Consider the following 72,089-nt stretch of genomic DNA (forward strand, 5'->3'; position numbering starts at 1 on the left):
AAAAAAAAAAAAAAAAAAAAAAGGTTGAATTAAGCAGAGCTCCAGGCAAAGGCAGAGGCTGAGAACAAGAAAGGTCACGTTTGTTGTTCCTTAGATACAGCCCTGCAATCTCAGCTCTCCACCGTGTTGCGGGTTCCTTCACTCATTCAGCTTTACAGAAAGCGTGTTTCTAGAATTCCTAGTCTGAGGGAGGCTCCTGGGGCACAGAGTGAGGAGCGGCAGGTCTGTTCTCAGGCTGCACAAACAGCGGACACCCCAGGCAGAAGGCCTCAGACACCATGAGGAACATCCAGACAGACGGAGGGGCTGGACCCCAGAGGCCGGCCGGATGCCAGACCCTGCGAGGGCTGACCCTGGCCTCCCCCGCTAAGCTGACTCTTCCTTTCCTCCCTAGAGTGGACAGACAAGCTGAAAACCAAGTGCGTTGAACTTCCTTCTCCTTAAATCTCTGGCAGGGACAGGATGGAAGCTGGGGGCTGGGAAGGAAGGGAAGCCAAGGTCTGGCCGCAAACCTCTGATCACGGCGGCAGAGGGGCCAGACCCTAGGGGGGCAGGAGGGCAGTGCCCTTCACGTGCTTATCCCGCTGTCAAATAGCCGAATGCTTGGGTCCAAGTGCCAGAGGATGAGAGGCTTTTGAGAACGGAGAGCTGTGAGAAATCTGAGTCAGATTTATACCAGGACAATAAACTTCTGGGAGAATTGCAAGACCCTTAACCAGGACAGCTTTGCAAAGATCCCCCAAGCCTCGCATTCTCTGCTGTGTGCTTGGTTCAAGGTATAAATATTCACTGTGATTCAGTCAGGTGAAGCAAAGAATAAATATTATTCTGGGCTAAAGGAATAAAAAGTCCAGAGGCAAATGACAGGAATGTGTCTAAGACGACTGAATGGTTTCCTTGAACATTGTAGGTTTCCAAAGGTCTCTTGCTCCCAAAGAGATGCTTTTGGTCAATAAAATGCATCATGTTTCCAGAACCAAGTCCAATTCCGTTGGGAGGAAAAACGAAATCAGACCACATGGTGATACTTTGAATACTGGGATGAAGGCCCTTTATAGTGGGTACTGTTCTGAATCTTTGGATGAGAAGGGACAGAAGACAGACTGACCAGCTGTGACTGCCCACCATTTCACCATGGTGTGTGCTCAATTCCAGACCAGCCCCTAATCTGGGGAGGGAGGTCAAGGCCAGATCAGAGGGCAGCAGACGAGGGAGGGGCAGTGGAGATGCCTCACAGCCCCAGGGAGACCCTGGGTCCTGGGAGGGCAGGGATTCGTGTCTCCCTGGAGGCAGACTCAGTGAGGTAGTGTGGAAATGGGGTGACAAGGAAGGAAGGAAAAGGAGAGAAGCCAGAGAGAGGAAAGCGGCCTCTCCCTGTTCTAAATACCAAGTGCAGTAGGAATCCTTCCAAGTTCGGTCCCGGCCCCCTCCATTCAGGGGGCTGCTTGCAAGGATGCCCTCCCTCCCACCCACCGCTTGCTGGGTATGACTTGGACGCCCCCCTCTGGGCCCCATTGTCTCTCCCACTGGGCTGTGGCCTGGCCCTAGCACAATGCTTGCAAACCGCAGGTGCTCCAGAGGTGATGTCTTGAATGAGTGAACATCTGTCCGCTATCAATCTGCAAGATGCCTGAAGCCCCTTCTCCAGCGTCCTGAGGGGGGTGTGCCCTTTACTGCGGGCTCATGGTCCCAGGCACTGTGCAGAAGGCCCTCCACACAGTGCCTCAGGGGTGCCAACTATATCGTTTTCTTTCTGGCAACAATATTTTGGATCATTAGAAGTGTCTTTGAGATGCAACTTTTTAATTGCAGAATGAATACTGGCCCTGGGAAGGGGCCTTTTCCCAAACGCTCCAGGAACAACTTGGCAGGATGCCCTTCCAAGGGAAGCACAGCCCAACCAGTGCCTGTGGCTGTGACAGACCCAATGTCCTGTCCAAACAGGAACCCAAAGAGGGGCTCCTAGGGGAAGAGCAGAGGCCCCCTGAGGCAGAAGCCCGCCTGCTCACCAGCTCCCTAGCATCCCCCCACCCCAGGAAGTCCCTTCGACCATACGCCAAAGGCTGGGAACTAGGGCCTCTGCAGACATAGTCCCCTCCACCTGTATCAAAATATTCCCTCCGCTCCATGCAAAATGGCGCCGTCTTCCTGGAGCTTTAGGGCCGGTGTGTGTTGACATCTGTCAGCCGAGCCAGCAATGGCTTTCCCATGTGTGTCACAGGCCCGGTCACACACACAGCTCTTCTCTTTGTTCTCAGGAACCAAACAGAGCCAGGAGGGCCAAAGCTGGGAGGGGGCTTCCGGAAACATCCGGCGTGGCTGGACAGAGGTGAGCCATGACCCTGGCTCGCTGCAAAGCTCTGCGTGGCCTTTGGAGGCCAGCCTGCCCCCATCCCCTGAGAACTCCACATCCTGGGGATTTCCTGGGCTGACTCCTTGTCTTGGGAGCTGGGTATTTATATTCATATCCCAAATGCTAATTAAGATCAAACTGACTCTGCTGTTCACTCTGGGGGACCGCAGTCTGGACAGATGACACAGCCTCTGCCAGTCCTCCAGGGGCACCAGCCTGCAGGGCTTCTCTCAGGGAACCGCCAACATCATAGTCTGCCTTGGGGGTGTGCTTGGAAATTAGTTAAAGGTGTCAACTATGTTGACAGCTGACACTCAGACATTTCCTCAAATAAGCATGGTAGAACCACTCCCAGTCTTGCTTTTCCAATCTTGTTTACCTGCTGAGCCAGGGGTAGCAGGTGGCAGAGAGCTGCAGGGAGGCTGTTTTCTCTCCCCCTTGATGGGTCCCCGAAACCTTGGGAGCCAGTGAGGTTCACACTGCCTGTGCCGTCAGGATGCCTTTGATGTGACTATCTGAGAGTATGTCTTCTTGTGGCTCCATCAGGATGTCCCATTTCATGAAGCTTCAGTATTTCTATCCTTAAATGGCATATCCTCACTGAAACTCTGTGGTCTCTTCTCAAGCAATTTTCCAGTAAAACGTTTTCCTGGCTAGCCTGTAAGCAGTATTTTCTAGCATTTGCATTAGCACCGATCCAGGTGGCAATTGTCGACCATCTGTGAGGCTACCTGGCAGGTTTTCAAGATCAAGCAAATCCACAGGCTTAAACAGGCAGGTTGGCTCAAGCCACTGAAACGCCCTGAGACATGGGGTGGGGAGGGACGGGGCACCCACGTCTCCTTCATCTCCTGTCACCACTGATCCATGTGCTTCTCACTCAAGTCAAACCATAAGGAGGGCTGTTAATTTTTAGAGAAAATCAAACTATTTTTTAAAAAATCAAATTGCATTCTTGTAAACACTCTTCTGACTCTCCCTCCCATTCTGATGGGACAGGGTTACACTCTGGGGACTCTTTATCAGGTGCCAGGACCTGGGTGCTTCTCCGGAGGGCAAAGACTCGCTCCCCTCCTAAGCTTCCAACAGTAAAGGCTCCAGTTCGTTGCCGACTTTGACCCATCAGCCTCCTCTAAGATAAGCTTCCGGGTTTTCACGTTGCAACACACACCAAACCGCAGAGGTTATGACTTCTCTGTGTTTCTCCTCTCGTGAACCACCAGGCAGAGCAACAAGCCCTGCCCACTTCCTGCTCACGTGTTTGGTCTGCAACGACCTTTTATTCCATGAAATGAAGTCAAAAGCAAACCCTGAACAATAGCCAGGCGACTCTGTGAGGTGGACACTCCAGCCTGGTCACCGACTCAGCACTGCCTTATCTTCAGAACAAACTGTAACAAATCCCAGCCAATCCCATAAACTGCAGGCTTTAGGAATGAAATATGGATTAACTCTACTCTTATGCATAAAGATGTTGATCTTCTATCTCTCGTATTTCTTTTTTGTCCCTTGGTGGTGTAGCTGAGGCTCCCAGGGGAAGTGTAAAAGAAAGAGCTTCTGATAGAAGCAGATATGGAGAGTTTGGAGGCTGGGTTTTTGTGACATCAAATAGCCCTGCAGGAGGCTGTTTTTTTGTTGTTGCAAAGAGCACAGCCTAAAAAGACAGCTGCACAAACAGCAAGCAACTGACTGGGTGTGTTCACCACCCTGTGCACAGCCCTGTTTGCCAGCAAAGGGGATGGATAATGAGGTCACAGGACAAGTCCTAGCCTTCCTGGTGCCTACAGTTCACGAGACAACACCCACATCAAGCCACCACTCTCACTGGGTATATAATTACTGGTTCTGAGGGGGTGGGGCAGGCTTACCACCAGGGACATCTTGTGCCCCGTCCCAGCTCTCTGGGAACCAGCTGGGATTTCAGCTGCTCTTGGCTGGCCTCTCTTAGCCCCTTGTAGGTAACCATGGGCTCTGAGTCACTCTCGGTTTCTCTTCCCAGCTCTTCCCACTTACTCTTTGTGTCAACCTGGCAAGTCAGTCGGCCCTTTTTTTCAGTTTCTTCACCTGCAAAATGGGTATAATGTTCCCACCTCATCGGACTGTTGGAAGGATCAATTTTCTTACCTTTCTCTCATTCCCCCAAGTGTTTTTGTTTGTTTGTTTTGTTTTCTTATCCATCCAACAAATCTTTATACCATGAGCCGATACCAAGGCTAGGACACAAAGACCACTAAAATGATGAAACGGTGCACATCTTCAGTTTGGAGTTAGAGGCCAGCACACACATCACGCTCACTGACGTGTGGTATTACCAGTTACGAGGAGGGACATGCAGCATTAAGTCTTTTTTTTTTTTTTTTTTTGCGGTACGCGGACCTCTCACTGTTGTGGCCTCTCCCGTTGCAGAGCACAGGCTCCGGACGCGCAGGCTCAGCGGCCATGGCTCTCGGGCCCAGCCGCTCCGCAGCATGTGGGATCTTCCCGGACCGGGGCACGAACCCGTGTCCCCTGCATCGGCAGGCGGAGTCTCAACCACTGCGCCACCAGGGAAGCCCAGCATTAAGTCTTTATTAGCCAAGACATGCCCTTCTGCTGGCAGTGCTGGGCCTCATCCACATGTGACAGCCCTCCCATCTATACTTGACAGCCTTCTGAGGGCTCTGGCCGGTTGGCCCTTTCCTCCTCCTTGGGACAAAGATGGTGCCTCCAGGCCCTGTCATGCTGGAGTGCTTGTCATGTGAATCAAGCCTTTTTTGTTCTTCCTATTTAGAAACTTGAAACAAAACAAAGGGGGTCAGATATTGTTTTATTCTCTCTGAACTCCTTAGGTGCGTGACAGACAGAGAAGTTTCCAGCGCCTTTGCTTTCGGTTTCATCTGTTCACTGCAATAAGGTTCTAGAAGAGTTCCTGAGCTGTGCATCACTTACCCGTGCCAAGAACCACACAGACAGTCCAGACTTATGCCTTGAAAGTGAACCTGGCAGTCCATCAACTTCTAGCTACTTTTTAAACATCCTCTGCTCCATCCTCTTGGTTTGTGGATTATAAATTGTTCTCTTCGTGGAAGAAGTAGAAGCAGAATTCTCCCCTGCCACAGCTGGCTGAGGCAGAGCCAGGAGAGGGAGTTCAGGGATGTCATTAATTAAGTGTATTCAGAATTTCTAACACTTGCCACACGGGCAACGGGAGAAAACATTGAAAGATGATCCAAATCTTACCGACAGGGAGAGAAACTCGTCATGAAACGCTGCTGAGCTTGTGGCCAGATAAAGCAAGTTCACGTCAACATGGGCTTCGATGGCCATGCGATTTTCAGGAGCCCCAAGTCGGATTGCCGAACCTGGTATGTACCACGCCCCATGTCCTCCTCTCTCTACCTGAGGCGAGTGCTTTCTTTCTGGACCCAGATCATCAATCCTCAGTGAACACCGACCTGTTGGTAAGCTCTTAAAAGCCCTGGTGTGAACTCAGTGAGTATTCCTTGCCAAATCAACTTAAAGACAGAGGACGAGGTAGAGGCCTTGGTTTGTATGTGGTGGGCAGAGAGTATGCTCAAGTAATTTGAAAGACTTTCTTCACGGTCCCTGGCATTTTAGAATCACCTGGTGATTGCAAAATCACCATCAATACAAGTATTTTGGGCAGGGGGAGTATATTTTTGGATTTGAGGTATTTCCAAACTCTAGGAAAGACATTTTTCCAATTTAGTTACTCTAAGCTCTTTTAGGGACGCCAAAGAACTTATCTGGTTACAAAGTAGTCAGTCCAGTGTCACTGGTATCAGGGATTGGGTGATGATTTTCCAGCCCGAAGTGTTAATTCAGGGAACTGGAACCTCAGTCTCCTTCTTGTGGGAGGCTGTGTTCTGAGCCATAGCTAGCTGGCTCCACTAACTTTTCCAGGCAGTCTAATTCCAGGCTGCCATGTGGATCCTTGTTGGAAAGGCTTGTTCCTCAAAAGCAGTGTACTTCATCCCCCTTCCTGCTATGAACTTATATCTCATTTAGATAAACATAAAAATTCCAGGCACTACTGGAATTTGTTGTAAAATTTGTTTTAAGTTTTCTCTTCAAATTTCTTCCATCGTAACAGTTTCATACATATTTGCTGAATGAATGACTTAATAAATTAATGAATCAGAACTATTTAGTGATTGCTTACTGTTAAATTTAAACCTCACAAATGCGCCGTGAACGATGGGTATTATTTTCCCCATTTTATAGATAAACGGTCTGAAGATAAAGTTTAAGGGCCTGAGGTCTGAAGTGTAGGAGGAGAGGTGAGGATTCAGGTACAGGTCTCCCAGTCTCTGAAATCCACATTCTCTGTGGGACTCCGTCCTGCCAAATCAGTAATCCTCTGACTCAGAGCACAGGCTCCGGACGCACAGGCTCGGCGGCCATGGCTCACGAGCCCAGCTGCTCCGCGGCACGTGGGATCCTCCTGGACCGGGGCACGAACCCGTGTCCCCTGCATCGGCAGGCGGACCCTCAACCACTGCGCCACCAGGGAAGCCCTCCTCTGACTCTTTTAATCATGGGTTCTTGGAACTGAAAGGGAACCATCCTGCCTCTTAGTTATCATTTCCCTGTGTATATTCCGAAGGTTGATGTAGCACTGGACTTTAAATGCTTATGTGTCCAAAAAGTTTGCCCTGCAAAACATGTACAGCCAACATGCTTTTACATTTCTCTTCCCTCCTTGGAAACCGGGCTGGTTAACTGTCGCTTCACCGGCCTCTATTCACACATTCACCAATGAAAAAATGTTTCCTTGCTTTGCAAAGGACAGTCCCATGAAAGAGCAAACATGTTGAAGCTCAATTCTCCTCCTCCTTGAATTAATTATCCTGAGATGAAGGTAACTTGAGGCAATAGGTTGCTTTTGTGTTAATTTACTATTATTAATATTTTAGCTCTTTTCAAGTCATATTTTCCTAAGGAAATGGGAAGAGTTGGTCACTTACTTGCAAACATTTTTCTTGCCTTGGCCTAGAGAAGTTAGAAAAATTTTGATCTATACTATATACGACACTAACTGGTATTGTACTTTAAAAAATGCATGACACAAATACTTCATAGTCTCTTAGCGCAATAATTTTTAATCTAATGGGCATATCCTGAATCAAAATTTCTAGGGTGCCTTGTGTGGTTTGATAAACCATATATGATATTATAAAAATATTTAAAAATCATAAATATTTTAAAAATTATTTATTTATCCCACGAGGTATGTGGGATCTTTGTTCCCGACCAGGGATCCTACCTGCGCACCCTGCATTGGAAGCATGGAGTCTTAACCATTGGACTGCCAGAGATGCCCCCATAAATGTTTATTTTATTAAAACATTGGTAGTACCACCTTACACCCCTTAGGATGACTACCATCAAAAACAAACAAACTAAAAAACCCTAGAGAATAGCAAGCATTGGTGAGGATGTGGAGAAATTGGAACACTTGTGCCCTGTGGGTGGTACACTGAGACGGAAAACAGTATGGAGGGGCTTCCCTGGTGGCGCAGTGGTTGAGAGTCCGCCTGCCGATGCAGGGGACACGGGTTCGAGCCCTGGTCTGGGAGGATCCCACATGCTGCGGAGCAACTAGGCCCGTGAGCCACGACTACTGAGCCTGCGCATCTGGAGCTTGTGCTCCGCAACAAGAGAGGCCGCGATAGTGAGAGGCCCGTGCACCGCGATGAAGAGTGGCCCCCGCTTGCCACGAGTAGAGAAAGCCCTCGCACAGAAACGAAGACCCAACACAGCCAAAAATAAATAAATAAATTTAAAATGCACCGTATTCCAAATCATTGTATAAAAATAAAATTATAAAAACAAAATAAAAGGAGGGCTGTATATTCGTAGATATGACATTTTTGATGGGTCCTGCTGTTATGCTATCTTGAAGGTTAATGCTACGGGAAGGCTTATTATCTTGTACTTTTGGTACTTTGCAAATGGAATCATTCTGAATGGTCCAAGATAAACTTTCCTTCGTTACATTACATAGACAAAAGATTATTTTACTGAGATTTCAGAAATCTAAGTATGTAAAAACTGTACTCATACAGGCAAAAACGGCGTTTTGTTCCACAGTGTGACTTACCCTGGAGAAGACTCCAGTTCAGAGTACCATGACTTGCTTTGCTATAGCAGTGGTTATCTCTGGGATCCTAGCCTTCGTATCAAACATAAACAAGCAAAGAAATATCTTAAGTAACTTAGCATGAAGATGCAATTTTTTTCTGCCAAACCATTCATGTCAAATAATATTTAGAGTTGTTTAATGGCTATTCAAGCTGGCTCTGTACAGCTTTCAAATACATCTATATTGCAATTACATTTCATCCGTTTTAACAGATATAATATTCACATATATGGTTCGTCATTTATGTAGGTGTGTGTTCTGAATAAAATAATACACTACTGTGCTCCAAATAGGTTTTAGGTTGTACAATCCGTTAGGATGCACTTGCTCAAGTAAAATGAAGAAAGTTAAAAGAGTTCTGCCAATCTGATTTTAAGCATTCATCTCTAATATTTTGTATCATCACCCTCAAACCTGTGTTAAACAGATTTAATTGCACTGGATGCTGCAGTAAATATACTACAAAGGTTACCGTGATCCTGCTCTTGCTATCTCAAAGTGAATTTTCTAAGACAGCCCCTTAGAAGAAGGAAGGAAGAGGAAGACGTACAGGCAATTTTACAGAGTCCAGAATTAGGGCATCAGAATTAAGAGTCGTGGCGGAAAGGATCAACAGTGGAGACAAGGGTAAGTTTGCACACCAGGTGTGCTCAGAAGAGCATAGTCACAGGGGTCCTGTGACCCCAAAATGTAGACGAAAAGCCCACGAGCCGTATTCTGATCAGCCTGTGAAGCATCCAGCTGATATGACAGTGGGGTCATATAATAACTGGGAGTTAATGGCCGGCAGAACCAAGAGGCTGCCCCGGGGACCAGGGGGGCTCAGGCGGTGGGAAGGCCAGATGCTCCGGACCTTAGACCTGGGTTAGAATTGCCGCTCCAGCGCTTATTTGCTGGGTGTGACTTGGTGCAAGTTTGTTGACCTGAGTCTCAGTTTTGTCATCCTAGAAATGGTGATAATGAGAACTGTTTCACTGAGTTGATTTGAGCCATAAATAAGATAAGGAATGGAAGTGCTCTCCGCACAGCAAGGTCTCATTACACATTAGTCCCCTCCCCACATTGTCCCTTTCTCCACCACCTGGATGCCAACTGCAGGTGCTCCCCAACTTTTCCTAGAGGGCACAGAGCAGTTTTAGTGAGAGGGTTGGAGCAATCACTGAAGAGAAGTGTAGGTGTCAAACAGTATCACTGACGGCTAAGGCTTAGCTTTGGCTAGAAGTGAATCAACATGGCATTTACATATTACATAAACGAGTACGCTCTGTTCTACACTCGAGCCCCCAGTCTGCCCCAGACAGACTCTGGGTAGGAGGCAGGGGTGGAAGGCTACCCTCAGGGACTCACAGTTTAGCAACTGTGCCAACACAAACCACGCACCTGTGTTCTGCAACCCCACGTGAAACATACGGTAGGTTCTTAATTGAAACATATTCTGGATTAAAAGAGATGAGGGCACAGAGATCAAGACCAAGGCAGAGGGGAATTCCCTGGTGGTCCAGTGGCTAAGACTCTGCGCTTCCAATGCAGGGAGCACGGGTTCGATCCCTGGTCAGGGAACTAAGGTCCCACATGCCATACAGTGCGGCCAAAAAACCCCCAAACAAACAAAAGACCAAGGCAGAGGGAAGAGCAGCCAGCATAGTGGATAGCGATGGCGAGGAAGCAGGACCAGTGGCAGGGGGCAAGGGAGGCACAGAGGGGAGGGAATTCAAGCTGTGCTCCCAAGGCAGAAAGCTTCTTCATCTACCCTAGTTAGTGGGAACAGTTAGTGCCAGCGAAAGTTCCATTGCTTCTTGCCTTAAATGCAGCCTCGTAGAAGCTTAGTAACTAGACCAAGAGGGAGAAAATTTACTTAGTCCAGCTTTTAGAGGAGCATAGATGACACAGTTTCATAATTAACTAATCATTCATTTCTTTAGTGGGGAGAGATGCAAAGAGGAATAAAATACGGTTCCTGCCTTCCAGGATGCCCATAATGTCAGGTGTATGTGGGAAGTGCCATGCAGACAGAGAGACAGGGGAAGCTTTGCTGAGATTCTCAGAAGAAGGGAGAAGGCATTCAAGCAACATGTCTGTGGCCCCATTAGAAATTTTGTAGAAATGGAGGGTGAAGCGAGTGGGAAAGGTAAGATAGGCATAAAAAGGAGCAGAAGGGGCTCACCCCGGCAGAGATCTATGAGGGCAAGAGTTTCTGAAGCGCTTTCCTGTATGTCATGCTATGAAGTATAAATTTTTTGCTGCAGAAAAATAATTCGGGACTCCCAACACATCGAAACAAATTTTACACTAATTAAAAAAAGTTATTAATCAGCAAATGTTAAAAACAAAATGTTTGAATAATAATTACTTTCTGAACAAAGGATCTTTAAGTTATAAGATTAAATCCGGTGAGTGGGTTAGATTTTTCACTTAGAATAGTATAGACCAAAAGACTGAAGGTACAGCAGTTTTATATTTAAAAAAGCACTACAGGAGGATTCAAAGGATTTAGTTACTTAGATAAAAAACAACAAATGCGGGCTTCCCTGGTGGCGCAGTGGTTGAGAGTCCGCCTGCCGATGCAGGGGATGCGGGTTCGTGCCCCGGTCCGGGAAGATCCCACATGCCGCGGAGCGGCTAGGCCCGTGAGCCATGGCCGCTGAGCCTGCGCGTCCGGAGCCTGTGCTCCGCAACGGGAGAGGCCACAGCAGTGAGAGGCCCGCGTACCACAAAAAAAAAAAAAAAAAAAAAAAAAAAGAAAAACAACAAATGCATTAAAATTTTATTGACACATACGATAGTCCAGATCCTCTGGGAAACAGAGCCAAATAATGGGCACAACAGAAGACAACACACTGCAGTTCTTGTATTTCATATGTAAGGTTGGTTTCCTGGCCCCATGTGTGTTTTTCGGCTGTTTTTTTTTTTTTTTTTTTTTTTTCTTTTGCGATACGCGGGCCTTTCACTGTTGTGGCCTCTCCCGTTGCGGAGCACAGGCTCCGGTCGCGCAGGCTCAGCGGCCATGGCTCACGGGCCCAGGCACTCCGCGGCACATGGGATCTTCCAGGACCGGGGCACGAACCCGCGTTCCCTGCATCAGCAGGCGGACCCTCAACCACTGCGCCACCAGAAAAGCCCTTTTGGCTGTTTTAGTGGCAGCGCTGATGGGCTTTGCTTCTCCACTACTCCCTTTCCTTGTAAGTGCAGAAGGGGACCATGACACTGATGGCCACTTTAACACCAACGCCAAGACACAGCTCTTCAAGTGACTTTTTATATATTTTGAAAATTCACAGTTGGCTAATTGTGGTTGACAAGCATCTCTCTGAGAACTAAACTGGGAAAGTCTCCACTCCCAAATCTACATAATTTTTGGTAGTCTCTAAAAAAAAGAAGAGGAAAATACCAACAGTTCCTTTTCTGAGAAAGTAGCCTAGATATTCATCTGATTTTTTGAAATATGCTCCAATCCACTAACTAGAAGTAAACAATAATTATTCTTTAGTTTCTCTGATGTCAAAAGCAGTTCTGTTTTAAGAATGTCTTTAAAAATTTATAAGGTAGAATGTTAACTAAGCTAACTCTAGTGATTTACGATCTTTTAATTTCATTTTGTTATGACGAGACTTTATAAACCTGACCTTTAAAATGAAGTGTGCGTGTTTTTTAATGAATCTTCTTTTATTTCATAAGTGGAAAAATCCAGGAAATGTGTACCTCAAGGGAAATCCAGTGAAATCTTAGTTCTGTGTAGAAGATAGGAGAAAGGAATAATGAAGCACTTCATGGCTATTAGGAATAGTTACTATCTTAGGTCCCCCCATACTCGCTACAGTGTTTTCATTTCTGTGTCATTTGCTGCAAAAAATGAGGTAGCGCTAATACTATCTCACCTTAAGGGCTAAGACAACTGAGGCTGAGGGCTTTGCCAAAAATCACAAAGGTTTTCTGACTTTGAAGTGCAGTGTGCATTCCTATAGCTCAGATTTCCACCCAGGGCAAATTTGATGACAATGACCATTTGATGTCAGAATTTGTTCTAGGGAAAAGGCTCGGAGGAACTCATTCACACTGGATGTGAATGACAGAGAAAGCTCAATGTATTTTTTTTTTTTTCTTATTTTTGTAGTAGTAAACCTGGGTGTTTTGTAGTTATTAAGTGTGAGAAAACGAGAGCTCTTGCACCCGAAGCTGGGCTATAAATGGTAAAGCCTACTTATTATAATTTAATGGATAGTGCTTCCAAAATAGAAATTCACTTAAATTTACCTAGTAAGTTAGGTTAACCTAGTAGTTGGGTTAAGAAATACTTTGATTAAAACCACACTGCAAAATGGGGAACCTCAATGGATTGCTTTAAACTCTTGACCTCAAAGGAAGGAAACAAACTAACCAATAATGATAACTTGGAGAGAAAAAAAAGGTTTAGGATCCAAAACAGATTCGGAGTTAACAATGTAATGATTCAGCATTTTGGAGGCCAAGTGAAACCAGACTTGTGGGATGCCCGTCAAGTGGCATCTCACTGTGTACTAGCACAGAATTTTCTCTTCCACTCCGCACGTTGTTGAATATCTTCTACCATATCTCTGCAGGACCTCCACTTAATGTTAATCCCCCTCCTAACAGCAGTCGGCCTAGGAACGCTGCGAGCTGTAGGGAATCCTTGGACATTCTTTACCAACCCCCTCCCACCCACTGGCCCCACTGCCCCCAAGCTGCGGTCCAGGTCAGTTTCTACCGACGTGCAGCCATCGCCAAGACAAAGAAGCCCCAGATTGCCTTCGTAGCCACTGCTTGGCCTGGGGTCTCCTGGTTTTTTTGTTTTTTTTAAAACACGGTAAGGAGAGCAGTAATAGTGTTTTAGCAAGAAGTACTTTCGGTCTCGGTCAATTGATCTTTAGTTATCACTATGCAAATTTACTTTATAGCCCTTATATATTTCTCGCCAAGCCACTTCACACACCAATTTCCCTACTGTGCATCGCCAGACAACTGTGGCAAGTGCCGGGAGGGAATGGGCGGGGAATGCGCGCGGTCAGCGGGCTAGAAGAGTGCCTGGGCTGCTGAGATAAGGCCCGCTCAAATATGCCTTCTGGGCCGCACCACGGATAGACCCACGGGGATCCTCTTCCCCCCATCGCGGGCCTTGACGCAGGGTGGGGCGGGGCGGGCGGACGCGCCATGTCTCAAAACCAATCGACAGCGCCGGGCGCTATTCAAAAGACCGAGGGCCCAATGGGAGCCCTGGGAAGCCAGACTGGGGGGGCGGGACGAGGAGAGGGCGGGGCCGGGGGGCGCGCGCCCGGGCTGCGGGACCGCGGGGCGCGAGAGCGCGAGAGCCGGCAGTGTCGCGCGCGCGGAACCGCCGCCGGGTAGCTGCTCAGCAACTCTCCCGGAGCTGTTCGTGTTCCCGCCGGAGTCCGGAGCAGGTGAGCGCTCGTACCCACGCCCCGCTCCCCACGGCGCAGTCTCCGAGGGGCCGGGGGGAGGCCCGCAGGGCGGGCGGGGCGGGCGGGGCGGGCGCGGCGGGTGGGCCGGGGTTCCTGGGCGCCGGGCCTGGTGCCGCGGCCTCGCCCTCCCCTTCTCCGAGTCGGTCCGTGCCGCTGCTGGCGAGGCTGAAGGTGCGTCCGGCCCGGCCAGCTGCGGAAATGGAGCTGCGGTTTTAAATTGCAGACGTTTCCCTCCATTTTGGACGCGCCGCGTCGGTGTAAAATGATGTTGGCTGGGGAGGATGAGTGGGAGGGTGACCCGCCCCGGTCCCTTTGTCCCCGCCCTGCAGCACCAGCCCTCCCAAGCCGGCTCCGAGCGCCTTTTTGACAGATTAGCGGGTGGCTTGGTGGGCCCTGCTCTCGGGGAGGCAGAAAAGGCGCGGCAGCCTGGCGGACGGGGAAGTGGGGTTGCAAAGTTGCCTTTAATTCTCGCTGGTTGTCACTGGCCTTGAGGGTCTTGGCGGTCTCTGTTCGGCTACTCTCCAGTGCTGGCTGCGCGCGTTGCATTCCCTCGCCCGGTGTTTCCGCACACTCAAGAAACGAGTACTTAGGCAGGTTTGCGTACTCCAGCTAAAGCTCGATCCTATTTTTTCATCTTTTTAAAGGCTTTAAAAAAATTCTTCGTAATGACACCTTCCGACACTGGCAAGGGACACTTAGCGCTTGATGGCAGAGGGCCTGGTTCCAGGCGGTTCCATCAAAATGATTGCACGGTCTGGTCGGGAGTCAGGCTGTGGATACTCAGAACGACCCAGTAGATACATTGGACAGCGCGTGGACAGTGCAAGGGTTCAGCCTGGAGCGAGCGAGCTTGCTCACGGGCTGTGGCGGGCATGCACCCGGCCGGAGCCCAGGTAGATCCACGCTCCTGGTCCCAGCCCTTAGGGACCTTGCAAATAAATACGTGCAAATCTGTAATTACACTTTGTAGCAACTGCCGTGGAGGAAAAGGTGTGTGTGCGCGCGCGTGTGCGGGCGCACGCGCTAATTTAGACTGGGCACCAAGTCCAGTTTAAGTTTAGTTTCTGAGAGCTGTCTAGGGAGGAGGGAAGAGAGTGAGTAGGAGGGGAATTATTGTTACCTTCAGTTCTTTCTATTGCTTAGGGGAGAAGTCAGGCCGTGCTGCCCCTACAGCCAAGAAGGTGGCGTTTCTTCTGCTTTCTGCGACAGGGGCAGGAGATAGGCCAGGGGTTCCTGTTTGGGTTTTGCCTGCCAGGCCAGCCTTGGGCCCAGGTGTTGAAGAGGGAAGCTGTCAAACTTCATTTGAGCTTCCCTTTCTCTGCCACGTTTAGACTAACTTGGGAAAGTGAGGAAAGAGGCCTCTGTAACACTGCGATCAGCAGAGAATAGCACATTCAGTTGTGCTGATAAACAGTAACATATTGGAGCTGATATGTGTGGGGATTCCAGTGCCAATTGCCACTGAAGTTAGCAAGCATGTTGTGGCTTAATAGAGAAAAGCCTGAGGGTCCCCATGTTTCCACTGCTAATGGGGAATGGAGACATTGTGTTCAGTAAACAAAATCTTTCTTTGCCAGCCTACTTGGCTAAAACCTCCCTTCTGAGGGAGGCTGATCCCTGTGTGTTTTGACTCCATCAGGTGAGCATAGCGAAGTGCACAAATGTCCTGGGGCTTTTCTGTCCTACCTGGCTAATTCACTCCTGCAGAATTAGGATGTGATGCACTGTGTGACACTTGTGTGTGGATCTTGTGCAAAGTGGAGGTGCACATAATGTTGGTAGTTTCGCCTTTTGGAACATTTGTGTGTGAGATAGTGGTTTCCGAAGGAGTGTGCTGGTTTGTTCCTATTTTTTCTTTTTTTCAGCCATTACATGAAAGATCGTTATCGAGTCCCAATTCCTAACTCTGTTTTTAAAAAAGTTTAGAGACCTAACAGATATCCACCAGCTATCTTAATTTGTTTAACCCCAAATATTTAATTGATATCAGAAAAACCTCTCTGGCATTGACCTGTGTCCAGTATTGCACAGATACTGTGTGTGTGGTGTAAAATAGGTACAACGGAAAGATGCCAAAAAATGAATTTTCCAAAAAGGACAGAATCTGCTCAAGGGCCTTTTAAAAAATCCAGGTGGCTCCTAAGTCCTGAGGGCCTGTGTTTCAAAAGTTTACAAAGAGTTGTTTGAAACTCGGATGGCATCTTCACGTAGAAAGATGTAATTGCCTTCTGCTAACCCTGGTTGAGCAATGTCAGAGAACTAGTACTAATAGCAGTGGTTTGATTTTAGGGGGTCCGAGGAGAAGGAGGGGGCACGAGAGGAGGGCACATTTCCTTCCTCTTTCTTAGTGTTTGGAGGCTCAGAGCTAAATGTTGAAATAGGCAAAACTTGCTGTTGTCACCTTCCTTTTTTGTGCCCCTCCTCCGGGTCCCAAGGTGTCTACCGCCCTCTGCTTCCCAAGTGCCCCTCATGTGACTCCTCAGCCAGGTGTGACTTCATTCCCAGAGTGTCTGGGGTCCTCCCCGTGCCCCGACCCCCCCCCCCCCCCCCCAAGCCCAAACCTTCTCATTACCACAGTGATGCTATCTCAGGTAGGTTTGGGAAGAAAGCCATCTCTTGTACCTAATGTGTAAACGGACTGACATCCTCTAATCACCACCTAAGTCTCTGTGTTTTCTTTCATCTACTGACCTAGCTCCTATCTATCTAAGCAAGTGAAGCTTGTGAAGTTTTTTCCTCAGGCGATTAACAGTGAAGAAATGTGGTGCTTGGGAAAGACATTTTCTCAGGAGGGGTGTGGTAATCTTTCTCCTTTCTTAACTCTGGAGAGTCTTCAGAAGTTCTCAAGTGTTGTTTTTGTTGACAGGAGCCGGGTGAGGATTGTATCTTTATATGTCCAGAGGATGTTTCGGGAATTGCTTAGTTGGTGGGATGAGGGTGACGTAAGGAGAGATTTTTGGGTCCTCCTGTCTGCTTCTTAGACGAGGCCCAGCTAGTTCAGTTGGTGTTGGAGCTGTCGGCAGGCACTGGTTCTGTCCTGTGGAAAGGTGAATCTGCTGGTCCGAGGAGGGAGAAACATTACTACCTAAGAGCTTGAAGCACCCAGCAGTCAGTTGATGTTTGAAAAACAGGCCTCATGTAATCCTGCAGATTGCTTGTGGCTTCTTAGAGTGTTGTTTTCATACCAGGCTTCATGGGCCACGTTTTGGTTCAGTGGAGAAGAGGGTTATAACTGGGGGTTGATGTCTGCTGTAGGCTTTTGAAAAAAGAGCTAGGATGCTGGCCCAGGTATGTGGTTGGCAGTTACTTGGTAGGCATTTGAGACTTCAGCTGTTAAGACTTGAAAGCTTGGTGAAAACCCCAAATTTGCTATTCATTTTAGATTTGGAGTTATATTGTCTTCCTGTTGGTAGGTTATAGTAATGCTAATTAACACAGCCTTGATTTTCCCAGTCTGTTGCCTAGTTTACTGTTTTTAGTAAAGGTAATTTGTTAAAAATTAGATAATACATCTTTAAAGCCTTTGTAAGACTACAATCATCCCCCCTTATCTGCAGTTTCACTTTCTGAGGTGGTCACCTGAGGTCCAATAATATTAAATGGAGAATTCCAGAAATAAATAGTTCACAAGTTTTAAATTGTGTGCCACTCTGAGTAGCGGGATGAAATCTTGGGCTGTCCCTCTCTGTCCAGCCTGGGATGTGAATCATCCCTTTGTCCAGCGCATCTTGCCCATTAATCACTTAGTAGCCATCTCGGTTATCAGATCAGCTGTCGAGATATCACAGTGCTTGTGTTCAAGTGACCCTTATTTTACTTAATAATGGCCCCAAAGCACAAGAGAAGTGATGCTGGCAATTCAGATATGCCAAAGAGAAGCTGTAAAGTGCTTCCTTTAAGTGAAAAGGTGACAATTCTTGGCTTAATAGGGAAAGAAAAAAAATCCTATGCTGAGGTTGCTGAGACCTATGGTAAGAACAAATCTTCTGTCTGTGAAATTGTGAAGAAGGAAACAGAAATTCATGCTAGTTTCGCTGTTGTACCTCAAACTGCAAGTTACGGCCACAGTGTGTGGTTAAGTGCTTAGTTAAGATGGAAAAGGCATTAAATTTGTGTCTTTAAGATATTTTGAGAGAGAGACCGACCACCTTCATATAACTTTTATTAAAGTATATTGTTATAATTGTTTTATTATTAGTTATTGTTGTTAACCTCTTACGGTGCCTAATTTATAAATTAAACTTTATCATAGGTATGTATGTATAGGAAAAAACACAGTATGTATGGGGCTCTGTACTATCTGTGGTTTCATGCATCCACTAGGGATGCCTGGGGGTCTTAGAATATATCCCTCTTGGATAAGGAGGGGACTACTGTATATGCAGAGTTATCAATCAGAAAATGTGTGTCCTTTGTGAGATTGTGCCTTGTTAATTAAAGAAGTATAGTTACTGTAGGTGGGTAGCGTTTTGCATGGTGCACATCATTTGGAGCCTTTATGTTTTGTCATATTTAATCCTTAGTGCCACTTCCGAGTACAGTGGCTGTATAAAGTGATTCCCAATGAGATATGGTGTAGCAGAAGGAACAACCTCTATGTCCTGACTCTGCCTCTTCATGCCATCTGTTTCTATGCCCTTGAACAAAACAGTTAACATCTTTAAGCTTCAGTTTTCTCACCTTTAAAATAGGAGTTGTTCACCCGCTCCTCTAGAGGCTTTTGTAGCCTGAAAGTCTTGACCAGTTAAACATTTTGGAAAGTTGTATTTTAGCGTTTAATCTATGAAAAAAGACAAATGTAAGTGAGTATGCGCTGACTCTAATTTTTTTATTTTTAAAACTATTCAGACTGATTTTCAAAATGCCAAGTAGGAAATTTGCCGATGGTGAGGTGGTAAGAGGTCGATGGCCCGGGAGTTCACTTTATTATGAAGTAGAAGTTCTGAGCCATGACAGCAACTCCCAGCTTTACAACGTAAAATACAAAGATGGAACTGAACTTGAATTGAAAGAGAGTGATATCAAGGTAAGCACTCTTTGGTTTACAGAGCATGTTTATAATGGTTGGGAAATCACTGTAGGTGTGGTTTTTAAGCTTTAGAGCAGTCAGGTCTGGCTCTCTGCAGGCATAGGGTCACTCTCCTGCTTTAGGTCAGATCCTGTTTTTTGGCTTTGGGAATGTATGAATGAGGCACAGTGCCCTGTTGCTAAGAAGCTGTCAGTCTGCTGAAGTCAGACACTTACATCGTCCTCTCCCTGGTTTAATGCACTCTGTCATTCTGTGACAGTTCGTCGTGCGTGGCGTTGGAGCACATCAAGGGTAGGGAAGGGCACTGGGTTTTGGGGAAGGCTTTCAGAGCTGAGTGCTGAGGACAGATAGGGAAAACTCAGATGACGGGGTGGGGGGACTTCCACAGCGGACAGCATGCCAAAGGCTTGGGTCGGGGGACACAGACGACCAATGCTGAAAGGGTGTGGTGGGTGAGGGCCGGAGGAGGAGAAAGAAGGAGCTAGAACTGGAGGGGTTTGGGCTTCATCCCAGACACCGAGGATTTAATCAGGAGAGTGACATTAATTAGATTTGAGTCCAAGGATTCTCAACCTATCTGGTGAGGACCTGAGCTTGCAAATATCTGGTTCATGGTATAGAAGTATTTACGTAACATACCGTAATTACTAGGCAAATGGGGGAAAAAAAAAGGTACAAAATAAAACCCTAACTTTTCACTGTCAGATTCAATAGACATAAAATTGCTTTGTCAAAATGCTATAAAAATTGCTGCCCATCTCTTCTCAGTTTCATTCCTTGCTGCAGGTCAGTAACAAACAGTTCTTGAGCCCGCAGCCTATGGATCACAGTCTGAGTGCTCTAGACCAGGGGTTGGCAACATTTCTGAGTAAAAGGACTTGTAAATATAGTTCGTGCACTGCAGGAGCAACTGTGGACATGGCTGTGTCCCAATGCAATTTTATTCATGGACACTGAAATTTGAAGTTCACATGACTCTCACATGCCACCAAGTTTCATTCTTCTTTTGATTCTGTTTGCAGTCATTTGAGAACTGTCAAGCCATTCTTCGCTCCTGTGCCACCCAAACTGGGTGGGAGGGATTTGGGCAGGGGGGTAGTTTGCCTTCCTCAGGTCTAGGTTCCTGGAAATATTAGGAGTAGGTGAGGGCAGGGTAAAACATTGCTAAGTAACCCAGTCTTGGACGCGTTTTCAAGATCTGACCGTGTTTTATTCAGAGTGAAACTGAGACGAATTTTCTTGTTATTGTTTGTGTGCTAATTTTTTTTTTGTCCTATCATCTCAGTTTTAATCAATGTTATTTGTGTCTCTTACATATGTTATTAGGAAAATGTACAACTGCTTGGTTTAGAACATTCATTTCCTGGCAATACCTTCAAAGAAGAGTTAGGGGTGGAAAGTCTGCTTTGGTCTCAGGAGAGACGGGTCATTATAGCTGAAGCTGTTATTGGCCTCATCTGATGGATGCTCAGATCCCATGAGTTCCCAGGGTGGTTTTAGAGTCACTGGTGCAGTCACTGCCATTGCTGCCCTCTGGCAGTGTGGGTCTGCGTGTGTTATGACTTATGGTGAAGCTCTGCCTTTTCTCCTCCCTCTAGCCTTTAACCTCCTTCAGGCAAAGGAAAAGTGGCTCAACTTCCAGTTCTCCCTCCAGACGCAGAGGGAGCCGCTCCAGGTCGCGCTCCCGATCCCCTGGCCGGCCCCCAAAAGGTTCCCGCCCATCCGTCTCAGCTTTGCACCAGGCTGACATTAAGGAAGCAAAGAAGGAAGCAAGGAAGGAAATATTGGAAGTTAAACTGACTCCACTGGTATTGGTACGTGTGTTTGGGAGATCTCCAACTTTACAACAGTGTTTAATCTGCCCAAATCATGTCTTCCCCTTTATGTGTACTCAAGTGATTTGCAGTTAATAATATTAAAGATTACATTAAAAAATGAATGTTTGGAAGAATAGAAGGTATAATGCTTTTAAATACCATGAAAAAGAACATTTTTAAGTTATGAGTGCAATTTAATATTGTGGTTTTTTTTAAAAAAAGCAGTGTTTAAATTTGAAATAGATGTAGATTGAACTGAATAGTTTTTATAGTGAATAAAAGTTCATGTAGAAAATAATGAGACATAACTGTATCTTATAAAAACATATTCTTGCTATCTTAGTATCATTGTACTTGATTGCTTTCCCTATTCAGAGATGATACTTTTAATGGAATTTACTTTCAGAGTTCAAGGTTGGAAATATTAGGTAGGGTGTGCAGAGCCTGGAGGACCTTGCACAATGAACATTTTAGATAGTAGACCAAATTGAAATTATAAATAAACAGAATTGAAGAAAGGTCGTTGTTTATTCTGTTCACTTAATGTTACCTCTTTTCTGGATAAAATGCACACAGATTTTTGATAACCTTAAAAAACTGGATTATTACATAGTGTTTTGTAGTCAGATTTTTAAATTTTAAGATGTTGGGCATAACCTTCTGTGTTGTATTTTCCTGCATCACTTTTTTTTTTTTTTGCTATACGCGGGCCTCTCACTGTTGTGACCTCTCCCGTCGCGGAGTATAGGCTCCGGACGCGCAGGCTCAGCGGCCATGGCTCACGGGCCCAGCCGCTCCGCGGCACGTGGGACCTTCCCGGACCGGGGCACGAACCCGTGTCCCCTGCATCGGCAGGCGGACCCTCAACCACTGCGCCACCAGGGAAGCCCTGCATGTAGCTTTGACATCACATCATCCTTATTCTTTTGGACTCCTAATTGTGATCTTTGCAGTACCTTGCCTCACTGTGTGAATACCCCGTCAATTTGCAGTCAGTACAGTTCAGGGTCAGCTGACTAGCTGTGTTACAGGATTACATTTGTGGTTGCTGTGGATTACACGTTGGAACTTTGAAAAACCGAGAGTGTAGTTTTTAGGTGGGTCCGTTTGCTGCTAAGTGGCTCGTTGGCACTTTGGTAAACTTAAGTATATGTTGAATGCTGTCACTGCTCAGTTAGACCTTGATTTGAACTAGAACTTGATACTATATTAATGCCATCTTTTGACAGCTGGCCTCCCAAAAGATATATTTGTCTTTTTAATTAATCTGTCAGTGACTTTAAAAGAGCAAAGTCACCTATTTCAGCCATACATTGCCTGGAAAATGTTTTGTCAGCGAAAGTCCTTCCTCTGTACAGTCAGTAAGAAATTCCCTCCACTGCTTGAAGAGAATGACATTCAAGGAAAGAGACTGAATTGAGAAAGGAGACATTAGGGAGAGAAAATGTAAGGTTAAATAGAAATAAGGCAGATGAAATTCAGAAAGTAGGCAGTTTGTAGGTTACTAGTAATACTCCATAAGTAGCCACTATTTCTTAATTTCCTGTTATTAGCTGTTTGGGGGCCGTGAATGTCTTTTCCTCTTTTTTTTTAACCAGTTAATGAGCTGATTTACCAATTTTTACTGTATCTACCTCTCATAGTGAATATTATTAGAGCATCTGTTATCGAACAGTGAAATTATAAGATTTAGTCTAATTTTGTTTAAAAGATGGAAGATCTTATGTGGAAACCTCTACTGTAAGAGCCAATCTTTTGAAGATTGGGAAATTCTAATCAATTTTATTCCATTTCATTTTTTTAAAAAGTGGGCTGAAATTCTTCAGCATTACGGCTGTGAAAATCTTTGGTTGGTTTTATTGGTTGGTTTCACAATACTGAACTTTTACCATCATGTACCTTTTTACTAAGTTATCATTCTTATGGTTAAAATGTTTTATATTCTTCAATTTAGAAGCCATTTGGAAATAGCATCAACAGATATAACGGGGAGCCTGAGCACATAGAGAGGAATGACATACCTCACAAAAACACGCAGGTACAAAGGGGTTCATTTTCCTCTCAGGTAATTTTTTTCCTTGTTAAAGTGACTTTCTCTGAAGAAGCACATTGAAAACCATCATTTTTCTTAGAATCTTTTCTAAGATTCTGTTCTTAAATTAAGACTGAGTATAATTTAACAAATTTATTCTTATTAGTGTATATGGCTAGACTAAGAGGCTGAATTACTTAATGTGGTAGCATTAATGATACTTACTGACTACAGATATTTAATACTTTTTATTTTTTAAATAGGAAAAATTCCCTTTGTCACAAGAGAGTAGTTATATACCTACACAGTATAGCCTTCATCCACGAAGAGAAGAGGTCAAATTAAAAGAAATAGATTCAAAGGAAGAAAAAATTGTTACAAAAGGACCTACGTCACTGAGAACCTTTGAAGCGACAGCCACACAGCAGAAGGACTTAGAATTTGGAGGAGTACCTGGTAGGCATCAGAACCGGCCTAGGGAGGGCAGGCAGGGTGGGCAAACGCTGGTTGCGATAAAGTGAGCAGGAAAGGGCTTTCTCTGAAGAAATCTGAAGGCGGCCAGGTAGTGAGCCAGGTGGGAGCCTGGGGAAGAGTTTCCAGTCAGAAGGGACAGCAGGTGCAAAGGCCCGAGTAGGAGCATTTTTGAGGGTTATCATGGAGTAGAAAGGGTGCCATTGTGGCTATATTTGAAACTTTTAGCAATCTTTTTTTTTTTTTTTTTTTTTTTTCGGTACGCGGGCCTCTCACTGCTGTGGCCTCTCCCGTTGCGGAGCACAGGCTCCGGACGCACAGGCTCAGCGGCCATGGCTCACGGGCCCAGCCGCTCCGCGGGATGTGGGATCTTCCCGGACCGGGGCACGAACCTGTGTCCCCTGCATCGGCAGGCGGACTCTCAACCACTGCGCCACCAGGGAAGCCCTTTAGCAATCTTTTAATAGGTTTTGAGCAAAGAAGTGCAAAGAAGTGATGAAAGGAAGGTTGGTATGACTTGTATATAGGAAGGACGGTGAGCTATTCGTGACTGGGAAATCTGCTAATAATCAGATCTCAGTGACAGGGCCTGGCTTGGCAGTAGCACTGGGAATAAGCTGCATGCATCCAGTGGGTTCATGGTGTCTACACTACCTGTTAGACAGGTTGCTCTTGAGGGTCAAAGATCTGAAGCATTCAGAGGCTTGGAGTTATTAAGTGGGTGGAGCTGGTGAGGTCTTGTGACTTAGTAAAAGAAAGTACTTCTTGGTTAAATGGTTCAAAATCCTGCATGGCTTAACTGCTTTGTATTTTGTAATTTATAACCCTTGGCTAACTGAATCTGTTAAAGATGGTGTCCATTATCGCTTAAAAGTCTGCACACATGTAACGTGAACGTGATACTATTTTAATTGTTGGAAACTTAGGGGTATAAAGTTTTTTGTTCTTTAAAGATCAGACCGATAGTTTTTAGATGTTCCAATCTTCAAGTTTTTAGATGTTCCAATCTTCAGTTTGCTGGAGTTTCAACATGTTTGCTCCCATAGTGGTTGGATTTTAAATGTTTTAGAGCTTGGTTTCTGAGGTGGAATTTAGCTCTTCAGTGCTGGGCATTTGCTGTTTTACTACCTTCATGCCTGTGGTTGCTTTCCCACAGGATGTGACAGGTAGAGTTAAGACTTTCTAATGATGCATTAAAAATTGGTTTCAAACAGCTAGCCAGACTTGAGTTTCGACCTTAGAAATTCAAGTGATTTTTGAAAAGAATAAAATAAATAAAATAACCTGGATTGAAATTAGAGCCTTGAATGTTCACTGATTATTTTGCAGGTGTTTTTCTCATCATGCTTGGCCTGCCTGCTTTCCTCTTCCTGTTGCTGTTGATGTGTAAACAGGAAGAGCCCAGTCTTCTGAATTTCCCGCCTCCTCTGCCAGCTTTGTACGATTTATGGGAAACCAGGGTATTTGGGGCCTACCTCCTCTGGTTTTTCCTTCAGGCTCTGTTCTACTTACTGCCGATTGGGAAGGTAAGGGTTTGTTGGTGGGGCGTATGGTATTATGAGATTTTCTTCCCCTCGTTCCCATGTTTATATAAAGACATTTATAGTAGTTTTAAGGTTAAAAGCTGTCCTTGGTCATAACTACCCAGACTTACTTAGTTTTAGTTTGTTAAGCGTTTACTCTTGTATTCTGTAACACATACTTATTAAGCGAAACTTAAAAGAATCTGATTGAGGGTTCTTGTGTATCTTTCCAAACCAAATAGAGAAGAATAAGCCATTTTTCAAAATAGCCTGACTAATGGTAGAGGTGGCTGGGAAAAAAAAATTCCCTCTCACTATATGTCATTTCAGATGCAGAATTTTAAATTACCAGTTGATAAGCTACTGAGCTCAATGGACTTTAGTCCGTATCTTTTACTTTTTCTTTTTTTTTTTTTAATATGATGAGTTTCTGATTTTCATCTCTTTCAGAAATCTGTTGTCTGGACCATTGAATGTTCTTTTCAGACTCATGCAGTGTCTTTAAAACTTGTCCTCATTGCTAAGTGTAGTTTTTTCTTCTTTCATTAGAATACTCTACTTGGATATATTTAAAAGAACATGAGATTCCCTAATCAATAAATAATTCATTTAAAGATCTTGTTCTTAGAGCTTTGCAAGTTTGCCAACTGTCTGTAAACCAAAGGATCAGTTTTATTAGGAGTGGCAAATGCCAGTGATAGGAGGATAGAGCTGCAGACTTGAAATACTTTGGAACCTCACCATAACATTGGCTCTTGTGATGTGAACCTTCAGGTATTTTTGTGATAAGGCTCTAAAGTAAAAAATCACAAATTCAGATAAACTCAGGTAAAGCTAGTTCAAACTAGATAATATTTATTGAGAAAAGCAGTTTTGATGGTTAAAAAATATATATGTATATGTCTGTATCTATAGCTATATATATAGATAGCTATATATCTATTTTTTTCCCCACAGACTAAAACCCAACGCAGTAGTTGTTAGATACCTTTAATAGATAAGGATCATTTGAAATTAGCCTGTGGGGTTTTGCTAACCCTATAATCTCAGACAGATACTACATTTCTCCTGGGTTCCCTTTCATAGCTAATGAAAGGGTAAAGTAGTTTGGCCCAAGGCAAGTGATACTGTATTAGTATTTTACAATTTATAATGAATTGCACTATTTCTGAATAGTTATTTTGGGGAGTAAAATGTAGCTGCCGTTGGGCAGGTGGACTTTTTCTCTTAACTCATCCTGTTCAAGTAGTGTGTTTCTTGAGTACCTTTTTTATGGGGATGCTGTGGGTGATCCAGATGAAGAGATGAAATGGTCCAGTGGACATGCTCTCGGTCTCTTATTGGAGATAAAAGAATCACATGAAATTATTGAATAACTAAGTGAGCGTATATGTATCAATAGCAGAGCAAGTAAGTATATGAGTCTGTATCATCAAATAGCACATGGGCCTTGGGATTGGGTAAGTGGGGTTGAACCCGATTGAAAGGATGACACCAACGTGAGATAGTGGAGTTGTATTCTGCTTTGTAAGCAGTGGGGAGTCATTGAAGAGTTTTGAGCTAGAGATCGACTAGATGTACATGTTTTTGAAAACACATCTAGTCTTGTGGTGGGACATGGGATCATTGGGGGAGAGTGGCTATTGCAATAGTCTCAGTACACGGAGGAGTCATTACTAGATTTGTATTTGAGATAAATTCCTGAAGGTGGAATTACTTTACCTAAGGGCGTGCCATGAAGATTTTTGAGACTTGTTACTAAAGTTTCCTACTAAAAGATGATCCTCCTTCTTGGGCATGTTGAAATTTAGGTGATTTTACAAGACATGTATATCATGGTAAAGTGTTGTGCTTTTACAATTTTAAATTAAAAAAAAAAACCTTTTCTTTTAAGGTTGTAGAAGGAACACCTCTTACTGATGGAAGAAGACTCAAGTACAGATTAAATGGTGATTTTTTTTTTTTTTTTTCCAAGACTCAAATTGATGACTTGATAGCTCAGACTTTTGGGTGCTGTACTCTTTAAACTGTCAAAGCTGATTATGCCAGAGGAGGAAATGGTAAATTTCTCTCAGTAGTCAGAAGAGCATGCAAGTAAACTGCTTGCACCTGCAGTCGATATGTCAGAATTATGCCATGTTAAGTAACAAGCCACTCAGTCACTGTTTTCCACTCTGCAGTTTTATTTTCTTAATAGCATTTATCGCTCATTGAAGCAATTTTGACTGTGTATCTTATCATCCTGAGTCATCCCCATGGCCTAAGAAGTTCTGCACCGATGTGGGCTTCCTGGCCACTCCTGCCCTCCGGAGCTCTTGCTCTTTTGCTCCAGCCACTGGCCTCCGGGCCGTCTCTAGGCTACATTCTCAGTGCTTTTGCCTGGAAAACTTTCCCCCAAAGTGTTGGCTGCTTCATCCCTGATGTGTCTCTGCTCAGAGGAGCCCTCAGATCCCTTTCTTTCCTTTACCCTGCTTTATTTTCCTCTATGACAGGTCTTCCTGACATCAGTGTACTTGTCTCTTCACTGGGGTCTCCCTACTAGAAGGTGGCTTGTGGGCAGGGACTTGGCTGTGTTCATTGTGGTACCCTTTGTGGTGCCAGCAAAGGGACTGGCCTGTAGGAGGCGCTTGTTGGTAGGAGCCCTGAGTGGATGGAGTGGAAGTCTCGATGAGCGTCTCAAGAAGTGGGCATTGTCCCTCCTGACGTGGGCACCTCCTGGGGTAGGAGTTTGTGCTGAGTAAAAGGAACAGTCCACCTTTGGCACGTGAAGACTTTGATAAAGTACAGTTAACCTGCTTTTAAGAAATACGGGTATAGTGTAGTTATCCTTAAATGATTTTCCATTTTAACTAGACTGAGTAGACTGTTTTCCTTTTCTTGGGAATTATATTGTAAATTTTAATTCTTGGCCTGTTTTAATCCTATCACTTCTCACCTTTCGAACTGTGGATACTTTTTTCAGTGACTCATCTAGCATCCACTGTATCTGAAATCACTCGACTGGGCTCTAAAAGGGAAGCCAGAGGTATTTTAGATGACTGCCTCTTGTGCCAAGTGGGTAAGGCGTTGAACCTAGCTCTGCGCCCGACCCCTGGTAGATGCTTAGCACTGACTTGCTGCTACTGTCAGATACTTTGTTTACTTTTACCAGATTCCTTGCTGCTGGAACCAGGTTTAGAATCTCGAACACACCCTCTCCTGCGCCTTGCGGCCTCAGTGAGGCCAAGCCTGGGGAGGGGTGGGGTGTTCCCTTTGGGCCATCAGGTCTGTCGCTGTTCGTGTTTTGCGGGCTTCTCTCTAGGTACCCACTTACTTCTCGTCTAAGTGCTCTCCTTTTCTGTTTTTGCTTCCCTCTGAGGGCGTGGCTCACTCGGAGGCTGAGAACACTAGTACTGGGCTCAGAGCTGTCGGAGCAGGCAGGCAGTGGCTGAACTAGTTGCTTCATCCTTCCTTTGAAAATTTCCTCGTTACTCTGGTTCTAGTATTACGAGATTTTACCATCATCAACTAAGGAGAGTCCTAAGACATTTTGAATAATTTAATCCACGTAGGCTAGAGAGCAAGAAACTGCTTCATCTACCATTCTTTTCCTTTAATATTCATAAATTTTATGAGCATTAAATGAATGCTTTACAAAGTTAAAGAAAGTTTAAAAAGTTAAAAGTTACTCTTCGGAGTAAACCTGACACTGTGGAAAATGTGGACTTAAATAATAAATTAGAGATGACCATTTGACTTTACAAAAGCTTTGGTTTTAGAATTCTTACAGAAATAACACCTATGTCTTTTCTGTGTGAGACTGTTTTTATCCAAATGTGATTTGACTGCTTACTCAGAGAACAGTTTTTGCAGGCACTCAGCTCCTGAAAGGAAAACTGTTTCTTGGGTCCAAAGAAAAAGCAGCCAGTACACTCAGCTTCTGCCTGTTGAGCCATAGCAGGGCTAGCTCGGAGCAGGAGTTCCTCCTGCGGGGCCTTGTGGGTGCTTTTGACTTCGGAATGAACATCTGTGGGCCTGACAGTCCCTCCCTGACATCCCCACTCGGCTGGTCCCCTCGGTCTCCTGCCTGGCCCTGGGGAACATTTGGGTTGTGGCCTCTTCTTTGAGGGCAGGGTCTTGAGGTCTTTGGGAGGTAGAGTACGACCAGGATCCTTTGAAACCCTTATTGATAAGTTATTTCGGGTAAAAATATTTATAATTTATAACCACCAACATTGCCCTAAAGGCTTTAAAATGTGTGTTTGGCCCAGCTCTGTCAATAATTAGCCATTTGACTTTCACCTCAGGGGTTTGGATTATGTGAATTTTGAGGTTCTTTTCAGCTTTTTAATAGTGAATTTCTGTGCACTTCTTTTCAGCTCTCTCTTCATTAAAAGCAGGTGACTGTTCACAATGAAAAATAATAACTTAAGTATGAGAATATCTCACAAATTGTGTGCGAGATACAGCATCTGTATTGAAGGCTGCTAACCTCAGGGGCACTGCTCGTTCATATATTTGTATGTGTGTAGCCTGAATAATGAAACGAAGATTTTACAAAATAATGTTGTATTATTTTATAACGGTGTAAATCCAATGTGAACCCTGGGCTAACATTAATTTTCGGCCCTCCTCCCCGCCCCTTTTTCCTTTTAAGGATTCTACGCTTTTGTCCTGACATCTGTACTCGTCGGAGCATCTTTCTTCTGGGATGTAGAGCTTTATTATGTGTACAGTCATTTCCTTCAGTGTGCACTTGCAGCCACCGTGTTTTCTGTGGTCTTGAGTGTTTATCTCTACGCCAGGGCTTTGAAAGCGCCCCGGGATGAACTGTCGCCGGCCAGCTCTGGTGAGCAGTGTTAGAACACGGGTCCCACAAATGCCTCTCCACACCCTCACCCCACTGGCCCCTCAGCATCTGTTTCTAGGCTTTCATAGAATTCTCTTCTCGCTTCAGTTTATGAGAGATTGAAGAGAAATAGGAAAAAAAAAAAGGAAAAGGTGAAAAAGTTTAGAGAAAAATAAAAGGAAGAAAATCTGATTTTTTCCCCTTGTGTTTTCCTATTTGTTTCTTCTTCCTTTTTTTAGTCACTTGATGACAGTAAGACATTTTAACAACTTACAGCATTTTAGTAACATTAGTAGTATAACAATTTAGGACAAATATTTTTTGTCCAAAATAGTGAACATCCTTTAAAAAAAAAAACAACCAACAAATAATAGAGATTACAAATTGGTTGATTCTAACCTAAAGTACTTAAACATTCAAAAAAATTAAGTGGCTTATTTTTAAAATGGTGAGTCTACATTTAAAAAAGCTCTGGTTCCCTCAAAATCTAGGAATCTGGCCCCATAGGCCCCATGCCTATAGCAGCATGGATGTTTCCGGATGGGGCCAGCATCCCCTGCCCCCTGTGTCCTCACGGCCCCTCTTGGCTCTCACCACCATGCCTTTCCTCTCTGGCTGTTTGCCAGGCTCCTGGAGGTGATTGAATTGTGACCCTGGAGAGTGGACAGCAGTGCAATTTTAAAGCCTCATAATTGGGTTTGGAATACTGTTTGGATAAGGACTTTTCCCTTCATAGGAAATGCTGTCTATGATTTCTTCATTGGCCGTGAGTTAAATCCTCGGATTGGTACTTTTGATCTCAAATACTTCTGTGAATTGCGCCCCGGATTGATTGGATGGGTATGTCTTTTTTTAAAAATTTCAGTTCAGTAGTACAAATTAGTCTTGCATTTGGAAAGGATTGTAGACAATGTTAAAGTAAGCTGTGGGTGGTATGTTTTTAGGAATAATCACAGCATTGCATAAATCTGTCTCCTTAAAATATTTTCTTGCTGTAAATATAGTCCAGAGGGATAAGATGCCCTGTTACAGGTTATTAAACATTAAAAGAGTTTGTTTTATTTTGATTATATCAGTTTATGTTTATGTAGGAAAATAATAGAGTATGAATTAAGAAAAAATGTATTTTCCTCCCCTTTAAAAAAATGTATTTTGACTTAATTTTAGACTTGTTCGAGTTGCAAAAATAAGGAGTTCCTTCATACCACTCTCCCCAATGTTAATTAACATCTGGCAGAACCATAGTATAGTTACAAAAAACAGCAATTAAAAAGAAAAACGGCCCACAAATTAACATTGTTACAGTAGTATTAATTAAATCCCTAGACCTTATTTGAGTTTCACCAATGTTTCATGCTGTTGGCCATTTCCTGTTCCAGAATCCTCTTCAGGGTCCGACAGTGCATTTATTTGTTATTTGGCCTTAGTCTCCTCTAGTCTGTAACAGTTGCTAGTCTTTCCTTGTCTCTCATGACCTTGACACTTTTGAAGATACTGGTCAGTTATTTTGTAAGAGTGTCCTTCAGTTTGGGTTAGTCCAGTGTTTTCTCATGATTGGAGTGTTATACGTCTTCGGCAAGAACACCACAGAATAAGTGTCCATCTCAGTGCATCTTATCAAGGGACTCCTGAGATCGATATGTCTTATCACTGATGGTGGCGTCTCGGTAAGGTGGTGTCTGCAGCTTTCTCAGCTGGGAAGTTACCACCTTTCTCTCTGTAGAAACTATACCTGCCCCTTTTATTTCAGGTGGTCATTAACCTGGTGATGCTTTTGGCTGAGATGAAGCTACAGCATCGCACTGTTCCATCCTTAGCAATGATTTTGGTCAACAGTTTCCAGCTCTTGTATGTGGTGGATGCTCTCTGGAATGAGGTAATTAATTTTAAGAGCTTTGGAGTCAGATGGCGTTGAGTGTGGGTGATTGACCTGACCCCTCTGAGCCTCAGCTTCTTCCACACAAAGTGAGGAGAACATAACCTGCCTGCAGGGCTTGTGAGGATTAAATGGGTTGCGGATCCATGTGACGCATTGAGCTGACACACAGTGAGCACTGACAGAGGGTAGGTGTCGAGAACTTTGGTGATACTTCCGTGTATGTCAGCTGCTAAATATTTAAGATCTGTGGATCTTGGCTTTGTGGGTGTGACCGATTCATATAAATAAAACTTTATTTATATGAATTAATGAGCATTAATTTCTTAATGATTCTATCAGATGAAAATGGATGGACAGATTATCGTCGAGTTAAGATAGTGTTCTTTGGACTGTCAGATTGCCCTTTATAGTTCTTAAATAAAGGGGGAGATGTTTTATTGTTGGTGTTTCAGAATAAAAGAGTAGCTCTGATTAGATGGATATAAAACCAGAAATCATGATACATTGAGGAAACCAGTTTAAATAAAGCTAATTTCCTAACACTTGGCTTTTCTCATACGTTGATACATCGTCAGTTTTTTCCGCTACTTGAAGACTGGTTAATGTTTGCTAATCTCGGTCTCACCTAACTATATTCCTCTTGAAAATAATTTCTTCCTTGGGTCTATTTTACAACTGTTTTATCATTTACTGTTATCTTTGTCATCATCTCCAAATTCCAAGTTGAGTTTCCTTTCAGTTTGGAAAACGAAATTGGCAGCCCTATGTCATAATGTTACAAAATAAATTCTCTTGGCAGCCTGTTGACATTTTGAGAGAAGGTCCGTCTCCTTTAAGGTGTTTTTTAAAAACTGTCTTATTTGGTCATATTCAAATTAAAAAAAAAAACCCAATTCTTGTAAATGCACTTAGTCTTGCCAGTTGTAGGTCTTTCTTTGATTATGTAATAAAGGGTTCCTAAGAAGATGGTAGGTTACATTTTACAAGTCAGGTGATATTTCCTCTGTTGCTTTATCACCTCAGAGATTTTTTTTTTTTAACTTCCTGTCTGGAAGCTTTTCAGCGGTGAGTAATTCTTCCTTCTCGTTTTCTGTCGTGTCATGGTAGTCACTTTTGAAGTGACTTAGAAATTCACATTTTCTAGAGATTTAAACAAACATTGATTTCTGTTAATTAACAGAAAATGTTTGTATTTTAAGGCAAAAGTGTTAAGGCAGTTTTTCACCAGGGGTAGTGGATTAAAGTTGGGAAGTTATTTTTTTAAACATGTTATCAGTATCTCAGCCAGATTATAGTAGGCTTCTTGAAGAAAGGACTTGATCTTACGATTTTCTTTAGTATCTGGCACACTTTCGGGCAATTAGTAGATGCTTAATAATTTTCTTATTAGATTGGGTGATAGAAATTCTTCTACGTGTTGATATGCCACACCTCAGAAAGTGGAGAATACGAACTTAAATATAAACGACCCTTCCTGTGAGCCTCCGCTGGCTGTCTGGCAAATCCCCTGAGGCCCCAGGAACTGGGTAGGGCTGAGGGTTCTGCCCCTGCTGGCGCCAGCTGCTCACACCTTGTCCGTCGCTCACTGCCCACTCCCGTGTGCCCTGTCGTCATCACTGGTCTGCTCTTGTACCTGCTCCCGTGTGCGTAAGAATAGGCGCTCTTCACTATAGGGTGAACCAAAGGGCCTGGAGTTGTTGCATCCATTTTTCTGTTCCATGGTCCTTTTGCTTGCTTTCTGGGAAAAAAAATGCGTTTTGGAGATTATCACACTTTTTCTTTAACCTAGAATATTGATTTTTAAAAAATTTTAATTATATTGGAGTATAGTTGATTTACAATGTTGTGTTAGTTTCAGGTGTGCCGCAAAGTGATTCAGCTATACATGTATTCATTCTTTTTTAGGATCTTTTTGCATATAGGTGATGTTCCCTGTGCTATACAGTAGGTCCGTGTTGGTTTGATTCTTCAGCAGAGCTTACTTATACTTGCTAATTTTTCTAGTCAGCGGGGAGTACTGGTGTCAGAGGCAGATTAGAGATGCCCTTGGGCAGGGCCATCTCCACTTCCAGAGCCGGGCCTGCAGGTTTCTGGTCCAGGGGGATCTGGCTGCTGGCTTGCGCTGACCAGATCCACACGAGAGTGCGTTCAGGTCCTGATTTACCCTGAGCAGCGAGGCAGGCATTTTCCCATGTTGCTGGCTAGTGTGGAAAAGCTACACGAAAAGCCAGATTGCTATCAGAAGTTGGGTTGGTGCATGTGTGCTGGGTGCAGGGGTGGCAGGTGGAAACCCATGCTCCCAGCCTTCCATCTTCTAGTCTAGTGGCGAGAGTCGCTTATTTACAGGACAGTCACGTCGTCGCTCCAGGCTTCAGCAAGTGGTGGGTGGTGGCATCTGAGAAGTGCCTTGTCTAGGGGGAGGGTTGAGGAAAGCAGCACGGGCGAGGCTTCAGCTGAAGTTGGAGCGGGGTGTTCCAGGCAGAGGCATGGGGGCACAAGGGGCGTGGGCAGCTCCGTTGTTTCAGGATCGTGGAGGGAGAGGGTAGAGCGACAGGAGAACAGAATGATACACGTGCCAAGGGAACCAGATCCCCACTCCCACTTTAAAACGGTGTTGGTTGGCGTACTTTCCCTTAGCCCTTTATAAATTTGACTATAAACTAGAACTTTATTTGAATACTTTAAACATAGAAGCTTTTGTCCCCCAAAGTTTAAAAAAAATTTCTCCCCCTCCATACCCTTATAGGAAGCACTGTTGACAACCATGGACATTATCCATGATGGATTTGGATTCATGCTGGCTTTTGGAGATTTAGTGTGGGTTCCATTTATCTACAGCTTCCAAGCCTTTTATTTAGTCAGTCATCCAAATGAACTGTCTTGGCCAATGGCTTCTCTAATCATTGCTCTGAAACGTGAGTATTAACTCCGGTCTCTGTGTATTAAATATTGTGTGTGCTGAGTCTGTTGTGCTGTGGTAGCTACATATTTATAGTGTGCCCTTTTATTTATTTTTAATTTTTTTTCAAGTCCGAATGGCTCTTCTTATTATAATAAATGGATAAATAACCACTTAGTCCCAACAACCCAATTAAGTACTAAGTAACCAAGTTCATGTTTATAAAAGGGACAAATATGGCAGAGTTATGTACAAGAAAATGCTGTTATACAGCTTGATAGCTGGGAACAGCTATCAAGCGATAGGACACAACTACAGATCTTATCAGAATGAGGTGACTGAGAAAAACAAGGCTGATGGGAGGGAAGAACCGAAGACACAGACATAATAAGATATCATCTTAGGTAGCAGGAGGCATCTGGAGAATGGGGCTCGATGCTAGCTTTGACACTAGCTGTGTATTCTTGTACAGGTTACTTGTTTTCTCTGATCCTTGAGCTCTTTTGGAAAATCAGGATTGAATTTTAGTCTTTCCTGGACCTTTTTTTTTTTTTTAAACATCTTTATTGGAGTATAATTGCTTTACAATGTTGTGTTAGTTTCTGCTGTATAACAAAGTGAATCAGCTATACGTATACATATATCTCCATATCCCCTCCCTCTTGCATCTCTCTCCCACCCTCCCTATCCCACCCCTCTAGGTGGTCACAAAGCACCGAGCTCATCTCCCTGTGCTATGCGGCTGCTTCCCACTAGCTAGCTATTTTACATTTGGTAGCATGTATATGTCCATGCCACTCTCTCACTTTGTCCCAGCTTACCCTTCCCCCTCCCCCGTCCTCAAGTCCATTCTCTATGTCTGCATCTTTATTCCTGCCCTGCCCCTAGGTTCATCAGAACCATCTTTTTTTGTAGATTATACATATGTGTTAGCATACGGTATTTGTTTTTCTCTTTCTGACTTCACTCTGTATGACAGACTCTAGGTCCATCCACCTCACTACAAATAGTTCATTTTCGTTTCTTTTTATGGCTGAGTAATATTCTATTTTGTATATGTACCACATCTTCTTTACCCATTCATCTGTCGATGGACACTTAGGTTGCTTCCATGTCCTGGCTATTGTAAATAGAGCTGCAGTGAACATTGTGGTACATGACTCTTTTTGAATTATGGTTTTCTCAGGGTATATGCCCAGTGGTGGGATTGCTGGGTCATACGGTAGTTCTATTTTTAGTTTTTTAAGGAACCTCCATACTGTTCTCCATAGTGGCTGTATCAACTTACATTCCCACCAACAGTGCAAGAGGGTTTCCCTTTTCCCCACACCCTCTCCAGCATTTATTGTTTGTAGATGTTTTGATGATGGCCATTCTGACTGGTGTGAGGTGACACCTCATTGTAGTTTTGATTTGCATTTCTCTAGTGATTAGTGATTAGCGTGCCCTTTTAAATGGCCATGATTGGCTCAGGTTTGAAGTAATCTGTGATGGATGAGTTGAGTAATAAAAAGATTCTTGCATCTTACAAAGAGAATGGATGTTTCTTTCTTGGGTTCTCAGTGGTTCTTTAAACATAATTTTAAATAAACCATTTGGTTTTAAAATTTATTAAATTTAGTTTAAAATAATAAGTTCACTTAAAATTTTATTGTCTTAGTAATGATTCATTTTTTCTGTTGAGTGCCTGCCCTTTCTGGTAGCACCTTAAAAAGTAGGGCGATTGGTCTTGCCTTCCTAGAGCTTGCATTCTAGCGGGAGAAATAAGACGCTCAGACACTGCATTGAGTAGTAGGAAGAGTCTAGAGGAGGGACTTACAGACCGAATATGATGGGAGTTTAAGGTACAGAGTGCATCTCTCTGGGGGAACATCAGTGTAAACCTATTGGAGGATATGGTGCAGTGGGGAAAAGTGGGATGGGGAGGTAGATACATCGGACAGAGGGAACCACTTGGCCAGGGTGGATGCTGGAGACGAGCGAGGAGAACACTTTGGCCGGGTGCTCGTGGGTTAGCTTCAGGACGGCTTTTCTTTCGTTTCACTGTTGGTTAAACACCTCCGCCAGAGGGAGGGCAGGGAAAATTAGCACTGGACTTCAAATATTGCTAGTTTTGCTACACTAATCAGTATTTATGGTAGAAGAAGAAATTCAAGCTATTGGTTGAAACTAAGATTTAGTTTCTTCATTGGTTTGGTTAAGCGTGCCTGTGTGTTATTCAAGACAGGATATGTATATTTTACAGTTAAGCTAAAAATAGGGAGTAGAGTTATTTCTTACTGCTTTATTGAGGACTGATAATAAATAGTGATATGTCAGGGCCTCTTAATTTTGACATTTCGGAATTTGAAATAAAGCCACCAACTTGGAGGCTTACAGTGGGATTCGGCATATGTTTATGTACAAGTTGTTCTGGCGCAGATTCTGAGCTATAGTTTTATTTAAAAAGCATTCATGTTGTGGCCAGTAGGTATCATAACTAACAGATGAACTCCAGTATTGATTTTATTGTAATGTGGGCTGCATTCGATTTTTATTCATGGATGTAACTATATTTGTTAGTTTTGCCTTCAAGGTAGATGATGAAAGCTGTACGATAGTGAGATATCGGGATCATATCTTCTTTTGACCTAAGATTGAGAGGTTTTGAATTGTTAAGAAATCAAGCTATTCTGTACTTTGCAAATTTCCTTGGAGCACAGGAATAATTTCTAAATGAAATTACAGATGCTTTTAAATAAAGATTAAAGCTAAATTGTTAACAAATGAAATTTTAAAAAAATTACAGTGTGTGGATTTGTGATCTTCCGATGTGCAAATTCTCAGAAAAATGCATTCCGGAAAAATCCCACTGATCCAAAGCTTGCACGTAAGTATTGGTTTATATTTATAGTATTTATACCACATAAAGATTCTATGTCTGTTTGTCTAGAGGTCATTAAAAATGTATTTTTATTTTTGTATAGATTTAAAGACCATTCATACTTCAACAGGAAAAAATCTTCTCGTTTCTGGATGGTGGGGTTTTGTTCGCCATCCCAATTACTTGGGTGATCTCATCATGGCCCTGGCGTGGTCCCTCCCATGTGGTAAGCATTTAAGAAGAGAACTGATTTGACTATTTCTCCGGCCACCACAGGATGTGTGTGTGCTCGTTGGGTCTGGGTGTCGCCTCTTGGAGGTCTGGGTTGCCCGTTCCCCGTCTGGGCGCTGCGCTTTTGTGTATCCAGCACCTCACTCATCCAGCGTCTGAGGGGAATTAGGAATTCACCGAGCCTGAAGTTTTACTCTAAACTTCTGCAAGCAAAATTTTAAGTTTTAAGCTGTGCCTGGTAGCTTTTTTTCTAAGAAGAATATGTAGAAATTAACTTTCTATATTTGTGACTCAGTGTACGTAGATTCTGAAAAACTCCGGTTCTTAAGAAGAAGAAAAGGCGCACTCTGTTTTGTTTGTGTTAGTGTCAGCCCATACCCTGCAGTGCTGTCTGCCCTGCCCACCCTGCCCCTCACGGGTGGCCTGCCGTCCTCTTCCTGAGCACCGGCGGGGAGGAAACGGGGAGATTTGCTTTAAATACAGAGGTTCTGATTTTGAAGGATTGTTAGGGTGGATTAATCACTGTTCTCTGAATAGCTTTTAATTCAAATACTACCTCCTGCCACACACTAGTGGGATTTTATGAACCGGTGTAGTTGTTTCCCCCATTGGAGAAAATGAAGTAACGGGATGGTCCATTTTTAGACGATTTGGGGACCAGCAGGAAACAATACTGTGTAGTTGTGTAGTGATAATAAAAATACCTAGTACTATTTACTGTTGCTGTCCCCAGGTTTCAATCACATTCTTCCTTATTTCTACGTGATTTATTTCACCATTTTGCTGGTGCACCGGGAGGCTCGTGATGAACGCCACTGTAGGAAGAAGTACGGCCTGGCGTGGGAGAAGTACTGCCAGCGCGTCCCGTACCGCATATTCCCATACATCTACTGATTCTGGTCTAGGCGCTGTCTAAATGCTCCTGCAGTTTTGGTTCCATTGGCAAAAAAAGGAAAAAAACCCAAAATGAACCTTTCGTTGCACTGACAGGATCTTTATGTTTCTCTTTCTTTTTGAGGCAGGACTATAGAGCCAAGTAGTGAGTCTTTTAATGTAGCCGTGTTCATTTTTATTAAATCATAACAATTAACATAAGGAAAATATAAATAAAGATGTTAGAATTTGCATTCTAATAGGAAGTTTTCAATCCTTAAAAATCTGAAAACAGAAAATAGTCTTACAAATGCACTGAATACTGTTGATGTTTAGGGTTTTTGATTACCTTTCAAAGTTTGATTCCTTTGTCTAGTTGGTTTTTCTTAAATGAAAACAGTTACATTTTAAAGTACATTTATATTTTATTGCATTAAGAGAATAGAATTTGTTTCCCTTTAAATTAAATCATTTACTAGCTATGTGATTTGAAAGTAAAAACTGGTCCTCTCTGTCCAGTGCTGGACGGGAAGGGGGATGATTGATAGTGGACACTGTTTAATGAAGACCATTAGTAGTGGTTTGCTTAACCTCAACTTGTAAAACTGCATTTGAAACTGTAAATACATAGCTTTTATGTAATATATGGGGACTTCAGATTTTTCTGTATAGTATTTTGAATGTGAAATAATTTTCGGGACTAAGTATCTTTTTAACAAACATTTGCAGTATTTTAAATTAAGTTTTGTAAAGTACTACATGCGAATTAAACATTTTGAAAGAAGTGGAACTCATTTAATATTGTATGAAAGATGCTATTAAGAGTAGGAAGGGTATTTTTCCTAATCCAAAGTTTGTGAATTTGGCTTTGCTACCTCAACCGCAGGTGTTTGTTTGCCTTTATAAACTGTTGCAAATAGAAAAATAGAATAAATATATATTTTTGGAATAACATCACTATTTAAACATTTTTACACAGAGTGGTGTTGGAAAATTTGCCATTTCTGAAAGGCTAATATTTTTATATGTTTTTGACTTTTTAAATTAAACTGTGTTTTTGCTACTGTTAGTTCAGGCAGTTTATACTGTATTTTGCGTAGCCTTTATATTTACAGAACTCTACTCCCTGTAAAGGAGTGTTGTATTCATCTTTAGAAAGCTATTTATCATCTAAATACAATTTAAGGGAATAGTTTAAAATCATTTCTTTTAGTTTAATAGCTGTGCATAAGGTAGCTTTAGCCATTAGATGCTACTTCAGTTGATACAGTCTCATTATTAATTGTCCTATGATGGAACAGTAGCAAATTCACTAAGGTTTCGTATTCAGAGTTAAATTGTTCTCCAGAATCTTAAACATAGGGGAATCTAATAAATATAGTGTATATGTTTGGGTTTTCAATTATACATTTTACATATGAGCCATTTAGATATGCAGTGTTTGTTCTACGCTGCAGTTCGAAGTGTATATAACAGAACTTACGTTAATGTGATCATGAAGAACATTCCGCATCCTCTAGTCTTTCTTTAAACATCGTTTTGGTGAAATTTTCAGTGTCTTATTAGTACTGATGTATGCAAGCAGTTTTTTTTAATGCTTCTCTCCTGGCGTCAAAAAATGGCGTCCCAGCCTATTCTATACTAGATTCACCAGTGAAGCTTTAGGGGAGGAAGAAGGACCTTTAATTCTTTCCTTGGTAATGAGAAAAGAGCTGTTTCCAGCACAGTGCTGCAGTTTCTGGATATCATCAGCTACAATTTGTTTTTAATTTTGTTTTTGACATGTTTATTTGACAAGTTTTATAATGAAGTTTTAAGTTGGAAATAAAGTTGAAAATAAGATGTTGCTTTGATCACTTTGGAGTCTCTTTTTTTTTTTTTTTTTTTTTGGGGGGCCTGTAACTCACTCTGGGATCATTGGGACCAAAACAGGAGCCCTTAGATTACCACGCCCCACCCAAGTCCTGTATTTTTCTAGGATCCTTTGGGACCCTCCTGGACCACAAGGCAAACTGGGACCCCTTGCAAACTGCTGTTTGCATTGAGGCTCTCAGAAGTTGGAGCTTGAAAGGGGTTAGTGGAGGGTCCCAACTCCCAGACAGTGGTCATGGATTTAGTATTTGCTCTTTGAGCAAATAGAGGAATGATCAAAAGTATCATACACTCAGTAATACTTTCAAATGAATTTGTATTATTACTCACAAAAGTACCTAAGTGCATGTGAAAGATGATAGTACATGTTTGTGAGAGAGGCATTTGTGTGTCAGTGAAATGAGATGAGACACTTTCATGTCTTCATCTCTCTTCCCAGTGTGACATGGCTTTGCAGAACGTGGGTGTTTCGAATATGCACCAACACCAAGTAGGCTAAAAATATCACATCATGTGATTCTTGGTCTTATTTTTGTACTCTTTGAGGAAAAGGCTTTGCTTATTGGTGGTTTCCGTAACTCATGGAATGTTTTGTTTTAGCAGATTGTGGATCATTCCTAAAACTATTTTAACAAATGAATTGGACCAAATAAGATCCCACCTTGTATCCTTTGTTAAAAGCCTATGTTTTATCATTTTCTTATTGATTCCTAAATGACAGGGGCTAGGTCTTTATAATTCTTTTCTATAGTGCTGTGTGTAATTAGATTCTCAGTGTATGTGTTTTTGATAATGTGACTTTCAGACAGTACACGTTCCTAGACACCAAAGTCAGCAGGCGTTAATATTTTGTTCATGGCTGTTTGTTACAGAGTCTAGTTCTGGGTGTGAGCCCCACCCTCCCTAACCCCCCTTATTACAGACAGAACGGATTGATCTTCATTTGTGGAGACGTGGGATTTGTTTTCTGCCAGTGGACCCACTGTTGAGGTAATGTGACGATGAACATGGCTTTGAATCCTAGCCCTGCTTCCTCCTGGCCATGTGAGCTTGGGCCAGTCAATCTCTCTGAGCAGCAGTTTTTTCATGTATAAAATTTGGCTGATACACCACATAGTACATAGGTGGCCTTAAGATAATATAGGAATTTTTATGATTACTCAACATAATTGGTGCTCAATAATAAAAATCTACCTACAGAAACACATTTTGACATTTATCCAATTTTCTGAATTCTCAGCGTTGAATTCTCAGGGTTGGTTTTTCAGTGGAAACAGAAGGTCTGGTGAAGTCAGAACAAGACCATTTCTGTAAGGGAAGAAGAGCCTCTTTTGTCTCAAAAGTGTGCGGTCAGGCCCTTCACCCTCTTTGAACCATAGTTTCCTGATCTATAAAATGACGATACTTTTTGAGGATTAAATAATACAGATAAAGAGCTTAGCACAGTATCTGGCACACAGGAGATACTCAGTAAACGTTGGCTAATAAGCAACAGTGCCATCACTCTCAGATAGATTGCGATCTTCTGGAGGGCAGGAGCCTTATTTTGTTCATCTCTGTACTTGCACCACCTAGCACAGCACTGGACACACACACGCACACACAGGTATATGACATGATACATGTATATATTGCAAAATGATCACCACAATAAGTCTAGGTGACATTCATCACCATATATATTTATAATTTTTTTCTTGTGATGAGAACTTTTTTTTTTTTTTTTTTTTTTGCGGTACGCGGGCCTTTCACCGTTGCGGCCTCTCCCGTTGCGGAGCACAGGCTCTGGACGTGCAGGCTCAGCGGCCATGGCTCACGGGCCCAGCCACCCTGTGTGGCATGTGGGATCTTCCCAGACCGGGGCACGAACCCGTGCCCCCTGCATCGGCAGGCGGACTCTCAACCACTGCGCCACCAGGGAAGCCCCATGAGAACTTTTAATATTTACTCTCAGCAATTTTCAAATATGCAATACAGTATCATTAACTATCGTCTCCATGCTGTACATTACCTTGCAGGTCTTAATTTATTTTATGACTGGAAGTTTGTACTTTTTTGACCACTTTTACCCATTTCACTCACCTCCCTACCCCAGCCTCTGGCAACCACCAGTCTGTTCTCTGTATCTATGAATTTGTTTTTGTTTTCGTTTTTCTGGATTCCACATATAAGTGAGATCATACAGTATTTGTCTTTCTCTGTATGACTTATTTCACTTAGCATAATGCCCTCAAGGTCCATCGATGTTGTTGCAAATGGCAAGATTTCCTTATTTTTTACGGGTGAATAATATTTATTCCATTGTATATTAGAGAGTAGATCCCAAGAGTTCTCATCACAAGGAAAAAAACATTTTTCTTTTTCTTTTTGTATCTATGGGTGTTAACTAGACTTTTTGTGGTAATCATTTCACAATATATCTAAGTCAAAAAGTCTGAGAAAACCGTAATTCAAAAAGAGTCATGTACCAAAATGTTCATTGCAGCTCTGTTTACAATAGCCAAGACATGGAAGCAACCTAAGGGTCCATCGACAGATGAATGGATAAAGAAGATGTGGCACACATATACAATGGAATATTAGCCATAAAAAGAAACGAAATTGAGTTATTTGTAGTGAGGTGGATGGACCTAGAGTCTGTCATACAGAGTGAAGTAAGTCAGAAAGAGAAAAACAAATACCGTATGCTAACACATATAGAATCTAAAAAAAAAAAAAAAAAACGTCATGAAGAACCTAGGGGCAAGACGGGAATAAAGACACAGACCTACTAGAGAATGGACTTGAGGATATGGGCAGGGGGAAGGGTAAGCTGGGACAAGGTGAGAGAGTGGCATGGACATATATACACTGCCAAACATAAACTAGATAGCTAGTGGGAAGCAGCCGCATAGCACAGGGAGATCAGCTCGGTGGTTTGTGACCACCTAGAGGGGTGGGATAGGGAGGGTGGGAGGGAGGGAGATGCAAGAGGGAAGAGATATGGGGACATATGTATAACTGATTCACTTTGTTATAAAGCAGAAACTAACACACCATTGTAAAGCAATTATACTCCAATAAAGATGTTAAAAAAAAGTCAAATCATTGTGCTGTATACTTTAAACTTATACAGTGCTGTATGTCAATTATATCTCAGTAAAACTAGAAAAAATATTTCATTCTATGCATATATACCACATTTTCTTTATCCATTTATCCATCAGTGGACACTCGGTTGTTTCTATATCTTAGCTATTGTAAGTAATGCTGCTATAAACATGGGAATGCAGATGTCTCTTAAACATAGGGTTTTTGTTTCCTTTAGGTATATTCCCAGAAGTGGAATTGCTGGATCACATGGTAGTTTTATTTTTAATTTTTTGAGGAACCTCCACATTGTTTTCCATAGTAGCTGCACCAAACTATATGCATTTAAATAAATGTTTAAGATCAACATAAGCTACAGAAGTTTTAAAAGATCTAAATAAATATTCATGATTGAAAGTCTCAGTATTGCTAAGATATCGGCTCTCCAAAAAGCAAGACAACTTTAAGGAAAAAGAGAAAAGTTGGAAGACTTTATACTACCAGATATTAAGAATTACTATAAGCTACAGTAATTAAAAGAGTGTGGTGCTGGCACAAAGAGAGGCAAGTAAGTCAATGGAACAAAACTGAGACTCAAGAAATGGGCCCAGGCATATAAAATTACTTGATCTGTGACAAAGAAGAAGTAGGGTAAGGATGACCATTTCAATAAAAAGGAAAGGGTGCCAAGTCAATACTTGGATACTCATATGGAAAAAATGACTTTTGACCCCACCTCATTACACGCAAACTCAATTCTATGTGGATCATAAGCCTAAATGTGAAAGGTAAAGCAATATAGCTTCTAGAAGATAACATAGGAGAATACTTTCATGACCCTGAGATAGGCAAATATTGCTTAAAAAGGACACTCAAAAATACTAACCCCCAAAGAGAAGATGGATATACTGGATTTTACTAAAACAGAGAAAAAGAAGACATCATAAAGTAAAAAGGTAAGTCACATACTGGCAGAAGAAACTTATGATACATATATCCATGTATATATCTGACAAAAGACATGTCCAGAATATATAAAGAACTTCTGTAAATCAATAACAAAAAGACAGCCCAATTAAAATGTGGGCAAAAGACTCAAACAGGAATTTCACAAGAGAGGATATTCACATGTCAATAAGCATATTAAATGGTGTTCAACTTCATTAGTCACCAAGGAAATGCAAATTAATACCATGAAGAGATATCAATACATACCCGCCAGAATGACAAAAATTAAAAGATAAACAATACCAAATGTTGGCAAGGATGTGGACTAATCTTACACATTACTGATAGGTCTGTAGATTGGTACAATCACTTTCAAAAATGATTTGGTAGTATCTACACTTAAGCTAAATAATATATGACCCTCAATGTAATTCCCAGGTATGTATTCAAGAGAAATGAGTATTTATGTCCATCAAAAGGCACATACAATAATGTTAAAGCACATTTAATCATAATAGTTCTAAACAGAAAACAACCCTAATGTCCATCAGTCAGAGTACAGATAAGTTGTGGAACATTAACACAGTAGAATACTACAGAGTGATGAAAAGGAGTAATTACTATATGCAGAATAAGGATGAACCTCACAGATGTAACGTTGAGCAAAAGAAACTAGACACAAAAGAGTACATGCTGCATGATCCCTTTTATACAAAGGTCAAGATAGGAAAAGTAATTGATGATGCTAAAAGCCGGAATAGTGATTACCTCTGAGGAGGGCATTAACTAGGATGGGATGTGAGGGAGCCTTCTGAGGTGGTGACTGACAGTAGTCATAGCTCGATCTGAGTAGCTGAGTGGAATACTTAAGATTTGTGACCGTTACTCTGTATATGTTATACCTCAGTGAAAACAAGCAGAAAGAAACTAGTAAAAGAGCAATAAACCCAAAGAAAGCAGAAGGAACTAAAAAGATAAACAGAGGTTAAAGAAGGGAAAGCAAAGGAACAAAACACCATTAGAGTTAATTAATAAAGGCAAAATTTGGTTTATTTGAAAAAGTAAATGAAATAGACAAAATTGGCCAGTTTAAATTAGGGAAAAAAAAAGAGATGAGGAAAAGGATGTATAATAAAGAATTTGGCTAGCCTATGTCCCTGGTTCCTGGAAGGTGACCTCTAAACCCTTGGAATTTGTTATTCATGGTGGGCTCCTGGGACTCCCCCTGAAGGTTTATGCTAATGAGGTGGTTGTTGGTGGTCCCTGGATAGTTGATGCTAATGAGATGACTCAGGGTGGGGGTTGGCTATTCCAGAAAGAGCCACTGTAATATTAGAGGTCTGTGACATTGAGCCAAATGATAGCAGCCCAGCCTCTGGGGATGCGAGAAGACTGAAGATTGGATTCAGCCATGTGAGCAGTGATTCAATCGAACATGGCTACATAATGAAAGCCCAGTCGAAAACTGAACACTGAACAACCCAGGTGAGCTTCCTGGGTTGGCAATACTCCACACACACCTAGCTACACCTCGATACCAGGAGGGTAACACATCCCTGAAGATGTGGAAGCTTTGTATTTGGAACCCTCCCAGTCCTAGATTCTGCCCTATGTGTCTCTTCCTTTGGCTGGTTCTGATTTGTATCCTTTTGCCATAATAAAACTGTAATTGTGACACTTTCCTGAAGCTCTATGACATATTATTAAGCCTAAGGGTGGTTTTTCATTTGGTGTGAGGAGTCTTGGGCAGAATTAGTCTTAGACAACTGTGCCCTTAACCTCAAGTTTGGCTAACCCCAGGTAGAGGACAAAGAGTAATTTGGAGGGCATTAAAAATCCTGTTCACAAGGCAACCCCCCTACACTGTTGATGGGAATGTAATTTGGTGCAGTCACTATGGAGAACAGTACAGAGGTTACTTAAAAACCTAAAAATAGAGCTACTATATGATCCAGCAATCACACTCCTGGGCATATATCCACAGAAAACCATACTTCGAAAAGATACATGCACCCCAATGTTCATAGCAGCACTATTTACAATAGCCAAGACATGGAAGCAACCTAAATGTCCATCAACAGAGGAATGGATAAAGAAGATGTGGTACATATATACAATGGAATATTACTCAGCCATAAAAAAGAATGAAATAATGCCATTTGCAGCAACATGGAAAGACCTAGAGATTGTCATACTAAGTGAAGTCAGAGAAAGACAAATATTGCATGATATCACGTATATGTGGAATCTAAAAAAATGATACAAATGAATGTATTTACAAAACAGTAATAGACTCACAGACTTAGAAAGCAAATTTATGGTTACCAAAGGGGAAAGGTGGGGGGTGGAATAAATTAGGAGGTTGGGATTAACATATATACACTACTGCATATAAAATAAATTATCAACAAGGACCTACTGTATACCACAGGGAACTCTACTCAATACTCTGTAATCACCTATATGGGAAAAGAATCTGAAAAAGAATAGATATATGTATATGTATAACTAAATCACTTTGCTGACACTAACACATTATAAATCAACGATATTCCAATACAAAATAAAAATTTTAAAAATCGTATTCACAATAGCAACAATTATAAACCACTTAGGAAAACAATCTAACAAGAATTTTCTAAGACCAATGTGACGAAAACAAAACTCACTAAAGAATACAAATGACCTAAGTAAAGAAAGAGAAACCATGTTTCTATTTGGGTTGGCCAAAAAGTTCCTTTGGTTTTTTAAGTAAAAATAAAAGACATATTTTTCATTTTTATCAAGAACTTTATTGAACAGCGTATTCACCGTTTTGTTCCACCTACCTTCTGCCATCTTTCAGGCAACTTCATAATTCCATCTTCCCAAAATTTTTTTTTTTTTTTTTTTTTTAGCGGTACGCGGGTCTCTCACTGCTGTGGCCTCTCCCGTTGTGGAGCACAGGCTCCGGACGCGCAGGCTCAGCGGCCATGGCTCACGGGCCCAGCCGCTCCATGGCACGTGGGATCCTCCCGGACCGGGGCACGAACCCGTGTCCCCTGCATCGGCAGGCGGACTCTCAACTACTGCGCCACCAGGGAAGCCCTTCCCAAAACTTTTTATCTTTTTGAGCAAAGAACTGTTCCAGGTGCCTTTTATAGTCTTCCAGGGAATTGAAATTATTTCCATTAAGAGAATTTGTAAAGACCGAAATAAATGGAAATCCCAAGGTGCAATGTCTGGTGAATAGGGAGGCTGAATCAGAACTTCCCAACCAAGCTCTAACAGTTTTTGCCCGGTCATCAAACAAACATGAGGTCTTGCGTTATCCTGATGGAAGACTGCGTTTTCTGTTGACTAATTCTGGACGCTTTTTGCCAAGTGTTGCTTTCAGTTGGTCTCATTGGGAGCAGTACTTCTTGGAATTAATCGTTTGGTTTTCTGGAAGGAGCTCATAATAGAGGACTCCTTTCCAATCCCAGCACATACACAACATCACCTTCTTTGGACAAAGACCGGCCTTTGGTGTGGTTGATGGTGTTCATTTCGCTTGCCCTACGATCTCTTCTGTTCCACATTATTGTACAGTATCCACTTTTTATAGCCCATCACAATTTGTTTTGAAAATGGAACGTTTTCATTATGTTTAAGTAGAGAATCGCATGTGGAAATACGGTCAAGAAGGTTTTTTTTCGCTTAGCTTATGTGGAACCCAAACAATCAAAGCGATTAACATAGCCAAGCTGGTGCAAATGATCTTCAGCGCTTGATTTGGGTATTTTGAGTACGTTGGCTCTCTCCCGCGTGGTATAACATTGATTGTTCTCAATTAATGTCTCGATTTTATGGCTATCAACTGGTCTACCCGACTGTGGAGCATCGTCCAGCGAGAAATATCCAGCACGGAAATTTGCAAACCACTTTGCCACGCCTGATCATTCACAGCACCTTCTCCATACACTGCACAAATCTTTTTTTGCGTTTCAGCTGTGTTTTAACCTTTCTTGAAATAATAAAGCATAATAGGCCAAAAATGTTGCTTTTTTCCTTCCATCTTTGATATTAAAATGGCTACACAGGGACTTCCCTGGTGGTCCAGTGGGTAAGAATGCAAGCTCCCAATGCAGGGGGCTTGGGTTCAATCCCTGGTCGGGGAACTAGATCCCGCACGCACACAGCAACTAAGACCTGGTACAGCCTAAATAAATAAATAAATATTTTAAAAAATAAAAAAAATAAAAAAATAAAATGGCTACACAAAAATTCACCAATTTTGATGCTTTTTTAAAAATGCACCCTGATATGACAGCTGTCACAATACAATCTAACAAAACTAAGCGCTACTAGAGCCATCTTATGGGAAAAACCAAACTTTTGGGCCAACTCGATATTGGAAAAACTCAATTTTAAAAAGATAGTAATTCTTCCCCAGATTTATAGGTAAATGTAATGTAAGCTGATCAAAATCCCAACAGGTTGTTTAAAAAGTGAAATATGGTCGGCCTATTCTCAAATTCACCTAGAAGAGAAAAGGTACAAAAGTCAAGATAGTTTTAAAAAGGAACAATGAGTTCATGGATTGGATGACAACACCAATGCCAATACTACCCAAAGTGATCTACAGATTCAACATAGTCTCTATCAAAATCCCAATGATGTTTTTTGTAGAAACAGAGAAATCCATCTTAAAAATTCATATGGAATCTCAAGGATAACTGAATAAACAAGGTAATATTGAAGAACAAAGTTTGAGGTCTTACACTTCCTGATTTCAAAGCTTATTACAAAGCTACACTAATCAAAATAGTGTGCAACTGGCACAAAGACAGACAATAGAACAATGGAACAGAATAGAGAATGAACCCAGAAATAAACATGTATATGCTCAAATGATTTGCAACAAAGGTGCCAAGATATTCAATGGGGAAAGGACAACCTCTTCAACAAATGGTGTTGGTTAAATTGGATATCAATGTACAATATGGACTGTTACCTTACACTATACACAAAAGTTTACTCACAATGGATCAAAGACCTAAACGGAAGAGCTAAAACTATAAAACTCTTAGAAGACAACATAGGGGAAAAGCTTTATGACATTGGATTTGTTAATTATTTCTTGGTTATGGCACCAAAAGCATAGACAACAACAACAAAAAATAGATAAATTGGGCTACCTCAAAATTAAAAACTTTTATACATCAAAGGACACAGGTGAATTGGCAACCCACAGAATGGGAGAAAATATTTGCAACTCATATATCCAATAAGGAATTAACATCCAGAATATATAAGGAACTCCTACAATTCAACAACAATAACCAAGAAATCCTGATTAAAAAGGGGCCGAGGACTTGAATAGATATTTCTCCAAAGAATATATACGAATGGCCAATAAACACATGAAAAGATTTCAGTACCACTAGTCATTAGGGAAATGTAAATCAAAAGCACAATGAGATACCACTTCACATCCTTTGGGATGGCTACTATCAAGAGCCAGAAAATAACAAGTATTGGTGAGGATGTGGAGAAATTAGAACGCTGTGCACTGTTGGTGGGAATGTAAAATGGTGCAGCCACTATGGAAAGGAGTATGCCATTTCCTCAAAAAATTTAACAGAATTACCATATGATCCAACAGTTCCACTCCTAGATATCTACCCAAAAGAACTGAAACAGGGACTCAAACAGATATTTGCATACCCATGTTCATAGCAGCACTGTTCACAATGGCCAAAAGATGGAAATGACTCAAGTGTCTATGGACAGATGAGTGGATGAACAAAATGTGGTGTTATGGACTGAATATTTATACCCCCCCGACCCCCACCAATTCATATGTTGAAGCCCTAACACCCAGTGTAGCTGTATTTAGAGATGGGGCCTCTAAAGAAGTAATTAAAGTCATGTGGATGGGAGTCTTGATCCAGTAGGATTAATGTCCTTACAAGAAGAGACATCAGAGAGCTTGCTCTCTCTCTCCACACATGCACACCAAGGAAAGGTCATGTGAGGACACAGCTAGAAGGCAGCTGTCTGCAAGCCAGGAAGTGTTCCGCAACAAGAGAAGCCACTGCAATGAGAAGCCCGCACACTGCAACAAAGAGTAGCCTCTGCTCGCCACAACTAGAGAAAGCCTGTGTGCGGCAATGAAGACCCAGCACAGCCAAAACAAAACAAAAAAAAGTAGTAGTTAAAATGGTAAATTTTATGTTATGTATATTTTACCACAATAAAAAACAGTAAAAATATAATAAAAATTTGATTAAAAAAAGGAAAAACGAGGACTGACTTGCTCTACCAAGTCTCCACATATAACTTTACAGCTTCTAGACATGTGTGGTGTTGGTCCTGGAATAGAGAAATAGATGCCAAGAACAGATTGGAGTTTAGTAAACAACAACAATGGCCTTCACATCAATGGGGCAATGGTGGGAGAGTGACTGGGCTGGGGGTGGCCTTGGGCATCTGGGTGTCTGCGCCTCGGCCATCTGGCTGTCTGAACACTCACACTCCCCGCCTAAACTGCCTCTATTCATAATCAGCACGTTGCCCAGTGCCCTGAGTTTCATTGCAGGCTGGCTGGGGGTGTCTCCTTGAACCTAACTGAACTCTGGAATGAGTAGGCTGCTGGGTGGCAGGCAGTTCAGTTGAGCCACCCTCAGGAGAGGTTTGCCCCACTGGTTTGAAATGCCACCTTCAAATCCCAACCTAGCAGCATTCAGTCTTCATTTATGTTAGGGGAGAGTTACAAAGTTCGTTTACTGTACTTATTTAAATCTTTTATTCATTTAATTTCTTTATAATTTTTTCCAACCCCCTAGAAGAAGAGTGGGAGAGATGGCATTCGGATTTGATGGGGACAGCGCCACGCTCTAGTGCCTAGTATAGGGCGGGGCACGTGGTAAATGAGGAACAAAGTTTTCTTGAGGGACTGATTGATGGATTGATTGAATGAACGAATGATTACTCTTTCCAACCTCTGAAGTACTCCAGTACCTACAGGCTCTCCTGACTATGTTGAGTTTCTTCTGGATGATTATGGAGAACTCCTCATCTTTCGTGGCAGTGGTGTCAGAGATCACATGATGGGTAAAAGTCAGGGCATCTATAGAGATTCCTTGGGACCTTCCATGGTCTTGAAGCACAGCAATAAGAAAGGCTTTGGAGAAAAACATACACCAAGTTCCTTGTGAGTCTCAGGGATTCAGGGGCTGTGCACATCCCAACGTTTCCCTTGGGGATCAGCAACACTGATATCTCATGGGAAGGGAAGAGTGGAGAAGAAAGAGTAAAGAAATGCAAGAGGTGGGTGTGAGACTGGGCTGCGTGGGAGGAGAGTGTAAATCCAGCTGCCTCTCTCGGGCCTTGGTGATATCAGTCTGGCCAGCAGCTTCCTGGGGAACTCAGGTTCTTTTGTAGGACCAGTGCCCCCCTCCCATATTCAATATGGGTGTAGAGGGGCTATGGGTCCTGGGACCTTACCCACTTTTGACCCAATCTTGGCAACAATCACAGTACCTCATCTTCCTGGCAACAAACATGGGTCCCAGGGGGCAAGGCCAAGCCCCAAGTGTGTCACAGCCTTTCTCAAAATGACACATGGGTATTGGGAAAAGGAAGGCTCTTTTTCCTCTGGAGTTGCTCAACTGCTTGTGGCCATTTATTCCCTTGGTTGCATGGAGAAAGGCTAGGTACAGCAGCAAAAACAAAACAAACAAACAAAAATGAGACCGAGATATAGTGGAAACAGAGCTAAGATATGAGGAGGCAGGCTGAGAGTGACATGGAGGATGACTGACCACCTGAATCCAGCCATGCCTGAAGCCAGACCCCCTTGGCTTCCTTTCCACTTATATGCACCTATAACTTGCCCTCTTTTGCTTACAAGTCTGGATTACATTCTGTAGTTTGATATCAAGATACCTAACACAACTCTTAACTGTTCTCCTTGCCGTCAGTTCCTCTTTCCCTTGTTTGATCCATTCTGCATACATTGTCAGTTGAGTGACTCCATTCTACTTTTTTTTTTTTTGGACAGCCTGGGAAGTCCCTCCAGACTACTTCTTGATCAAGTAAAGCCGCTGCCTAGAAGCCACCACACCAGTGCACACAGGAAATTTTAGTTTCCTCGACTGGGTAATTAGCACCCTGCCAGATTGGCGTATCTCCTCTACTCTGCTGCTACCGAAATACCCACTAAGACAGTGAGCCTGACTTCGTGTCCTTGCTCAGCCATCTGCCTTAGGTGATCTTTCTCAAATTTCCCTACAATTCTTCAAGGCCCAAGAATCTATCTCTTCTGGCCCAGACATAAGTGACCTCCTCTGTGCCCCTCTCAGAAGGCTAAAGGCTCCAGGAGACAAGACCTGGGTTTTGGCCACCTCTGTGCCTGTGGCAGCAGCTGTCACACTGCGGCCCTGTCTGGGTGCTCAGTGACTCCTGGCTGCACTGGCTCTGTCCGGCCAGGTGTATGTCCTGAGCTCCAGGCCTGTATAACCGTTTACTGGACATGGTGTTGGTGTTCTCCGAACATCTCAAACTTGACATGACTCTCATTTACCAGTTTGCTCCTCTCTCTGAGTTGCCTATTTCAGTCAATGACATCGGCCTCCACCCAGCTTTCCAAGCCAGAAACCTGGAGTCATGCTTAACTTCTCCCTCCCTCTCACCCCATCCTCTCAAACGTGGAGTCCAGCTGGTTCTGCTTCCTAAATGTCCTTCTAGTCCACGACTTCTCTTCGACTCCACCACCGCTGTCCACATCCATGTCACCACCAACTCTTGATGAGAATAAAGCAGGTGCCTAAGTGACCAGGACCCAGACTCCAGTCCCGAGCTTCTCCAGTCCACCCTCACCCTTCTTCCGTGCTGCAGCCATCAGACCATGGGGCCCTTGCCTAGAGCATGGCAGTGGTTCCCATTGCCGCTGGAGGGAGCAGGCTCCCTGGGAGCTGGCCTGCGCTCATCTCTCCAGCTTCATCCTAACCATTCTCCCTTTGTCGGCCTGTGGCTGTGGCCATGATGAACACTTGGTTTCTCTAATGCGCTTTTTTCCTCTCTCACCTCTGTGCCTTTGAATGGTATTCTCTCTAATAAAAATACAATTCCCAGTTTAGTGGAGTGGTTAAACATGGGAATTTCCAAGTCAGGCAGGCTAAGTTCAAATCTTGGTTCAGTCCCTTAGTAGCTGTGTGACTTTGGACAAATTACTTAACTTCTCTCTGCCAAGGTTTTCTTGTCTGAAAATAGGGATAATAATAGTAACACCACCATAAGATTGTCATGAGAATTGAATGACTTCATATATCCAAAGTCCTTAGAAGAGTGCCTGGCACCCGGTAAGTACTCTACAGTAAGTACTAAGGGTGTTAATTACTCTCCTCTTGTTCGGTCCTGACCTGGATAATGCTTAACTGGTAACAAGCTTCAAGTCTCTTCTTAGAAGTTGTTTCCTTAGTGGTCTTCCCTGACCCTTAGTTCTGGTCTCCCTGTTTCAGGCTCCAAGAGTATTCATCTATTCTTATATTCATTCAGAAAGCCATTTGGGGCTTCCCTGGTGGCGCAGTGGTTGAGAGTCCGCCTGCCAATGCAGGGGACGTGGGTTCGCGCCCCGGTCCGGGAGGATCCCACATGCCGTGGAGCGGCTGGACCCGTGAATCATGGCCGCTGAGCCTGCGCGTCCGGAGCCTGTGCTCCGCAACGGGAAAGGCCACAACAGTGAGAGGCCCACGTACCGCAAAAAGTAAATAAATAAAAAAAAAAAAAAAAAAAAAAAATATATTAAAAAAAAAAAAAAAGAAAGCCATTTGCTCTTTCTTCAAATGTTGAATATTTATTGAGAAGTTTTTCGGTGGTGAGGGCTGCATTAGGTGCTTGGAATACAATAGGGAGTAAAAACAGACCTGGTTCCTGCCTTCACGGAGCTTACAGTCTAGTGCTGCCCCTTTACAACACCCATCATACCCCGACCACACATTATTGTAACAGGCTCTAGCTAGATATCTGCTGGACGTTTGTGCCAAGCTGGTGGGGCCTAGGACCCGGCAAACATTTATTTATTCTTATTAAATGAACAAATGAATCAATCCCTCGGGTAGGTGCCCATCTCCAGGAGTCCACTCTTAAAATGTAGGCGCCTTTGGGAGGAATCTAGTGTTGTTGGCCTCTGACCTCATAGAATTAATGGCATAGAGATGAGAAAGTGAGACACCTGCTGGGGTGCAGGTGAGGTCTGACAAGGATGTGGGTTTATTTTGGTTCATGAGGAGATGGGGTGAGGGAGGGATGTGGGTGGGGAGGGAGAAGAGAGACTGCTCTAGTGCATGCAAGAGGTCCTGGTACCTGCTGGGGGGCGGGTAGGGATGTCATAGGGGCCTCTAATCCTAGAGGGGAGGGAGACATGGGGGAGTGCTGGTGGAGGGACTGGAGACAGACCTGTCTGGACCAGGTATCTCTGGTCCCGGTTCTCGTGCTCACCTTGTGGAAAGAAGAAAGCTGGGAGCCAGTATCTTGCAGGAAATCCTTCAGAGAACTCATTCTTTTGATCAGTGGGGTGTTGAGGGTTTTGGCTAGGTGATGAGCTGGAGTGCTTCCAAGCTGTGACAAGTCTCATATACCTATTGGAAGGCAGACCACAGGTTGGTGTAGTTAGGGGCACTATAATTGCACATTTTCAGATGATCTGAGCAATTTCTTCCAGCCTCTCCTAGATTCCTCCTTTTCTTTTCATCTCAAGCTCTCCCCCTTCTCTGGACCCTAGTCCTGTACTTTAATGAAAACCAGCTATGGCTTTAAAGCTTTTGAGACCACAAAGCACTGGAACACATTGGATTTGGGTAATAAGGGATGTTGTTATTACAGAAGGAATCCTGGCTGGGCCTTGTGGAATCTTGTGGATTGGTTTTGAGTTACTGCCTTCAAACAGTAACACTTACTTATTGTTCAGTGGTGTAAGAGACAGTTTGGTACAGACTTTGGAACTAGATTTTCTGTGTTCAAATCTTAACACTTCCACTTTCTAGCTGTGAAACCTTGGGCAAGTTACTCCACGCTTTTGTATCTCAGTTTCCTCATCTCTAAAATGAGGATGATAAATAATAATACCTACTTCATATCATAGGGTTACTATGAGAATTGAGTTAGTTTGAGTAAAGCACTTCGAAAAATGTTTGACACCCTGTGAGGTACTCCTTAAGTGTGAACTACTCTCATGCCTTTCAAATTATTTGTATTATGTATTAAGTACACTTAAAAATTGCATGTGACTATTTTTTATTTCTTTTCACATTTCTTCCTGCTAGTGTCACAAGCATAATAGAAAAAGGAATGTACCAGGTTCTGTTTCTACCTCTGTCTCTTAGGGCAGAGTGACCTTGGCAGAAACTCTCAACTTCTTAGGTCTCCATTTCCTCCTTCTAAACTGAAGATAAGAATCCCTCCTTTGCTTAAATTCACATGTTGCTATGAGAACCCAAAGAGGCCGGGCATGTGAAATTATGCTGTAAAACCATTAAGCTCAAAACAAAAATGAAGAAGAAATGTAAAGCAGCTTTCATACATATGGACGATGTATTGCAGTGTAAGCCATTCGGGCCCAGGTATTAAAGAAATTCAGCCTCTGGATGAGATCATTAACCCAGGAACTGAGGGGTTTAATTGACTTGTAGGCATGTTTCTGTTGGGGTTTAGACACAGGCACATAATTTTCGAAAGATTTGTCGTTGGGATCATTAAGAACATATCTGCAAACTTTGGTGACAGACTCAATTGCCAGGGATAAATAACTTGGCAAGAGGATGCTGTTTTCCAACTGCAAGTACTTAATGAGAAATCTGAAGGCTAAAACCAAGGCAAATCAGCACAATCTAAAAGTGCTTTGGACAGGGACTTCCCTGGTGGCGCAGTGGTTAAGAACCCGCCTGCCAATGCAGGGGACACGGGTTCGAGCCCTGGTCCCGGAGGATCCCACATGCCGCGAAGCAACTAAGCCCGTGTGCCACAACTACTGAGCCTGCGCTCTGAGAAGCCCACGCACCGCAACGAAGAGTAGCACCCGCTCTCCGCAACTAGAGAAAGCCCACACGCAGCAATGAAGACCCAACACAGCCAATAAATAAATCAATAATTTAAAAAAAAAAAGTGCTTTGGATAAAACACTTGCAAGTTTCCATCCTGGCTAGTCTTTTATCATTTTTCTCAAGTTCTTTAATCCATCTTCTTTCCTGCCACCCCTCTTCCTACCCACCTCTTTCCCCTTATCTGGGAAGATTACCTTCACAAGCCATTAAGTATAAGTAATCTCAACCTTCTGGCCTTCCCCTATACAAAATTCTATAAATCTCCATCCATTGTCTCTTTTTTCCCCTCTTTCCCTTCCAGTTCTGAGTCAAGTTGATTCCTGCCCCTGTGCTCTGCATAGCTGTTTTGGAGTATTTTTTCTGTTCTGTAGCTTCAGCTTCCCATTTTCCATCCCTTTGTTTATTAACACACTCTTCTGTCTTAAATACACAAACCACCTAACACTTAATCTTACTTGTTTGATTCTCAAAAAAAATAGCAAACTAAATTCAAGACTACATTAAAAGGATCATAAAGAGTGATCAAGTGGGATTCACCCCTGGGATGTAAGGATGGCTAAACATATGAAAATCAAAAAATGTGATATACCACAATATAAGAATGAAGGATAAAAATCCTATGATCACTTCAATAGATGCACAAAAAGCATCTGACAAAATTCAACATCTTTTCATGATAAAAACTCTCAATATTTGTTTGTCTGTTGATGGGCATTTAGGTTGCTCCCATGACTTGGCTATTGTAAATAGTGCTGCAATGAACATTGGGGTGAATGTGTGTTTTTGAATTATGGTTTTCTCAGGGTATATGCCCAGTAGTGGGATTGCTGGGTCATATGGTAATTCTATTTTTAATTTTTGAAGGAACCTCCATACTGTTCTCCATAGTGGCTGTATCAATTTACATTCCCACCAACAGTGTAACAGGGTTCCCTTTTCTCTATAACCCTCTCCAGCATTTGTTGCTGGTAGATTTCCTGATGATGCCCATTCTAACTGGTGTGAGGTGATACCTCATTGTAGTTTTGATTTGCATTTCTCTAATGGTTAGTGATGTGGAGCATGTTTTCATGTGTTTGTTGGCAATCTGTATATCTTCTTTGGAGAAATGTCTATTTAGATCTTCTGTCCATTTTTGCATTGGGTTCTTTGCTTTTTTGATATTGAGTTGCATAAAAGGAAAAAAACATTTCAAAGGCTAGCGTGATTCTGACTACCCATTGCCTCAGTGAACTACACCCACAGATAATGGATGCAATCAAGTATAACAAATCATTTTACTGTGGTAAAACCTGTAGAAGAAACGTGAGAATGATCTTAAGAATAACTGACCACTGAGGAGATGTGGGGTGGGTGGGCAAAACTGGTAAAGGTGGTCAAAAGGCACAAACTTCCAGTTATAAAATAAGTAAGCAGAAAAATAATAAAATAAAATAAATTAAAAAGTTATTTAATAGGGAAACAAAAAGCTCTTTCTTCCTGTTTACCAGCTATATCTCCCACTTGGTAAGTTATAACTAAGTACTGACTGGATTAAAAAAAGCTCTGTAAGAGCAGTTATTCCTTTGACTGATCCCCAGGGTCACAACTAATTAGGAAAAAATATGGCTTCAAAAACCTATTAAGTGATAATGATAAATGTGGCTGTGCTGGTTAAAAATATGTCAAGTTCTTTAACATTCAACCCTTCAAAAGATGGAGTCTAATTCTCTTCTTGACTGGAGGCTGGACTGAGTGACTGCTTCTATCAAACAGAAATAAAATGAAAGGGATGGAGTGGGACTTTTTTTTCTTAAACTTTAAAATCAAATTTTAGTAAAAAAGTTCAGCTCATAAAGTATATATTATTCTACCCTCTGTCTTTTTTTCCCAGCTTTACTGAGGTATAATTGACAAATAAAACTATATATATATATATATTTAAGGTATATAACATGATGATTTGATATAAATATACATTGTGAAATAATTACCACAATCAAATTAATTAATACATCCATCACTTCATATTCTCTAGCATATTTCAAGTATACAGTACAGTATTACTGTTAGGGGAACCACGACTGAAGACACCCGCCCTGGCCAGGCCCAATAGCAGCCACCAGCGTGAGGCATCTTACAACAGGAGGTCCTGGTAAGGAACACGGAACTAACAAGCTATCACTAATCGGAAGAATTCGGGAAAGGTCAAAAGGAGAGAGGAGATTCCAGTCCATATATCCTACCAACCTCTCAGAGTCCTCCTCGCTGGAAACCATCTTGACTGAATGATGCGCGGTACCACCAGGAAAGACCCTGAGTCAGAGTGATTGGCCAGAGGCAACCTGGAAACTAACCCCATCACCATAAAACCTGAGACTGAGAGCCATGTGGCAGAGCAGTTCTCCTGGGGTCCCTCACCCTGCTGCTCTCTGCCCAGGTGCCTCTTCCCAATAAAGTCTTTTGCTTTGTCAGCACGTGTGTCTCCTCAGACAATTCATTTCTGAGCGTCAGACAAGAGCCCACTCTCGGGCCCTGGAAGGGGTCCCCCTTCCTGCAACATTATTAACTGTAGTCACCACGCTATACATTAGATCCCCAGAGCCTCTTTATCTTACAACTGAAAGTTTGTACCCTGTGGCCAATATCTCCCCATTTCTCCCTGAAGTGGGACTTTGGAGACCAGGTCTTAAAAGGCACTGCAGCTTCTTTTCTCTCTCTTAGTTAACTCACACTGGGGAGTGACAGTTGCCATGTTTTGAGGACCATCAAGCAGCCCCGTGGTCCCTAATGTTGAGGCACTAAGACTTCTGGCTAACATATGAGCTTGTGGGTTTGGGAGTAGATCCTCCTGCCTCAGTTCAGCCTTCACGACAGCAGCCCCAGCTGATATCTTGACTGTAACATTACGAGAAACCTTGAGCCAAAACAATGCAGCCACGCTGCCCCAAGGTGCAGTTTTTATTAGATTATAAATCGATTCATATGGAACCCACAATGTTTAAAAATGAATTACATTTATCCATTTGGATTTCAGAATTTCTGTGGACTAGTGAGGGCTACGTGCCTTCCACTTTCCCCTCTTTGAAGGGAAATGTCCATGGAAGCACAGTCCTATGCTTTTCCCATCACTCCCTGTGATATATATGGTGGTGGTTGGGCCAGATCAAGTGTTTTTAATTCAAAGAGCTTCATATGAAGAGGAACCACTTAAGGAGTTATACCCAAGGGCCTGCACCCAAAGAGTCTCATCTGCTCCAGGACCTCACAAGACCCTTGACCTTAACACTGCAATGAAATGAGAACTTGCAGGTGTCTGAGAGGAGGTGAGTGCATTTTGCATATGGAAAGAATGTAAAACATTTGTGGCCAGAGGGTGGATTCTGAAAGTTAAAAACCTTGCCCCAAATTCTTTAACTCTCCGCCTCTCAACCTGATTCTGTGGCTGCTAGACTAATAGAACACTGTACAGAATACTCATTCTGTGGCATGTCTGGTCCTAGGCCTTAAATGTTAGAGAGAAAAAAAAAAAGAATAACTGATCACTGACAAAGAAGACAAATGTTCATAGGGCCAGGAAAGTGGGTAGTGGTGGCTTTCTTGATATCTTCAAGGAAAACATTGACCAATTAATGAGGGCCACAGGGAAACATCAACTAACAAGCAGAATCACTGATAAAAAATTCATCTGCAGAGGGGCTTCCCTGGTGGCGCAGTGGTTGGGAGTCCGCCTGCCGATGCAGGGGACATGGGTTCGTGCCCTGGTCCGGGAAGATCCCACATGCCGCGGAGCGGCTGGGCCCGTGAGCCATGGCCGCTGAGCCTGCGCGTCTGGAGCCTGTGCTCCGCAACGGGAGAGGCCTCAACAGTGAGAGGCCCGCGTACTGAAAAAAAAATCATCTGCAGAAACTAAGATTTTGACAAGGAACAGGAAGAGGTGGCAAGTTGGAACTGTCATAAAATTGCCAGTGTTTAAAGCAACTAAGTAACTGAAATACACGGTTTCAGAATCCCATTCTGTAGTCTGACAGAATTCTGCCAATGGAATTGTATGCCGCATGTTACTGTATTTCTTATTCTCTTGTGCATACTCAAAGTAACAGCCTGTATACAAAAACCATGCCCACCGCACTTTTTTTCTTTTTTTGCAATTTAAAAGATTTTTAAGGATAATTTTACCTTAAGGGTTGACTTTAGACTCTAAACAACTAAAATGTTAAACAGTTTTTTAGAATGGAAATCTTAAAAACAACAACTTCTAGCTTTTCCTGCCTTAACAGGAATGCTCACCCAGATGGCGTCGTCCTCCTTCTCACCTTCCATCACCTCCCCTATGCAAATTCCCACCCATCACACTGATGTCAAGTCCTCCCTCCATGTTTTCAGGCCGGAGGTCTGCAGGATTTGTGCCTCTGCTAGCAACCATCTGCCAGGGGCACAACTGCTGTGTGTAAACTGGAGTTTCTTGCTCCACAAAGATGGGAGGTCTAGATGGAAGTTAAACATTAAGTAGAGAGAGGACAAGGGAAGATGCAGAATCGTATCTTCTTGGGTGCTTGGGGTTGGGGTAAAATCCTTGAATCCCAGCTCTCCTTACTGTATGTGACTGCACCCTGAGAACCTCAGTTTCCTCATCTGAAACTGGGGATAACATCTATTTCACATAGTTGTTTTGAGCATTAAATGAGAAACAGACATCAATTGACAAGTGTGGGTCAGATCAATACAGGTTGAGCTTTTTTCTACTTCCTTGTGCTCTGGTATTTTATACTCTAGGTTTCTGGAGGGCATGAACCATTTATCATTCTTTTTATTTACTGGCCAGCATAATGCTGTATCTAATAGTGTAGACTCCAGGTTGTGCCCCTGTGGAGGGTCTTGAGAGTATGGATGGGTAGACGAAATGGTAATTAGTAGAGTAATGGCAATTTACTTTTGTAATACTGAAAGTTAATAAAAGCCATTAAAAGTGAACATTAAATACAGATTTTAAATAATGCAGCAATATTTAGTTAAAAAATAATCAAGTAATGTTAAGAAATGAAATCCTTTTCTTACCTCATCAGTAGAGAAACTGAAGTCATCTTTCAGCACCTCAGGATTGCAAAATTTGTAGAGAAGGGTGTTTAAACATCTCCTGTCCCAGCTGTCAGTCACCCGGCCACCGTAAACCACCTCCCCAATCAGGTAGTGCAGTGTCTGCCACGGAATATTGGACTGTGCGCTCAGGAAATTTTCCAACACTTTTACGGCAACCTTTAGAAAATCCACTAGTTTTCATTATTTTAGTATGTGTTTTCAGGTTGCTTTCATGATTTAACATAAAATCAACAACTCAAACAGCTACATATATTTTCACTATAACAATATGTGGAAATAAAAAGAGGAACAAAAATATTAGGCTATACATTTTTATCCATTAATTCTTTTTTTGTTGTTGAACAAACATTGAAATAGTTAATTGATTAATATTATTATTTTTTGAATAGACAAAACAAACATGTAGTACTGAATTCAGAAGATACAAAAGGATAAACAAGGGAATGTAAATTTTCTCCTGCCCCCTACGCTAGCCATCAGATCCCCTCCCTTGAGGCCATCACTGTTAACAACGTCTTTGGTACCCTTACATAGATAGTTTATGTAACTTTATGCACATAAATTGATTTAATTCTTCCTTTTCTCCCTCCTTACCTCACCTCCTCTCTCCCTATCCCTTTCTACCCTCCCTCTGTCCTCTCATCTCTCCTTCTGTCTCATCCATCTTTTTTCTGTTTTCTTGTCTTTATATGCACTGTCCTGAAATTGAACAATATATCTTGGCTATCGTTCAATGGCTGCAACAATTCATATTTCCACTAACAGTGTGTGAAAGGATTCTTTGCTACTGTTCTCTCTTCCCTTCCACTACTAGGAGGTGTTGCCTTATGTAATTTTTTGTACTTTGCTGTTAGTTTAATTTGTATTTCATTTGCTACTGGTTATTTTTAGCATCTTATGTCTATTGGTCAAGAGTTGATCTTCTGTACATTTACCGATTTTTCCTTTGGATTGTTTGTCTTTTTCTTGTTAATATGTAAGAGCTCTTTGTATATTATAGACATTTACTCTTTGATAGTTATTTGCATTGCAAATATTATCCTAAATCTGTGATTTGTTTATTGACTTTATTTTGTCACCATTTGCCATATAGAAGTTTTTATAATCAAATATGCCTATCCTTTCTTTTATGGTTCTGGGTTTCCAATTTTAATTAAGTTGTCCCTAACTCCATGATTGTACATGTAATCTCCCAAGTTTGTTTTTAAAGATTTTTATTGTTTTATAAGACGTCTAAAATTTACTCCATTCTGGAATTTATGTTTGTATATGGTATAAGATAAAGGGCCAAACTAATTTTCTCCCAGCTGGATGGCCAATGTAACCAGTAACCTTTACTTTTTAAAAAAATCCCTCATTACTAAGTTAAAATACTTTCTATGTTGAATATTAAAATTTCATATAAACTCAGATATTTGGAGAATACAGAATATTTCTGTATTTTCCATTATGTCCCACTGATTTATTGTCTACTTCTGCCAAACACTATTGGATTTAGTATAGTGGATTTTTTTTTTTTGGTATGTTTTGATATCTGGTGAAGGAAGACTCTTGCAGTATTTTAATTTTTTGTGCATTTCTAGTTTATTCTTCAGTGTGTCTTCGTCCATGTGGATTTTATCAATTCCAAAATCTCCCTAATAGGGTTCTAATGACATTAAATTTATTAGTAATTTTGGAAGGATTGGTAGTTTATGATATGGGAAATCTTCCCATCCAAGAGAGAAGGCAGGATTAAAAAAAAGAGCTGTGGAATCAGACTGCCACAACTGTGTAACTTTGGTGAGTCTTGTAAGTGTCCTGTGGCTTCATTTCCTTATCTTTAAAATGAGGATAATTAGTGTACTCATTTCATAAGGTTGTTGTGAGAATTAAATAATTCATATAAAGTAATAAGAATATTTTAAGCTCTCAGCAAATGTTATTCTTCTTTTTTCCTCCTAATTTACAGTGTTCATTATTTAGGACACATACAGCTCTTGTTAAATTTTTTCCTGAATATTTAAAATTTTTTTATCATTATTGTGAATGTACTATGTGTTCTCTCCTTCCATTTCTAGGTGCTTATTGCTAGGGAAAAATTACTGGCTTTTATATGTTTATGTTTTTACCCAGCCACTTTACCAAATTCTCTCATTACTTCTAATAGGGTGGGGTTTTTTTTCTTTTAAGCTAGTCTCTCAGGTTTTCTATATATAAAATTATATCATCAACAAAAGGTATTTTTTTCTTTTTTCTCTCTTTTTACAGCATTAATATGAATTATGTATTTTCTTATCTTAATGCATTTATTAGAACTTTTAAGGCTATGTTGAATGACAATGGTGATAAAAGGCATCCATGTGTGATTCTTGATTTTATTTGAAACAATTTCAGTGTTTGGCTATTTAGAATAATATTTGCTTTAGTTTTTTGGTAGTCGTTTTCATATTTAAGCCGTTCCTTTGAATCCTGTAAGAGTTCTTATTAGGAACGGTGCCTGAATTCGTAATAAAGCCCTTTCTACAACTATTGATCTGATCATTCAAATTGAGATTATAGATTTCCAGATACTGAGCCACTCTTACATTCTTGGAATAAACCCTACTTGGTCATGGTGTATTATTTGATTCATTGTTGAAACCTATTAATAGTTTAATACAGAATTTTTATATCAAGTCCTAAGTGAAATTAGCCTATAGTTGTTTTCTATATTATCCTTACCAATTATTCATATTAACATTTTGCTGGTTTCATAGAATCAACTGGGGAGATTGCCATCTTTTTCTAAGGTCTGGAATAGTTTTTAAATTTTTTTAAATTAATTCATTTAGTTTTGGCTGCGTTGGGTCTTCGTTGCTGTGAGTGGGCTTTCTCTAGTTGCGGTGAGCAGGGGCTACTCTTCGTTGCAGTGCGTGTGTTCTCATTGCGGTGGCTTCTCTTGTTGTGGAGCACAGGCTCTAGGAGCTTCAGTAGTTGTGGCTTGCAGGCTCTAGAGCACAGGCTCAGTAGTTGTGGCACACAGGCTTAGTTACTCCGCGGCCTGTGGGATCCTCCAGGACCAGGGCTCGAACCTGCATCCCCTGCATTGACAGGCGGATTCTCAACCACTGCGCCACCAGGGAAGTCCTGGAATCGTTTAAATAATGTTAATATATGTGTTTTTTAAAGTTCAGAGTGAACTAAGTTGTGAAACCATTTCACTCTGGTGTTATTTGCAATTTCTCATGGCAATCGGTCTACTCAAAATTTCCATTTCTTTTTGAGTCAGTTTTGATAATACATATTTTTCTGGGAAATCACTGGCTTCATCTAGATTTTCAAACTTCATTAGTCTCATCAAAAACCAATTTTTAAACTTATTTTTCTTTTCTACTTTTTTGTATATTATATATTTCATTAACATTAAAATTATATTTACTTTTACTTCTTTCTGTTGTTTTTTCTAATCTCTTAAGATGAATGTTGATTTCTTGTATTTCTTCTTTAAAAATGAATATTCGAGGTAGATTTTGTTTTTGTTTTTCCTGAGCATAGCTTTGTCTCTCACATTATTTTTGGTATGAAGTAGTCTCATTTCTATTGTGTTTGAGATATTTTGTGACTTCCCTTTTTAATAGTCTCTTTATCTTCCCTTTTAATATTCTTATCTACAGGCATGTTTCTTACTTTCCATCTTGTTAAGATATCTTGGGTCAAATTTTTACTATTTATTAGTTTATGATTAGAGAATGTGACATAAAATCATTAAATATTTTTCTTTGTGGCCATTTCATGATTGAGTTTTCTAACAGTTCCTTAGCTATATGAAAAAATACGAACTGTCTATTAGAAAGACGTTAGGTTCTATATACATCTGTTCTATATACATCTGTTAATCAAGTTTGTTGATTATACTATTCTATTCTTTTTCTTATTTTTGCTTATTAGAGCTGTCTAATTCTGAAAGAGCTTTGAAATTTCCCACAATAATCACATTTATATAATGTATGTGTATACATATACATGTGTCTATACAGACATACATGTATGTATATATGTGCCATAGTGTACCACTCTGATGAATCTAGAAACCACACAGTGAAACAGCTGAGAGCGCAAACTGAAGCTAGACGACCTGTGATCGAGTTGTGTCTGTTCTGCTCACTCATTAGGCAAATTGCCTAACCTCTCTGTACTTCATTTGTAAACTAAGGATCATACTGCCTTCTTTATAGGGATGTTGTAAGGTCTCAGTTAATTAATTCATAAAGTACTTAAAACCATGCCTGAGAGAAAGCACTATAAAAGTTAACTATTTTCACGACTCTTATATCTTCATAAATTATTTCTCTTGCTACTGTTTTGTGCTTTTTTAGCTTAAATTCCATTTTGTCTGATATTAATAATACCATTCCTGCTTTTTGCTGTTTTTATTTTCTTGGTAGTTTCAAGCTTTTTCATTAATGTAAGGGTTTTTCATATAAATTGCTTATAGTTTTGTTTTGTAACCCAACGTAATAATTTTGCTAAGAGAATGCAATCCATTTACATTTGATATAATAACTGTTAATATTCCTTTCATATTGCTTTACATTATTGTTTATTTTAGTATGTTGTTTCTCTCCCTCCCTCTTGTTTTTAGTAGGTTGATCAAATTGTTATTTACTTGCCTTTTTCTTCTGCATTAATTTAGACATTATACCATTTCCATTACAGGTTACCTTTCCTTTCCTTGAATTCATATTAAAATAACATTTTTTTTCAAGTGAAGAGAAGATATCAATTATTTTCCTACCAAAATTTTCCATTTCCCCATTTTTTTTCCTCTGCCCTCCCTAACGTTAAAACCAGTAATAAGGTGAAACATTTAGAAAACTTTTACTTCCCTCCTCTCCTCTTTCCTTTCCTCACATAAACACTTCAGAAGGTTTTCACTCTCCTCTTCACTCTTCACGTACATGCTTCCCTCTACTCCAACTCCTAGGCTTTGTTGAGATAATTTAGTACTCTTAGCTTAAGACTATTAAGGGAATTTTTCTTGTAGTATGACTCTTCCTCTTAAATAATATATATTTAGCACTTAGACTACTCACCCTCAATCGTTTATTATTATCCATTTAGATTTAATAATGTACTGAAAAGCTTACCAATATACTGCTCACCACAGTTTCTACTTCTTTTCATTTTCCTTTATTTTGGGTCTCTATTCTGATATATTTGTACATAGTATAGATCTTACTCAAGCATTTTCCACAGATAGAGAGCATGAATTATATATTATCTAAGTCCTAGCTGATATGCAAATATCCTTCTTTTACCTTGACAGAGTGAATGACACCTTGGCTGGGAATGAGATTCTTGGCATGCAGTCTTAGTCTCCCAGATTCTCTAGATGTTATTCCATTATCTTCTAGCTAGTGATGTAGATGACAAGTCTAAATGTCATCACTGTTCTTATAAAACTTGTCTTCGAAGCTTGGAGTTCAGGAATTTTCCAGCTTATGTCCAAATGTATGTCTTTATCACAACTCTACCTGAATTAGTAAGGATTTTCAATCTGTAAACTCAAATATTTAATCCGTTAAGAGACAATAAAATAGATTTCTTCTTAGTTTGTTTTTTTCCATCTATTCAATTTCCTCCTCAGGAATTCATATCATTTGAATGTTAGGGGTTCCCTTTAAATACCTTCTTAATTTTTGCCTTATGATTTCCATCTTACTGTAGCTTTCTTCCTATGCTCTGAGTTATTCCTTCTATTTGATTTTTCTAGCCATTAACTCAAGTCTCAACCATGACCATTTTTTCCTTCAATTGTTCTACCTCTTTTTTTTTTTTTTGGCTGTGTCGGGTCTTAGTTGCAGCACGCAGGGTCTTCGTTTTCATTGAGGTGTGCGGGATCGTTTGTTGTGGCGCGGGCTCTTTGTTGTGGTGCATGGGCTTCTCTTTAGTTATGGCGCACGGGCTTCTCTCTAGTTGTGGCATGTGGACTCCAGGGCGCATGGACTCCAGGGTGCGTGGGCTCTGTAGCTGTGGCATGTGGGTTTTAGTTGCCCTGTGGCATGTGGGATCTTAGTTCCCTGACCAGGGATTGAACCCACATCCCTTGCATTGGAAGATGGATTCTTTACCACCGGACCACCAGGGAAGTCCCTACCTCATTTTTTTTTTAAGTTCAAAAATCACGGTGTGTGTATACAACTCCAATTTGTTGATGAGAATACATGGAGCCTATGCACTAATTAACACCTCTTGCTACATGTGTGTAAATGAGTCACGCCAAAACAGTGATGCTGGCCCTTTTTTTGTGATAATACATAACCTTTGGAGATAGTTTATAATCATAAATTGAGCTAATAAGACAAAAATTAAAATTCCATAATTTGGAAGAAGGCAAAAGGATGACCACGTTATCTTTTCAATGTCATACTGAAACGTTGTCTAACATGCTCATTTAAGGATTAGTAAATACTTCAGGAGTATCTACTTTTGTTTTGACTTACTATTTACTATTGATTAGAGCACTTTACAACTCTGTGAGAGTATATGCCAACTTACGGAAAACTGTTAGCCCTGTGTCTGTTTCTTTCTGATAACAATGCAAATGAAATTTTGTCCTGTAGAAATCCAAATGGTTTCTGGCTCATAAAGAAAATTACAACCCAAGGGTTACAATTTTATTGTTTGTAGGGTATTTACCAGTTTTATATATAATTTGGTAATCATATTTCATTACAATATCTTTCAGTAACTACAAATATTTCTGTTCTCTTATACTTTTTAAAAAATAAACTTATTTATTTTTGGCTGTGTTGGGTCTTTATTGCTGCATGTGGGCTTCCTCTAATTGGGTGAGCGGGGGCTACTCTTTGTCACAGTGTGTGGGATTCTCATTGCAGCGGCTTCTCTTGTTGCGGAGCATGGGCTCTAGGCACGTGGGCTTCAGTAGTTGTGGCATGCGGGCTCAGCAGTTGTGGCTCACAGGCTCTAGAGCGCAGGCTCAGTAGTTGTGGCACAAGGGCTTAGTTGCTCTGCAGCATGAGGGATCTTCCCAGACCAGGGCTCCAACCTGTGTCCCCTGCATTGGCAGGAGGATTGTTAACCATTGCACCACTAGGAAGTCCCTCTCCTATACTTAAAAAGATCAGTTTAACCATCCTGCTGGTTCTTCTATCAATGAGTTAAAAAAATATTTGACAAGTGCTCATTTAAAAAAATTGTGTGTGTAAAATGTGTATGTGCATGAGCTTTTGTATCCTTATGGGCTCTTATAATTTTCTGTTTCTTGTGTTCTTTCTCTCTTTGTCTATGGGATCTTGTTAGATATGTTACTTTTCCCGGTCTTGTCTTTGGAGCTTAGGTCCAGGTTTTGGGGAGCTTTCAGTGGTGATAGCCTTACATATGGTGGAAAATATATTGATGTTTAGTCCTATAGGTTGGTAGATAGCACTAGTCAGATTGTCAGTCCCCTGAGGAAACGCTCCAAGTTGCCTGAAAATAAGCTGGCTGGGTCTGGAACTCCCCCTAGTGGGAGGAGCTGTGTCCAAACTCAACCTCCCACTGAACCAGAAGTTCCTACTTCCTTAATGAGAGGGCTGTGCATGAATCCAATTTCCCCCAGTTTCAAGGTGCTACCATTTGGAATTTCTAGACAACTCCCTGAACATCAGGTACCCAAACTCAGACATCTTGGCACCAAGGCAGTCTCTTTCCCGCTGGTAACGATGCTCTCACATTTGCCACATTAAAGGGGAGAACAAAGGAGGGGAAGGGTATTTCTTTTGGAGAGCAGTGCCATGATGTAACCAGCTGCTTCTGGGTTAATGGATACTCTCTGCCAAATGCCGAAAGGAGGGCAGCATCCGGTGAATTCCAGCCTGCACCAAGTGACGCTGCTGGCATTCACCCAAGCTCTTTGCATGACAAAATACCCTGCCATCACCTGGCCATTCATAATCCTCCATTTATTATTTCCCTTGCAGATGGTTTAGTATATATTGAAAAAAATATATACTATAAATATATGTGCAAAAATAAGATCATACTATACATGTTCTAACCCAATTTTAGTCATCAATCTTGTAAATGTGACTAACTTCTTCTATATCAATAATAACAGGAATTCTTTAAAGGCTTTTGAAATATATTAACAAATTGTCTTCTGGAAAGTTAGGAAAAATTAAATTCTCAATAGCAGTATGAGACGGTGCCTGTTTCTCTGCATTTTTTTAATTTATTTTTTTAATAGTTATTTATTTATTTATTTTTTTGGCTGCATTGGGTCTTCGTTACGGCACGCGCGGGCTTCTCTCTAGTTGTGGCGTGCGGGTTTTCTCTTCTCTAGTTGTGGTGCACGGGCTCCAGGACACGTGGGCTCTGTAGTTTGCAGCATGCAGGCTCTCTCGTTAAGGTTCACAAGTTCAGCAGTTGTGTCACTAAGGCTTAGTTGTCCCACAGCACGTGGGATCTTAGTTCCCTGACCAGGCAATGAACCCGCATGCCCTGCATTGGGAGGTGGATTCTTTACCACTGGACCACCAGGGAAGTCCCTGTTTCTCTGCATTTTTGTTTGTTTATTTTAGCCACTGTGGTAGTGAAAGGTGGTATCTCATTGTGGTTTTAATCAGCATTTCCTTGATGATTGCATTTGGCAGTGTTCTCCAGAGTAACCGAACCAATAGGTTGTATATACATATAGAAAGAGCTTTATTATAAGGACTTGGCTCACACAATTGTAGAGGCTGACAGATCTCAAGATCTGCAGTTGGCAGTGGGAAATCCAAGAGAGCTAGTGGTGTAGCTCTAGTCTGAAGGCCAGCAGGCTCGAGACCCAGGAAGAGCCAATGTTTCAGTTCAAGTCCAAAGGCAGGAAAAAAGACCAATATCCCAGTTCAAAGGCAGTCAGGCAAGAGGATCTCCCTTTTTGTTCTATTTGGTTCTTCAACTGATTGGATGAGGCCCACCCAGTTTAGGGAGAGCAGTCTGCTTTACTCAGTCTACTGATTTAAATATGAATCTCATCCAAAATCAACCTCACAGACACACTCAGAATAATGTTTGACCAAATATCTGGGGATCTTGTGGCCCAGTCAAGTTGACACATAAAATTAGCCATCACAATAACTGATGAAGTTGAGCAAGTTTTCACAATCTTATTGCCTTTTTGTATTTATACTGTGAATTGCTTATGACCATATGTCTAATACATGGTGCAAGTATTTCCCCCTCAGTATATCGTTTGCCTTTGCTTAAGCTTTGAGTAAGGTTTGGACAGACATGTGCTTGAGCTCATGTTCCTTGACAAATACCCAGAATGCAGCTGTTTCATGTTATGTTCTGGTTACGTGCAGAAGCACATACTCTGATAGGCAGTGTGGCTTGCAGTGAGTATGACAGCCCCTTGTGAAAACTGAAAAGCATAATGCACACGTAGGAGAGATGGAAGGGTACCCATCTAGGGTGGGTCTAGGAGATAGACACCCAGAGGCAGAATCAAGATCTTCTTCAGAAAGTTTCTTTTGGATCTGCCATTACATATAACTGAGTGGGTAATCAAGGCAATGTTCTGCACTGAGAGCACCACTGCAAGAAAATTAACCTGGTAAAAATTTAAGCAGGTGCTACCCATGTTTCCTTTAGCAATAAAGAAAACACACTGCTATGGAGAAAAGATAACCCTCCTCCACCATTGGTGGGAATGTAAATTGGTGCAGCCACTATGGAGAATGGTATGGAGGTTCTTCAAAAAGCCATATGATCCAGCAATCTCACTCCTGGGCATATATCCGGACAACGTTAGAATTTGAAAAGATGCATGTACCCCTATGTTCATAGCAGCACTATTTACAATAGCCAATGACAAGTGAATGGATTAAAAAAGACGTGGTATATACGCACAATGGAATATTTCAGTCATAAAAAGAATGAAATAATGCCATTTGCAGCTACATGGATGGACCTAGAGATTATCATACTAAGCAAAGTAAGTCAGACAGAGAAAGACAAATACCATATGATACCACTTATGTGTGGAATCTAAAAGATAACACAAATGAACTTATCTACAAAACAGAAACAGACTCACAGACATAGAGAACAGGCTTGTGGTTGCCAAGAGTTGGGGGCAGGGGAGGGATGGATAGGGAGTTTGGAACTGGCAGATGCAAACTATTATATATAAAGTGGATAAACAACAAGGTCCTATTGTGTAGCACAGGGAACTATATTCAATACCCGGTGATAAACCGTAATGGAAAAGAATATGAAAAAGAATAGTATATATAACTGAATCACTGTGCTGTACACCAGAAACTAATACAACATTGTCAATCAATTATACTTCAATTTAAAAAAAAACAGCCTGCAATATTAAACATAAATAGAGGGTTCTATATAGAGAATAGTGAAGAAAGGCTCTTAAGCTAAAGTTTTTCCCCTACAATGGGTCAATGAAATCTTTCTTGCTTTAAATGAATACGTAAAAACAACAAACACTTCTGTGGTGATTTATATGTGTCAGACACTGTTCTAAGTGCTTTGCCTCTATTGACTAGTCTGCCTCTTATAATACCCTTTGGCTCAGGTACTTTTTTGGCCAAGGAAACTAAGACCCAGAGAGGTTAATAAGCTTGCTCAATGGCTTGTAAATCCTTGTTCAGCTACAAGCGGAGGAGCTGTAATTTGATTCCCGGAAAAAAGGCAAGTCCCTGCTTTAAAT

The 72,089-nt window shown here is 41.8% G+C and overlaps 1 protein-coding gene across 1 annotated transcript; it reads left to right on the top strand.

Moving 5' to 3' along the window:
• The first annotated feature begins 13,809 nt into the window (after positions 1–13,809).
• On the top strand, positions 13,810–38,456 carry LBR (lamin B receptor). Its single transcript, XM_065875905.1, has 14 exons — positions 13,810–13,912; positions 18,782–18,959; positions 20,561–20,776; positions 22,734–22,817; positions 23,075–23,267; positions 24,612–24,808; positions 26,700–26,754; positions 29,442–29,633; positions 30,370–30,473; positions 31,384–31,509; positions 34,259–34,427; positions 37,200–37,280; positions 37,378–37,500; positions 38,239–38,456. Exons 2-14 carry the CDS (start codon positions 18,795–18,797, stop codon positions 38,397–38,399), a joined length of 1,866 nt encoding a protein of 621 aa, XP_065731977.1. The 5' UTR covers positions 13,810–13,912; positions 18,782–18,794; the 3' UTR covers positions 38,400–38,456.
• Positions 38,457–72,089: the final 33,633 nt, after the last annotated feature.

Source organism: Phocoena phocoena, chromosome 1, assembly GCF_963924675.1.
Source record: "Phocoena phocoena chromosome 1, mPhoPho1.1, whole genome shotgun sequence".
NCBI classification, from domain to species: Eukaryota; Metazoa; Chordata; class Mammalia; order Artiodactyla; family Phocoenidae; genus Phocoena; species Phocoena phocoena.

What these genes read in the sequence shown, in the direction of transcription:
- LBR (XM_065875905.1), top strand. Translation starts at nt 18,795, where the DNA reads ATGCCAAGTAGGAAATTTGCCGATGGTGAGGTGGTAAGAGGTCGATGG. An exon ending in TACCTCACAAAAACACGCAG is followed by an intron (nt 22,818 to 23,074) that starts GTACAAAGGGGT and finishes TTTTTTAAATAG; the next exon opens with GAAAAATTCCCTTTGTCACA. An exon ending in ACTTACTGCCGATTGGGAAG is followed by an intron (nt 24,809 to 26,699) that starts GTAAGGGTTTGT and finishes TTTTCTTTTAAG; the next exon opens with GTTGTAGAAGGAACACCTCT.